Below are 72,089 nucleotides of genomic sequence, written 5' to 3'. Positions count from 1 at the left end.
GGAAACACTGAAAAATCATTTTGTGTCTGTGTAATGTTTCAAAATGGGTTCTGATCAAACACTCTTATCTGATCAAGCAATATTAATGTTTATTTCTCTAAAATTTTATAATTATGATTTATTATACTGACACAAATGCATTGATCAGAATAAAACATATCAAGTACACATTTACTGATTTTGATGATTGGTACACATTTACTGATTTCACAGAATGTGTGGGTCAAAAAACCCAAAAAACAAAAACACTGATATAATAGATAAAACCTAAATTAAAATCTAAACAAAAATCTGAATTATGAGTTTTCAGATGAGTTTGTGATCGTGATGAAGTGGTTTTACCTTATTAAAAAAGACGATTTTTCTCATCTATAGCTAATATTATGAACTCATATTCATTGAAAATCAAATAAAATAGTGAGTTCAAGTATGATAAATGAACTCGAAGGGTTTTTATTGCTGTTGTTGCTCTTATAGTAGGCATTCAAATGAATCATACCACATATTTTCAAATGAAATAGTTTAGAGTGATTTACTACGAGTACAATCTTATTTAATACAGGATTGTAAATTAAATGAAACTGTAGATTTCAGGATTACTGGCCTACCTGAGAGGAAACTTCTTGGACCAAATCCTAGCATCCGTTTTAAAGGACCCTCATTTGGACAATCCTTCTCACTGAGCTTCAGAACAAACCTCATTCCTCATTTGGACAATCCTTCTCACTGAGCTTCAGAACAAACCTTGTAATGGGAGAGAAGCCATGTACAATTCTTGTCTTGTGGACAGGTATGGAAACTGAGGCTCACAGAGATTGTGTCTTTGGTTGTTCTCCTGATACGCAGTAGGAAGTTGTAGAATGTATGTGAAGGTGTGATTTACGTGAAAAGAAATGGAGTAAATAAAGTGAGGGCATGTAGGAGAAGAGAAAAGAATATTTTGACTTCCAAATCAATCACTCAAGCTTCTGCTTTCTTGTCCTGTGCATTTTATATATCCCATCTGTAGTTTTATCTTGTTTCCATAATTCACTTTTACCTAAATTCTACTCAAAACTGACTTCTTGTGAGAAAACTTGTCTCAACCTGGAAGCCTTAAGTATTAAAAGATTTGTATTTGAGTTTTTATTTTCTCACAGTTCTTTCCTAGATATCTGGTGAACTGTTTACATTCTATAACTTTTTGTCAGTGTCCTCAGAAAAAGATGAAAGGAATTCTAGGTCTAGTGATCTTATTTGTCTTGTTTATTTAAGTCTAGCTGGCTTGTCTTGGAGAAGTCATTTCCCTCTCTTCATCTGAAAAACGAAAGGCTTAAACAAGATATCTCCAGGGTATCATTTGACTCCAACAATCTGAAAATTTTATAAGTTATATCCCAAGTACACAACTCCTCAAATTTACAAAGCAATTCTGACATTGTAAATGCATTAAAAAAGAAATTTGATCTTTTAGTTTGTCCCAGCAGCCCTATCTTATTAAAAACAACTCCTTTCCAGGAAGCATATCAGCAGCATCTTTATACTTATTTTCTAGGTGACTTTGGACATCCTGAATGCAGCCTAATCACTGAACTAACTTGGAAGATGAATCCACAAAACAGAGAGTATTCAGAGCAGGAATATCAATTCTGGCCTCTCAAGTTACATATGTTCTTGTCTGGATGTCTTCACTTCTGTCCTGGACTTGGTCAATAGCACAATTTAAGGGAGACACTAGATTGCTCCTTCATACTTCTTAGTATGAAGCTATATTCTACCAGACCCAAGCGACTGACTGCCTGACACTCCTCTCAAGGAAGAGGCTATAGAACCACACCACTCCCTTTGAACGCCCCCCCATATATTCTCTGAAATCAATCCCATATTGTTGTACATCTCTGTAAGCTTCAGTCACCACTAGCTTCCCAGCCTCTTCCCACATCTGTATATCATCTTATTGTTTCAGTCTATCCTGTTTTTCTACACCTAAAGTATTTGCCCATCCCTCTGGATGTCAAAACACGCTATCAATGAAGTACCCTATGTTCTCAACATTATTTCTGAAAATTGCCTTTATGTCCCTGCTCTAACTGAAATTTGTCTATCTTCTGTGGGCACTGTTTCACCTATAATTTCTCAAGTGGTGTCTGCTTATACCCTGTACCAAAGGGTTTGCAGGTTGTTGCATCTATACTTCTGTCTCCACCTGGAAATTCCCAGAACTTTTCTACTCCCTCCTACCTAAACAAAACAAACAAGACACAGCTTCTCTGAATCCCACACTATTTTGTATATTATTCTTTATTACTGGCCTCTGATAATCCTCCGGTTACTCCTCTTTATTCACTCACAATCTGAGCAACTGGATCACTGGGTTTTTTTTCACCACTTTTCTTATCATATTTTGGGTGCTATTATCATCTCCACAGAAGTTTCATTCAACCCCTTTACCCTAGAGTTCCTTAAGCTTCTTATGTCCCTGACATTTCCTCAACTTTCAATACCTTAGCCATCATACCTTTAATATTACACTACAGGCTTTCCCCACTATCTGAAACCAGCGTATTCCTATGAAACCTTTCATAAACTGAAATGGCATAAACCAGAGAAGCAATGACCTTAGGACACATCGCATTAACAGATGCACAAGATAAATGGAGATAAAGCACAGATGCTCATAGACACAGTTAAAACCATGTTGGCTTGAAACTGAGATGCTGAGTGTAGTTCCCGGGGAAGGAGCTTGGTGGTGCTACTCTAACTGCTCAGGGGGTAAGCTGCCTCACTGCAAAACAAATGCTAAACACTATTTTCCCTTTTCATCTTTTTTCCATAAAGGTGAAAATCCTCTTCAAAATTCTTACAGTTAGGGAAAACTGGTACTAATGTAGGTCTTTTATAAAAGCAAGCTGACATAAAGCAAACTTTCAAAAATGGAGGGGATACTGGTACCTTTAGTTGCACGACCTCCTAAAACTCTATTTCACTCATCTTTCTTTTTGAACATGGGCTCCTGTATTTCCCTTTAGTACTCTTACCTTTTCCATTTGAACTATCTCTTCAATTCTTCCACCCTCCAGCAATCTTACATTCTTACATGTATTGGATTTGTCAATTCAAATTTTACCAATTTTTCCACCAACATCGTTTTTGGTTTTTTTTTCTGTTTGACAATTCAATCTAGGATTCCACGTGACATTTAGTCATTGTGTCTCCTTCATCTCCTCCAGTTTGTGTCAATATTGCCTTGTCTTTCATGTTCTCGACAATTTAAAGAGTACTAGTCATTTTAGCATTTTAGAATGTCCTAACTGGGTCTCTCAGATGTTTATTCATGATTAGACTGAGGTTATAGACTTGGGGGAAGATTATCACAGAAGTAATGCGCCCTTATTATCGCACTGTATTAACGGGTGCAGAGTACTGACATGATTTATTATAGGTTGTATTAATCCTGATCTCTTAGTTAAGGGGGCTACTCTTAGGTTTCTTGTGAAGTTACTATATTTCCCTTCCCATAATCTGTTCATTAGAATCTAGTCACTAAGTCTGGTCCACATTCAAGGGGAAGTGAACTAATCTTCACTTCCACCAGAGAGAATTATCAAATAATTTTTGAACATATGTTTAAACTACCACAGTGAATAAATACTTCAGGGGAGATACTCTGAAGCTATTTAAATATCCTGCTTCGACTTAAAGTTTCTTCCCCTACTTTTAGCATCCATCAGTGGATCTTGCCTGCAGCAATTATTACTATGATATTCAAATAGTGGTTTTATGTTACTCTTATTTCCTCTTGTTTTATTAATTGGAATTTTCTATAAGACATATTTCTTCACATTTATTTATGCATGTATTTATTATGTATTTATTCAATCATGTTTTTATCAGAATATGGAACTATTGATACTCCTTCCTTTGGATTAGAGTCCAGTAATATCATTTATTTTGTTGTTCAAATTGTCCCTGCTCTGTCTTTTTGGAGCTCTTTCAGATTGGTTCCTCTAGTCCTTTTGACATAACCTAGTATCGTTTGAGCACTCCCTTATGTCTGACTCTAAAACATGATGCAGGTTCATTTGTATGTATGGCCTCCCACTCCTCAAAGGAACCTTGATTCCTTTCATTGTTTATGGGAGTGTTTGGACTGTTTACATTTCATGTAATAATCAATATAATTTGACTTAAGAACCATGTTTCTATTTTTTCTACTTGTCTAATCTGTTTTTTTTCTTCTTTTACCCCTTTTTCTCGTCTTTTTTTTTTTTTTTTCCCATCTAATTGTGTGGGTTTTGTATTCCATTTTTTCTCTACTACTGGTATTAGCAACACCTCTTAATTACTCTGGGATTTACAATACATATCTTTTTTAAAAAAATAATAATAACAGTTCCTTTTATTAAGTAGTTAGGGCCAACAACTTAATAATACATTTTTATATCCTAACAAAACCATTGTTATTTAGAAAAGTAACGGAAAAAATTTGAAAGAAAAAATTTTAATTTTACCTTTAAGTAGCTACAGTTACTTATTAATGAGATGTGTATGCCTGTTGAGTACTGTACAATTTCTCAAACTGTGCATTCAGATTGGATATGGCCAGTCACCCCCTTTTCTGTTCCATATTGACTTTTTCATAGTGCATGCTTTTTATCACAGCAACTGATGAAAACCCAACTTTGCCAAGATATGATTTTCCTTTTTTTTTTTGCTTTCAGGAACAATACATAACTTTAACTTGCCTCATTTTACCTTTAAATAATATCTCAGCACTCACGGTTACTGTTGTAAGGATACTTGAATTCTCCTCTCCAATCTCCGATATTATTGTCATACATTTTATATATATATATATATATATTATATATATATATAATATATATATACACACACATGTGTATGTATATATATATTATATATGTATATATAGTGCATGTATATTGATACATTGCATATATGCATATAATGTATATATATTTATAACAGGCATATATATACATGTTACATACATAAATACATACACATTATAAGCCACATTGTTACTGTTTTTATTTTTATAGTTTTAAGAATTTTTAAAATTTTTAAAGAAGTTTTAAAATTAAAAAAACCTTTATATTTACTCACATATTTATTTCCATTGTTCTTTATTCCTGTATAGAATTATATTTCCATTTATCATTTTTTATCTGCCTTTGGAACTATTTTTAACATTTCAGTTTATGTAATTTTTGTAGCAATAAATTCACCTTTTTTGTTTGTTTGTTTTTGCAGTACGCGGGCCTCTCACTGTTGTGGCCTATCCCGTTGCGGAGCACAGGCTCCGGAAGCGCAGGCTCAGCGTTGGGCTTCCCTGGTGGCGCAGTGGTGGAGAGTCCGCCTGCCGATGCAGGGGACACGGGCTCGTGCCCCGGTCCGGGAAGATCCCACGTGCCGCGGAGTGGCTGGGCCCGTGAGCCATGGCCGCTGAGCCTGCGCTTCCGGAGCCTGTGCTCCGCAATGGGAGAGGCCACAACAGTGAGAGGCCCGCGTACCGCAAAAAAAAAAAAAAAAAATTCACCTTTGATTTGACTCAATCTTTTTCTGTATTTTCTCTTCTTATAGAATTCTAGGTTGAGCATTTCATTTACATTATTTCCTCAGTATCTTAAAGCTGTTGTTTCACTCTATTCTGGCTTTTCTAGTTTATGAAAAAGAAATATACAGTTATTTTTCTATTTGTTCCCCTGTATATAATATGCCTTTTTTCTAACTATTCTTAAGAATTTTTGTTGCTGTTCTTTGCTGTTTGTTCATTTGTTTTTCTTTTAAAGCAGGCTATCAGCAATTTGAATATGATGTGCCTGAGTCTGGTTTTCTTTTTCTTTTCTTCTTATTCTGCTTGGGTTTATTATGTTTTTGTGTCTGTGATGGTACTAGTTTCCTATTGCTGCTGTAACAAATTACCAAAAACTTAGTGGCTGAAAACCACACAAATTTATTATTTTACCCTTCTGGAGGTAAGAAATGTGAAAGGAGTCTTATGGTCTGAAGTTAAGGTGTCAGTAGAATTGTGTTCCTTCTTGAAGCTCTAGGGGAAAATCCATTTCCTTGCCCTTTCAGCTTTTCCAGTAGTTGCTCACAAAGGCTTTCATTATCTTCAAAGCACATCACATCAAACTCTGCTTCCATTATTGACCTTCTCTCTCTCTCTCTCTCTCTCTCTCTCTCTCTCTGTTGCTCACTTTGACTCCCTTGCCTCACTTTTATAAGGACCTTTGTTCTTATAATGGGCCCACCTGGGTCATCCAGGATACTCTCCCTGTGTAAATTCTTAAGTTAATCACATCTCCAAAATCTCTTTGCCATGTAAGGTAACATATTCACAGGCAGGTTCCAAGGATTTGGATGTGTATATTATGGGAGGTCATTATTCTCTCTATCATAGCCATTTGGAAAGAAAATTACTTCTTCAAATATTTTGACGTTCCCTCCCTTTCCTTTCTGAGACTACAGCACACATGTGTTAGACTGTGATGCTGTAACAGAGATCACTGTACCCATGCACAATTTTTTTTTAGTTTGTTCTTTCTGTGCCCTGTTTTGGATAGTTTCTGTTGCTATACCTTCTAACCCACTGATATTTTCTTCTCCAGTGTTGACCGTGCTGTTAATACCATTTTTACATTTTAATTTCAAAACTTTTCATCTCTAGAATTCTTTTACTTCCTTTGACATCTTTCATTTCCTCTTAATTATGTTCATGTTTTCCTTCAAATCCTTGAACATATTTAACAGCTGTTTTAAAGTTCTTGTACACTAATATCATCATCTCTTTCATTTCTGAGTCTATTTCTATTGATTTTTTCCTAGTTATAGGTCATTTTTATCCTGCTTCTTTGTATGTCTAGAAATTTTTTATTTGATTATAAACATTATGAATTTTATATTGCAGAATGCTGAATTTTGTTGCACTACCTTAAGAATGTGACATTTGTTCTAGAAGGCAGTTACTTCATGTGTGGATCAATGTAATTCTCTCATGGCTTTTAAAATTATTCTAGACTATCTCTAGCAGTCATTTCATGGAGTTAGTTCATCCCCCACTATAAGGTGTGGCCTTTCTCAGATTTCTACTGAGTGTCCCTTGCATTTCCAGAGGTCTCTCCATCCCAGTTGATGGCAAACTGAACACTTTTTGGCCCTGTCTTTTATCTGAAAGCTCCATGGCAACTGTTCTCTCCTAAAACATGTTTTATCCCAGACCTATAAAGTTTCACTCTATGCACCTACAGATTGCACTCAGCCAAAGACAGAGGGGACTCCTTTATAAATATCTGATACTTTTTCTCCGCATAGTTTCCTGTTTTATAACATTGTTCTGCATATTCCACCCATCTTGATGTCTAAAACACCAGTTTTTCTCTCTGAAGACTGCCGGCTTTTGCTTGGGTTCCCCATCCCTCCATTGAAGTTGTCTGGAAATTGTCTCCAGGCATAAAGCTCAGGGTGATTAGACCTTGCCTCATTTGTTCCCCTTGCCTCATTAATTACAGTTCTGTGATGAGTCTTATGTAGTACCTGAAAAGAGTTGCTTCTTATAGTTCAGTTATGTAGTAGTGACATAAGAGGGTAAGTCCAAACCCTGACACTTCCAGATGGTCAGAAGCAGAATGTCCTCATAGTTGTTTGTTGTCGTCTTTTCAGGTAGTGCCTTTTTAAAGAATCATTCTAAAATGACTTAGATTAAGAAGTTTTTATTTCCCATTGAAATGAAGACTTTATAAACAAAAAAAATACTTTGTTTTATGTTGCTAATCCTTTTCCTTCCCCTCCCTCCTCGTCCGTTCTTTATTATTATTATTTTGCATGCCTGGGTCTATTAAGTGTTATTTATAGCTGCTACATGTAAGCAGAAATTAGTAACTAAATGACTTATTTCAGTATGTTCTTATCAAATGTTCACCTACTCCCTTTCATCTTTTATACATGCAATTAGAAAAATCACAAATGCACTTGATTCTCATACTTAGTGAATGTTGATATGAATCCAAGTGGACATATTTTGGAGGATACTTTTTATACAAAAAGATGGTGCTGTGTTATATTTTTGGCCCGATATTATATGCTGGTGTTATGGAAATGGTAGGGCATAGTGTTGTCTTCAGTTTAGTTGGGTAACAAGATATTTGAAGAAATTACTATAATACAGTGTGGCAAATACTACACGTGAAAGTACATGCAAAGTACAACGAAAATACAGAAGAGGCAACATCTCACTTTTTTGAAAGACTAGGGAGGTTTCCCAAGTTAGGTGACTATGATGTATAATGAAAACAATATATAGGGGCTTTCTAGACTGATATGATAGGTATGTGCATTTCCAGGCAGACGGTGAAATGAAATCAAACGCATTGTGGGAGATGAAACAGGACAGGCCTAACAAACTGTTAGCAAATTAATATGACTGAAGTGCATGGGGGTACTTGGAAGTGAGTGATGGGAGACAGAGGTGGAGTCAAACAAGAGACCACGCAATGCAAGTCTTTTGTTCACTGTTACAGATTTTGGATTTCATTGCCTAGGTACAGAGCGAACCATGGAGGATTTAAAGCAACAGAAGAAAAACCCTTAGATTTGTACCCCAGTGTTTTCAAGTCAGTTATGATTTCCATTTTCTCGTAAATGGACAAATATGTTTGAGATGACATGAACATTCTGATATTGCATTATTCTAACTCTACCTACCAGACCACCCTTCACATTTCAAGTTCCCATTTGGTTTAGGAGTAAAGTCTAGCAGACTTCTACATAAAAAAGCAGACTTACATTCATTTTCAGCTTCATGGTCCTGAAATACTGATGGACACTGTGCTGGGGAATAACATATTTTGATGACAGAGGTCCTAGAATATAGACGACTGGAGCACTGGGGTAAGAAATTAATCTGGGGCCACGATGATTTAGACCAATGTTCAGGTATTGCTTAAATCCTCTTGACCTATTCCATTGATAAAATGACTAGTGTCTGATAGTAGATTATTTTTATTATAATTGAAATATTTTAGTCTCTTTGTTACAATTTTGGGCCAAACTTTCTCGTGTTAGATGTCTGATTAGTAGTTATTGTGGCATAACAAACCACCAATCGACTTAGCGGCTTACTATGGTAACTATTAGCTCAGAGTCTGCAGGTCAACCAGGCAGTTCTTTGGTCTCAGGCAGTATCATCAGTGGGTCTCAATGCACTACAATATCTAAATGGTTATCTGGGGATTGGCTCTAACCAGCTTTGCTGATTTGGGCTGAGCATTCTCACCCATTCCAAAGTGCAAACTGAACTCTTCCTTAGTCTCTCAACTTCTGGAAAGTCTAGTCAAGGACTCGTTCCACTGGCATATTGGGGATACAAGAGAGCGAGCATAAGTTTGCAAAGCCTCATGAGGTCAACGAAGTGATGTCAGATCTACCACATTGTTTCGAACAAATCAAGATATAAACACCCCAGATTCAAATGGTGGAGAAATAAGACACTCATAATTGATGGGAAAAACTGCAAGCTCGCATTGTAAAGGGGCTTGGGTATAGAAAGTAAAATAAGTGTGGCTATTTTTGCAAACAACCTATCACAGACGTTATTTTTTTAAGGAAACAAATATACGGCTTTACATCTATTATGGGTATCTAGTATAACAAATTGGATTTATAGTCTTCTTTAATATATCGCTTTTTTCTCAACTGATGACAACAGCAATAATGTTTTGCAGACTCTGAGCACCTCATAAAAAATAAAGTTATACTGACTATTTCTTGCTCCCTGCAGGCAATGAGATAGACCCTGTTTTTTTCTCATAATTATAATGCAATTTACTGAGATTGTTTTCCATCTCAAACCTTCCCACTCTTTAAACATGGTCAGATGCCAATTAATTATCTTAATATTCTCTTTCCCTTTACCTCAAACTGAGTTTGAAATTGACATCCTTTCTAGCTGGATGGTTGAAGTTATTCCCTCAGAAAATAAGGCTCGGGTTAATCTAAGTTACTTGAATGCTCGTTTCTCCAATAATCCAGATGGCTTTATTCTGTATTCCTCCGGTAAAATGGAGATTTTCTAACTGGCTATGGAGGGACAGCAATATTAAGATCAACTCATTTTGAGTTTTATAGGTTTTATGTGATAATTATGCTTCTATCTATTAGCGTTTCTAGCCGACCAGATCTGTCTCTCCATAGTTATAAACTCAGTTAACCACAGCACCATATTCTATCACATTCATCTGGCGAACCTATCCTTTTGCCCATTATTTATTCAAGTAAGGTTTAAAAGAGGTTTTAACTGATGCCATAGTATCATTTATCTACATTGAAACCAACTCGGTGGCTGTACAAGAGTCATGATTTTATTAAAGAATCAACAGGAAACTTAAGGTTTATATATGCAGCTTTACTCCAGAAAGAATTCTGTCTAAAAATCTTTAAAAAAAAGTGTGTCTTCCTTTCCAAGATCAGAAAACATTAGCTTAGAAGAATTAGTGACTTAAGGATTAAAGCACAGGGTTCTTTAATCAGTAGTCTCAGAAAAATAAACTCCAACTCAACAACCATAAACTCCAACTTTAGCAACCATAAAATAAAAAGAGTCAGAGTTTACTAAAATCCTTTCTTCTCAGTCTCTTCGGTAGACTTGATGAGTATATGGGTAGATGTTAATGAGCAAATCACACAGAGATTCTGCTTCCTGTCTAAAATATAGGAAAAACTGATTCACATTGAAAACGGCTATGAAATTAGAATCTGTGACCCACCCAAGGCTCTGCCCATTAGGAGATTTTCTTCTCATCACTGTCTTTCAGAACCCCAGCCACCACCAGCAGGGCTATAGTGCAGTATCAGTCAATTTTCAAGTCACAGCCAGATACCCAGCCAAGCCAATTGTGAACTAAGCTCATGACTTGTCTTACCCTTTCAGCTAGTACAAGGTAACACCATACAAGGCCACAGGTGTGGATTTAGGTAAAGGTGTCAGTGTAACCAGGGTGGGTGACATGAAAGACTAGGCTACTATTTTTCACAGCTCACTCGAACCCTCAGGGGCTGTTCAAGCCTAACTGTTAAGATTTATCACTTTCATCTTATGATGAATTTCTGCTCAGCCTGCTATTATGATTTTATGGTTCTGACAGCACCCAGCTCAAGAGAGGGAGTTCTGGCTACATGGTCTCTTGATGTCCCCTGCTAAGACTTGCTCTCTAACTGGAGATGCTTTTAAATGGTATATAGTTCTCTGCTGTAAATGGCATGGCTTTGCTCTAAACTCAGTGTCATAGTAAACTGAATGGTGTCTCCCCAAAATTCATATGTTCAAACCCAAAGCCCCAGTGTCATTGTATTTGGTTATAGGGCCCTTAGGGAGGTAATTAAGGTTAAATGAGGTCATAAGGGTTGAGCCCTAATCCAATAGAAGTGGTATCCTTATAAGAGGAGGGGAAAACACCAGAGCTATTTCTCTCTGTGGATACAGAAAAAAAGGCCCTGTGAAGACACATCTACAAGCCAAGAAGAAAGGCTTCCCCAGAAACCAACCCTGCTGCCATCTTGATCTTGGACTTCCAGCCTCCAGACTGTGAGAAAATTAGTTTCTGTTGTTTAAGCCACCCAGTCTATAGTATTTTGTTATGGCAGCTGGATCAGACTAACACATGTAACTTACCTATTAAAGCTTGTCAAGAACTACTCTTACTGAACTTACACTTACAAGTACTACCATACTTGTAATCCAGAAGTTCTGGCTTAATAGAGTGATGAAATGACCTTTAGAAGACACAGCTGAGGGCCTCCCTGGTGGTGCAGTGGTTGAGAGTCCGCCTGCCGATGCAGGGGACACGGGTTCGTGCCCCGGTCCGGGAAGATCCCACATGCCGCGGAGCGGCTGGGCCCGTGAGCCATGGCCTCTGGGCCTGCGCGTCCGGAGCCTGGGCTCCGCAACGGGAGAGGCCACAACAGTGAGAGGCCCGCGTACCGCAAGAAAAAAAAAAAAAGAAGACACAGCTGAGGCATCATATTGGAGAGGATACCCTGTAAGGATAGGGTGCATATTCACAGTGCAATATGCAACATATGCCAGTGGCCATTATATGGTACTAGGTACCCAACTGTTAAAATAAATGGGCCCATGAACTAAGAAATGGAAGTAGGAAAGACTCTGCTCACTATCACTTCCAGTGACCTAGTTTAGTCATTTGTTCTTGTCCTGACAACACTAGTTTCTATGGGTCTAGAAGTCCTGGTTCTCAGAGGAAGATATAGAATCTCACCAAACTTAAAGCTATAACAACTACCTGGTCACTTCAGACTTTTCAGGCCAGTAAACCCAAAAGCAATGACAGTAATTACTACTTGGTAGATGTAAGTGGTTCTGATTTTCACAAGAAGACAGAACTGTGGCTACTTATAGCAGGAGCAACTGCAGCATCAAAACTGTACGTTTACAGAGAAATTCTAACTATTCACAATCCTGGAAAAGCTGTGATCTAATGGAGGGGATTGGGTATGATAAGCAAGTGAATTTGAGAAATGCAAGGGATGAGTTACAGTAGAGGCTGTGAGTCCTGCCTAGATCTCCTTTACTGGCCCTGTGCACCCATCTCTCACTTCTGTGCATGATGTTTGCTCTTGGCTCATGATTGGACTTTTCTCTGGAGAGCTGCCACAAATGATCAAGACACCTAGCCCAATATATCTGGACAAAACTATAACTTGAAAAGATACATGCACCCCTATGTTCATAGCAGCACTGTTTACAATAGCCAAGACATGGAAGCAACCTAAATATCCATTGACAGAAGAATGGATAAAGATGTCTCACACACACACACACACACACACACACACACACACACACACACACACACTCACAACCCATATGGGGTATCGGTTCATGCCCCAGAGCCCCCAGTGGGGCCATTGGCTTCTTCTCAGTAGCAAGACTGCAGCTAAACCTACATCTCTGCTTAGCTTCTTCCCTGTCTGTTCTGCTCCTTTTACCTCCTTGGAGATTCTCCTGAGAGAATTCCCTAAAAAAAAGCACTTACACAAAAATCTCTATCTCAGACTCTGCTTCTATGGAAGCTGTCCTAAGATAGGTTGTTATGAGTATAGAATGATGTGTGTGAGAGTATCTTTCACTAAGTTGAACTTTTATGCAAATTTACTTCGGCAAGCTTTTTGCACAATTAGATCGTTGATATCATTTTGTGAGTTTAGGAATAAAACAAATTAAGAGAAGTACTACTCTACCCACACTGAGAGAACTTAAAGAAATATGTGACTAACAATAATGCAAGCTTGGGTTAAAAATGCTCCCCTCTGAATCAGTTTAAAAATTATCACAGAATTATCCTTCTTTAGAAGGTTCAAACTTACAGAACTGACTGCTGCAAATCTTTCTACTTCTGCATGCAAATTTGTGGATTGGACAGAACACTTTATGGAAGAGGCAGTAAATACATTCAAATTTGGACATACAGTTAATCAAATTCAGCCAAACTGCTGTTTAGTTGAATATACTGCTGTACCCAAATCGTCATGGCATTAGGCCTGCCCTGCAATAGCTCAAACTAAATCCTATTTCTATATGTCATTTTGCAGACTGTGAAGGTACACGTCAAAAATGTCTGCGTTTGAAATTGCACCTAGGATGTGTAAGATGTGCTATATCTATTGTTTTGCACTGACTTCTGATAAGACCCCTGAATTTTCAAGATGAGGAAATGAAGGAACTTGTCTTGATCCCAAGGTAGGTTCCAAGCCAGACCTTTCTGATTCCAAAGTCCACGCTCATTCCATGCACCATCATATCCTGTAAGAATCGGGCAGACAATATCCTTTCTTAAAACCTGCAGCTAGCTAGGTGAGGTTTTCCTTTGAGCTTTTGGCAGAAGGCAGGATCACTTTTACTTTCTATCTTTCTTCTTTGAATGTCACTCTCTTACTCTGGAAAACTTTTTTCCCCCCTGAATTGTTCTTTTGAATAATAATATTCATAACAAAATAGTAAGTTATAGAATGTAACCATTATTCTATTCCAAACCTGAGCAAAGTTGTAACCATCCTCTCTTGCAAGTCTCACAATAGTGCTTTAAACTGCTTGTTACAATTATTTACAGATAAGGAAACTATACCTCTTAGAGAGGTTAGGCTAATTGCTGAGGTAACCGTCATCAAACGTTTCAGTGAGATTTGATCCTATGCAATTTGATATCAGACTCTTCCCTTTTAAACTATTCACTAGCTAGCATCTCCTTGGTTATTTCTGAAGTAGCTCAAAATAACTCATAAGTTGTAGCCCTTACAAATCTCAGCATCTTTAAAGGTTTCCTTTGGACTCTATCCCTTTATTGGTTTGAATGACGCTCACTATTTAATGGACCTCATTTTCCCTTTCTTATCCACTTTTCTAACCATCCTTTCCAGCACTTTTAGCATCTATTTATGTTAGGGGTTAGGGGTCTTGCTTTGATTTTGTCATTTGGCAGACTAGAATAGACTTAATTGGCAAAAATTTTCATACCGTATGAGGTGATAAGCACCCTTTTGAGTTTTTGTTACTTATAAAGAATTAGCAATTTTCACAGGTCAACTATCTCAAAATTGTCAATGTTACCTCAAAATTGTCAATGTTAATGAAAAAGAACCTAGCCTGAAATCAGGGTTTCTCTCCTGATGGCTTCTTCCAGAAACTGTGTTCAAGACATGTGATATCACTTGCCAATATTCATGGGTACTGTTTCTTTATCACTCTAAGATTTTGTTCATAATATTATCTATACTTATAAAAACTTCAATCCACCCCTATCTAAAGGGACAGTGTTCAGTTATGTGTTCTACTAGTACTATTAATATTATAAATTATGATTATTATATATAAAATAATAATAATATTACTATTATTTGGTCCTACTATAAGCCAGGCATTTTGATAGGCACTGGGTTGGGATAATACAAGGGTGGGGGAGTGGGAGGTACAAACTATTTGGTGTGAGAGGCTACAGTAATGTATTGCACGACATGGGGAATATAGCCAATATTTTGTAATAACTGTAAGTGGAGTGTAATCTTTCAAAATTGTATAAAAAGTTTTTTTTTAAGTTTTCACCCTTTTAGAGTTAATGTTCTAATTGGCCAGATAGATAATAAAATAGTGTGTGTGTGTGTGTGTGTGTGTGTGTGTGTAGCAAAGAAAGAGGAATTGAAGATAGAGAATGGCAAGGACATTTTAAATGGGGTGATCAGGGAAGGCTCTATGAGCATACTTGAACAGATACTTGAAGGAATTCATTGTAGCTGGGCAAACTCATGCTCTCCCCAGGAAACAGCCAAGTATCACCCTTTAGAAACTTCTCTGGCATTGGGCTCTTAGGGCAGAATCTATGGCACCCCCTTTGCTCTCGCTGCCACTTCCTTGCTTTGCCCCATTCGGCGCCTGTTGGGAACACGGTATCATTCAACGTCATTGTCTTGTTGCAGATCTATATAATGAGGAAAGGTGAAACTGAAATTGCCTTTTGTGTTTGTGCTCCGCTGACAAGGCGTGACATTGTGAGTTTGCAGCTGCCCACAGATGAGTTTGGATGTTCTGCCCTGTTACTCTTTAAAAGCTTCTATAAGGGGTCACATCCCAAGTCACAGCAATGTTCTTCCTCTTTTCATATTTTGCTCAAACTTGATTTTATCTCCTTTCTTTCTATATCTTGAACACAAACTCGGTTCTTTTCCTCCAGTGTACTGTTTTCATTTCACACAGTAGTTTCTCCTTCCTTGCCTAAATCAGGAAGGAGAACAGACGAGGAATCAGATTCCGTGTCACGGTGTGGTCTGCTTTCTGTTAGTGCTGTCTCAACAAGTCTGTAAAAAGAAGAGTCCAGGTCCACAGCCTCACTATTCATAGGAAACTGATAGCAGTTTCTCACCACCCCAGTTATTTTTGCAAAGTTGTGTCTGGCTTTGCCTATTTTCACTGTGATCATTCAGTTCCTCCCTGAGTGGCAAAGCCTTCAGCACACTCAGAGGGCCTGAGACTTTGGTGCTCAGGAAGCATCACATGTTTGCAAAGTCGTCCCACCGAAAGGCTTAACGATTCATTATCAGCATGGCCTCCGGGAGTTCTGCCCTCTCTCCTTGGCTTCCCACAGATCCCGTTCTAACCCACTGGATGGAACTGCTTCAAGCTGGCTCTCTCAGGAATGAGAGCTTTTCTTTATAAATCCACTTGTTTGGTTGTCATTTTGTTTATTTCTAAAGCAACAGGCTGGAGGTGTTTGAGAACCATCCTTGACAGTAATTTTTTGCAGTGTTGTTGTTAGCAATTCTTTTACAGCAGGGTATGGTTTCACACAATTAAAGTAAGAGTACTGCTTTTTTTACGAGGATACTTTTCCAGAAAATTATAGCAATAATAGCCTAATTTTATGACCCTAACTTTACACATCATTCCACACTTTTCAGTGTGCCAGTTACTGTGCTAAGTGTTTAAAAGCTTTATCTACCTTATGAGAACACTAGAAGTTAGAGGCTTGTGTGATCCCTATTTTATACATGAAATTCAAACAGGTTAAATGGTTTTCCAAAGTTGCACAGCTACCAAATAGCAGAACAAGTGCTCTGTTGAATTAGCAAGTTAATCTCAGGGCGTGACGTTTTGGTTCACACCTGGTTATCAATTTAAAGCCAGCTTTTATGTAGAATGTGGTGCCTTGATGTCTCTATCCTGTTGTGGCTAAATAGAAGGGAAAACTCATAGTTTTCATGCTCACTGTGCATTTGTATACTCTTTAGACACTATGGACTCAGCTTTAAGGTTGAGATTTTATTGTGTCCTTTTGGACAATCTCAGTATTATGACAAGTGCAGTCTACGTGAAAGTGTATATGAAATGGCTAAGTTGAAAAAAAGTTCTGTATAGAAGGATCTTTAATAGTGCTGTACAAAAAGTACCCATGGTATCAAGTTAATATATAATGAGGGATCCCTCTTCTACTCTGATGGTAGGAGGCAAATGCTTATATAAGAGAGTAACAGAAATCATCCCCAACCCCAAGTAGGAGAACAATGATGTTGTAGATCAGAGACGGCTCTGATTAGAAAACACCCAAAAACTAGAAAGAAATTTTCTTAAAAAGTAGCATGCTGGGCTTCCCTGGTGGTGCAGTGGTTGAGAGTCCGCCTGCCAATGCAGGGGAAATGGGTTTGAGCCCTGGTCTGGGAAGATCCCACGTGCCACGGAGCAACTGGGCCTGTGAGCCACAACTACTGAGCCTGCGCATCTGGAGCCTGTGCTCCGCAACAAGGGAGACCACGATAGTGAGAAGCCCGCGCACCGCGATGAAGACTGGACCCCGCTTGCCACAACTAGAGAAAGCCCTCGCACAGAAACGAAGACCCAACGCAGCAAAAATAAATAAATAAATAAATTTAAAAAGGATAACAACCCAAGCCAAGCTGTAGGATGTTAAAAAACAAAACAAAACAAAACAAAAAGTAGCATACTGCACAGTATTTTGAAGAAGGCAAACCTCTGAGTATAGAAATAATATTTCTAAAATGTCTAATACAATGGGAGCATTTGAGGTGAGTATTGAGCAGGTTCATAAGCAAACCTTAAATGTTTCCTGCATGTAATAAAAATAACTTTGAATTAAAAATGGGACATCCTGGGCTTCCCTGGTGGCGCAGTGGTTGAGAGTCCGCCTGCCGATGCAGGGGACACAGGTTTGTGCCTCGGTCTGGGAAGATCCCACATGCCGTGGAGCGGCTGGGCCCCTGAGCCATGGCCGCTGAGCCTGCGCGTCCGGAGCCTGTGCTCTGCAACGGGAGAGGCCACAATGGTGAGAGGCCCACATACCGCAAAAAAAAAAAAAAAAAAAAAAAAAGGGACATCCCACTCCAAAATGTATTGTGTATTATTAATGTAACATAAAGAGTTTTAGTGATAGAGTGAATGATTAATAGAATTTTCAAAGTACAAGAAAAATTAAATTTTTTCACTTAGTCATCACGTTAAATAATTTTCACCAATCATTTTTATGAAGGAATTTGAAGTTTACATTAGATCCACAGTGAATATTATTTCTACTTTTTTTCTAAAGTTTTAAAAGTTTATTATAAAATATTTATAATTTTCATTTTATAGCATAGAGTTGTCAATTTCAATCAGTTTTTTTTTTTTTGTTTTTTTTTGTTTTTTTTGCGGTACACAGGCCTCTCACTGTTGTGGCCTCTCCCGTTGCAGAGCACAGGCTCCGGACGCGCAACCTCAGCGGCCATGGCTCACGGGCCTAGTCGCTCTGCGGCATGTGGGATCTTCCCAGACTGGGCACGAACCCATGTCCCCTGCATCGGCAGGCGGACTCTCAACCACTGCGCCACCAGGGAAGCCCCTCAATCAGTTTTTATCCTTATAAAATCTTATCCAAGAATTGCAGTCATTGATAACTGACAGTGTAGGCTCATCCTTTCTAAGTAATGTAATCGAGATTCTAACAACCAGAGTGGGCAAAACCAGGGATATATTTGCAATGTAAGTAATCTATATATTTGATGTCTATCATTCCTATTTGGTTATAATATGAATTATGAAAAAAATACTGTCCCTTGTGTCCCTTTATCAGCTTACAATAACAACGCTTACTTGGAATACAATGATAATTCATTTTGCTATCATTCCTGTATTGGAAACTCTTCATTATGATTACCACGTTATAAACAATCCTCCCAGAAGCCACAGCATGGACAATGGCTGTCATCAGTGTGTGAAAATGGAAACAACCTATGATTTACTCTTTAAATTCAGAGATTTATCTATATAAAGCTTTCCTCACAACCCATTCCAATCCTGTTTTTGAAAATGCTCAGACCTTGAGATTATTTTTCTATGTATTTTTTATGCTCACCACCATGTGGTGCTTTACAAATTCTGAATCTTTTTTTTTTTTTTTTTTTTTTTTTTGCGGTACGCGGGCCTCCCACTGTGTGGCCTCTCCAGTTGCGGAGCACGGGCTCCAGATGCACAGGCTCAGCGGCCATGGCTCATGGGCCTAGCTGCTCCGCAGCATGTGGGATCTTCCCGGACCGGGGCACTAACCCGTGTCCCCTGCATTGGCAGGTGGACTCAACCACTGCGCCACCAGGGAAGCCCAATTCTGAATCTTTATTAACAATCTCCCTTATTCTACTCTGCATAAGCACAATTTCTAAACACTGTTGGAGCAACTAACAAAAGTGTTAAAAATACCTCAGTAAGTTTTAGTCAATGTCATTTTTAAAAATAAAGGCAATTATTGCTTGATTTATATGCTTTATCTACTGCCATCTCATTACTAGGAATTTTCCAGGGTAATTGGTTTAACGTGCTTATTTTTAAATACATTTATCCATCAAGCAAAAAGGTTCGTGGGTAATATTGTATATTATCCAATGGAAGAGTTTTCTCTCTATTTCCTAAGCAGATATGTGCTAGAATCTGATGATATAGGCACACACCAACCTTTGAGTCGCCCTTCATATTTCCTGAGAGCCATTGCTTAACTCAACATTTCATAGAGCCTTTTTTAGTACTATTGAGAGTAGCTTCTTCAATTCTCTTTCTCTTATGCTATACATGGTGCCATCTATTTAATAATATAGCTTCTTTTTAATCTTTACTTTTTGCTTAGAATGATTTTAAGATGGAGCTTGTTAAATAGACATTTCTCTGAAGAAGACATACAGATGGCCAACAAACACATGAAAAGATGTTCAACATCACTAATTATTAGAGAAATGCAAATCAAAACTACAATGAAGTATCACCTCACACAGGTCAGAATGGCCATCATCAAAAAATCTACGACCAATAAATGCTGGACAGGATATGGAGAAAAGGGAGCTCTCCTACAGTGTTTGTGGGAATGTAAATTGGTACAGCCATTATGGAGAACAGTATGGAGGTTCCTTAAAAAACTAAAAACAGAACTACCATATGACCCAGCAATCCCACTCCTGGGCACATACCCAGAGAAAACCATAATTCAAAAAGATACATGCACCCCAGTGTTCATTGCAACACTATTTACAATAGCCAGGGCATGGAAGCAACTTAAATGTCCATCACAGAGGAATGGATAAAGAAGATGTGGTCTGTATATACAATGGAATATTACTCAGCTGTAAAAAGAAACAAAATAGTGCCATTTGCAGAGACGTGGATAGACCTAGAGACTGTTATACAGGGTGAATTAAGTCAGAAAGAGAAAAACAAATATCGTATAGTATTGCTTATATGTGGAATCTAGAATAATGTTACAAATGAACTTATTTGCAAAGCAGAAATAGAGACACAGATGTAAAGAACAAACTTATGGATACCAAGGGAGAAGGGGGGAGTGGGATGAACTGGGAGATTGGGATTGACATATATACACTACTATGTATAAAATAGATAAATAATGAGAACCTACTGTATAGCACAGGGAACTCTACTCAGTGCTCTGTGGTGACCTAAATGGGAAGGAAATCTAAAAAAGAGGGGATATATGTATAAGTATAACTGATTCACTTTGCTGTACAGCAGAAAGCAACACAACATTGTAAAGCAGATATACTCCAGTAAAAAAAAAAAAAAAAAAAGACTGAGTAAGTAAGAAAAAAACATTCTGAAATTGTTAAGTGGGCAGGTAAGCCTTTTATGACAATATTCCCCACATGAGGAGTTATGGTACTAGTTATTTCTGCAATTTAGAAAGTTAGTTAGTAGACAACTACAGTTTTGCTCTAATTAAACTAACAAGTGACACCTTAATACACAAACAAATGTCTGTGTTATGCTGTATTCTCTTATACGATTTTCCTTTTTTTTTTTTAAACAAACCTGTTGTTAGGTTTAAATTAGCTTTCTTGGTTGCAATTGAAATCCATCCAATTAAACAATAGATTGTCTGGAATTAATGGTAATTGAACAATCTAAATTAAATGGGAGAAATTGTGGACAAGTGAAGGGGAAAATAAACATGGCACAATTTAAGCTTGGAAAGTCACATACATTAATGGGATCATGGAACCATGTTTCTTGAGATGCCATTTGCCTTCATACACATCTGTAGAAAAACCTTTATGGAACCCTACACTGACTAAAAAATGAATACCTTGGCGGACATTGAGGCCACTTGAATTGAAGTAGCAATAAGTCCCTATCTTTGCAATGGATTTACTTTCTCTTGGTTAATAGGACATAGCAAAATATCCCTATGTTGACATCAACCACATAAATGTGACAAGAAAGGGATTGTCCACTGCGTATATTGTAATATAACTCCATCAAAGGGTCTAAGTCTCCTTGCTCAGGCAGAATGCAATAGCTAAGACTCTAGAAAATAAGTACCATGGTGAAACTTATATTGATTTGTTGCCAGAAAGAGAGAATTATAGAAATGTAATCTAGTTCTTGCATAGTCACTGCTAGGTCTTTGGAGAGCTAACTCAAAAAACTTGGTTTTTCAAAAAGGGGTCCCTGACTGGTGTTCCAAGCAAAGCAAGCAGCCTCTACCTAAAGAAACTGCTACAATCACTGGCAGAGGCAGATGGATCCCTCACCCAAAGTTTGGTTCAGAGACACTGATGATGCCACAAGTGCACCAAGAAGGTATAAAAGAGTTCATTAATTACATTATTGAGGTCTTTCAGTTATGAGATGAGCAGGCAGGCCTCTCAAGCAGGTCAGAAATGGCTTGAGAGAGCAAAGAGAAGACTGGCATGAATTTTCTTGTGGCTAGGAGGTGGGGCTGGGGTGAGGGCCCTCTGGTATAGGTTGGGACTTTCATGGTTTGAACTTCCTGCTTGTACCAAGGGAGCACCCAGGTTTCCTTCTTAGCTTGTCCAGTTATGGGACACAAGGCAAAGAGGCTTAACAGCTGCATGCAGTCAAAAATAATTATTTTTAGATGGAGTCATACTCTTCATTACAGAGACTGGGTGTTGAGGATGAGCAACGTCTGAATGGGTATGCCTCCAATTCCACTGTTGCTCCTTCAAACTGAGCTACCTAGTGACACGTGGTGCTCTAGCTGATCCCTTACTGCACTAAATCAAATGCTATTATTTGTTCTCAGTGTTCAGGTGGTCCCCAACTATCTCTGCTTCTCCTCGCCCTGAACCAATGGATCATTTGCTTCTAACTCCCAATTTTCTCTGAATCCAGACTGTTGGCACAGTATCCATATTAGAAACATACTATGGGAAACAAAGTTTGGCAGCATCCCAGAATCGATGCCTGCTGCTTAGACGTCTGTCTTCTTTCAGAATCCTCAACTGTGCTTATCAATTCAACTTTAGTATTTCTGCACTCTCCCCACAACCTTTCCCTTTGGTGAAGACTTCTCACTCTATCCAGGTGACAGGTGGAACTTCCCAGCCAGTGCACCTCTATCCTTAATTGCTAAGTGATGAATTTGAATATTGAGGCTCCTTATGTTTTGACTATTTCACCATCTCAGTCTTCTCTCTACCTGTGGCTATATTGTCCTTTCCAAGGGCTTAAGTTGTCTTCTATATGCTGAGTATTCCCAAATAAGTGTTTCACTTCCAAATTTACTGAAAATACAACTACCCAACATGTTTCCTCGTCTAGGCATCTCACAAATGGGGATCACAAAAACTCTAAGTTCAAAACTGAACTCACTCATAATCTGCTCCAAAACTACTGCTTGTCCTTAAACCCATCTACACATCCTCATAATTTCCTAAGCCATAGATTTATCTGGTTTGCCCTTATCTTTATCCTATATCTAAAGAAATTCCAATTATGTGGAGTCTGGCTCCTAAAATTTTTTGGATCTATCCAATTATCTCAAAATACATGATCATTTAACCAGTTTACGCCTCCAGCATTCTTTTCCTGGATTAGTTCAACAGCCTACTAAATGATACATCTATTTCAATTCTTTTTCAGTCCAAGCCATTTGATCTATAACTGCCAGGATTATCATTATAAAATGATCATCTGATAATGTCTCTCCACTGAGTAAAATTCTTGGGAGTTTTCTCATTATCCTAGGAATAGTCTCAACTTCTTGTGATTGTTTGCACTTTCTGTTCTGAGTTGAATGATGTTCCTCAAAAAGATATGTTGAAGTCCTAATCCCTGGAACCAGGGAATATGACCTTATTTGGAAAAACGGTCTTTGCAGATGCATTCAAGTTGGATGAAGTCATACTGGGTTAGGACAGGCCCTACATCCTATGACTGCTGTCTTTATAAGAAAAGGAAGATTTAGAGACACAGACACACACACAGAGGGAAGACGGGTATGTGAACACAGAGGCAAAAATTCATGTGATAAAGCTACAAAGTCAGGAGCACCAATGGTTGCAGGCAACCACCTGAAGCTAGGAAGAGGCAAGGAAGGATTCTACCCTAGAATTTTCAGAGTAAATACGGCCCTCCTGACACCTTTATTTCATATTTCTAGTCCCCAGAACTGTGCTAAAATTTTTTTCTGTTATTTTAAGCCACCCAGTTTGTGGCAATTTATTACAGCAGCCCTACAAACAAATACATTGACTCAGCACACTCTGGTTCTTTCTTATTTCCATAGCTATAATTGTCACCATTCTTTTACACACCCTTTCCTGTCCTGCCTCATACGTACACACACACTTTATTATTCATATTTAATACCCTCTGTTATTGATATATTCTCATTTTATATTTTATTTTATCTGCCTATCATCACCTATGTATTAGTTTTGTGTGGTTTTGTTGTAACAAAGTAGCACAAATTTGGTGACTGAAACAAACAGAAATTTACTGTATCATCGTTCTGGAGACGAGAAGTTTATCAGCTTCAATGGGCTGTAATCAAGGTGTCCACAGAGCTGCGCTCCCTCCAGGGTCTCGAAAGGAGACTTTTTTCTTTTCCTCTTCCACCTTTTGGTGACTGTTGGCATTCACGTGCTTGTGGCTGCATCCTACCAATCTCTGCCACCATGTTCACATCACCTTTTCTTCTTCTGCACGTGGGGAATCTTCCACTGCATCTCTCATATAAGGACACTTGCCATGGCATTTATGGCCCACCTGTACAGTCCAGGATAATCTCATCCCACTATCTTTAACTTAATCCCACCTGCAAAACTTTGCCTAATAAGGTAACATTCACACAAGTTCCAGGAATTAGAACTGGAATCTTGGGTGGCCATTATTTAGACAGTGCATTCTATATCAATCTTGACCCTCTGTCTCTTCCTTTAGTGGTTCTCTGTGGAGCATTTTGACCCCCAAAGAACATTTGACAGTATCTGGAGAAATTTTTGATTGTTACACGTGGTAATACTACTGGCATCTGGTGTGAAAAGGCCAGAGATACTGCTAAATGTACTGCAAGGCATAGGGCAGAATCCCACCCTACCCCCACCAACTGTGAGTTATGGTCCAGACTGCAATAGTGCTGAGGTTGAGAAACCCTACAGCTAATTCAAATCTCATTTCATGCTGTTTACTCATAATATCCCCCTGTGATCCTCCTTTGTCCCAAGATTGATTTAGATGTCTATGATTATTTCTATAGCATCTTGTGATTCATTTGTAATAACACTTATAAAGTTATATTGTGATTGCCTTTTTTATTTTTTGTTTAGTTTTTTTATTTTTTTGTGATTGCCTTTTTAAATGTCTATTTTCCCAACTAGGCTGTCACCTCCACAAGGCTGTATGAGTGAATATCTTTTTTGCCCTTGTATTAATTGTGCCTACCAGGGTCCCCACATAGAATAGATAATCAATATTTAAGTAGATGAATGATGACTTAATTAACAGAGTAATGAATTCACAGTTGGAAAAATGGGAAGTATGGATCTCATTTGTCTCCAATTTATTGGATAGTTTAGACTTTAATTTGTTGACCACAAAAGAACAACTTGACGAATCGGACTTTATCAAAATTAAAAACTTCTGCTCTGTTTTCAAAATACTGCTAAGGACTGTTCAAAGCACTGTTAATGAGAACAAAAAGATAAGCCACAAAATGTGAGAAATTATTTGCAAAATATAATTGTATTTGTATAATATAGAACTTTTGTTCAAAAAATATAAGTAACTCTCAAAACTCAGTAATAAAATTTTTTAAATGCAGTTAAAATTTGGTAAACTACTTGGACATAAATTTCATCAAAGTTTTAAGCTTTGGGTGCTTTCTTAGTAATTTTTTTTTTTTAACCATGTGGGGAAGGAGAGTACTCTGACTTCTCCCTCTCTTCTTCTCTCCCCCCAATTCCTGTCCTGAGAGCTACTGTTTCCTGCCCTGTTCTCCACCCCAGAACTTAAGAAACTGGGGGTGACACCAGGACCCTGAGTCCAACTGCTAGATATGGTTTCACCTAGGAGGTGGCACCTCCTGGCCCCCATCTGTATAATGGGCATGTGTGTAGAGTTTTTAAATTTTATTTTCTACCTAACAAAGCCAATCTCCATTCCTGAATGCCCTTCCGCTCTGGCTCTGTGGAAGCTCCCACACAGAGAATTCCCTTCCCATCTCTGGTGGCCAGGTCAGCCTGGCCTCTCCTGTTTCAGATCAGCAGTCCCAGGACCCAGCAGGAGAAGGGGAGAGGCAAGGAAGACAGGAGGCTGTGTTTTGTTTCAAACAAAAAACACAATCTTGTTTTCTTTACAAAATCAAAGAAGGAAACCAAAAAAGGATGCCAACCTTTGAACTCTGAAATCTGTTATATTATATTGTTCACATTAAATCTATGTTATATAGCTCAAGTGTTAAAATAAGTTCAAAGGAAAGGCTGATACCCATGACAACCAACAGAAGACAAACACTCAAATACCATACTGCATCACAAAAAAAGAAAAGAGATGGTGTAACATCCAAACATGCACATCTCTCTCACCTACAAAGTAGGTGAGATGTAGCACACTTGAATACACAATCTGAAAAGCCCAAAGCAAATTGAATAGCTTTCATGAAGTCTAATATTCAAAAACAATTGCCAGACAGTTCACCTTCTAACAAAGCTTATTTAGGGGGACAAACTACTTTGGGAAGATAAACATAAGAAGTAATAGAAAGAAGTTAAGGGCAATTACCACTATATACTGCAGAAACATACTGGAAGACAAACTTGACCCATAGACAAAGCTCCATTGGGAGGAAAAAATGATTGAAAGTGGATTATAAAACTAGTGCCCTGCTCCAAGTTCAACAACTTGAACAGCCAAATCAATGAAAAATTCCTGGCCCCATCCTGGGGTCAATGAGATATGATGTATGATGGTAAGTTAGATAAGAGGTATGATGACAAAGAAGCCCATGGAAAAATAATTAACATCATTAGTCATTAGGGAAATACAAATTAAAACTATAATGTGACACTCCTACATACCGATTAGAATGGCTAAAATGAAGAAGACTCACCATACCAAGTGCTGGAGGGGATGTAGAAAATTTGGAAATACCACACACTGTGATTCCCACTTAATTTTTGACACAATTATACCTATTAGTTAATGACATTTAATAGTTTAAAATATTATTTGAAAGGATAAAAATAATGTCAGCTATCACCTGCCTCTTAACCCCTACTTTCCTCATCTGTAAAATAAAGCACTCTACAGGACAATATATTTTAAAAGTCTTAAGAAACCATAGTGCAGATAGATGAGTAACTTGCCCAGGGTTATACAACTAACTAAATGTAAAGTATACAACTATTCTAAATATTAAATTAATTATACAGCTAATTAAATGTGAATTTAGGGTTTCAGAGTCATCCAACTTAAGCTTGTGCTATTTCCACTATTCCTGTTTCCTCACTTGAGTTTGTCTTTGCAGTAATAAGCAGATGATTATGTCACAACTTTATTGGGCATAAATAATACACATTAAAATATAAATTTCAAAAGTATAATTTGATTATCTTAACATAGGTATACACCCATGAAATCATCATCACAATCAAGATAATAAATATATTTATCACTCCCAAAAGTTTCTTTATGCCCATGTATAATCCCTTTTTTGTCACTGTAGATTACAGTTCCTGGATTGTTACCCACATAGAATCATATAGAATGCATTCCTTCTTTTTGTCTAGTATCATCCACTTGGCATAATTATTTTGAGATTAATTCATGTTGTAGTGTTTATCAATCATCCAATCACACAGTCAAGGCAGTCCTATGCATACATTACTATTTTGTGTTTATAAAATAGTTCCTCTCTGATAGACTCAGGTGGTTGTCTCGCATATGGCTCTTGTTTTTTAATTTAATTGGATTATAGCACTGTTAAACTGCACTGTTGTGTTAGTTTCAGGTGTACAGCAAAGTGGTTCGGTTATACATATACATATATTCATTCTTTTTCAGATTCTTTTCTCATATAGATTATCACAGAATACTGAGTAGAATTCCCTTGCTCTACAGTGGGTCCTTGTTGGTTATCTATCTTATATACAGTAGTGTGTGTATGTTAATCCCAAGCTCCTGATTTATCTTTCTTTTCTCACGAGTGTGTGTTTGTATGAGAGAGGAAGAAAGCTCTGATATGAAGAGAGATGTAATGAACTATATAGGGAATGAGACTTATGAAAAGTAATTCATTTGTGGTAATGAAAAGATGTCTTTCTTAGAGCTTATGGCAAAGCACTTTGAGATATTAAGTACATTGTTAGAGGGAACATAAACAAAATTAAAACACAGACATAAAACAGATTACAACAGTGAGCTAAATGGAATTAGAATAGAAAAAAAAAAGATCTTAAATTTTGAAATGTGCTGTGCTGTGTATATCACATGATTCTAAGATAAGTAGAATTGCATATTACACTGGAGGTATCTGTTTTCTATAAAACTGTCTGCAATAGATCATTTCAAACATTATGAACCATACATTTCCTTTCCAAACCTGCCTATCTATTACAAGCCCACAAGTAGTGAAATTGAAAATCTACACATGAGGAAACCTTTTAATTATACAAAGTGCTACAAACAGTAAACCAGAGAATGGATTTTAAAAATCCATTTAGAAATAATGTGTGCTACCTTTTTAAAGTGAACCCTGAGCCTATGTATTTTCCTGGTAGAATTCCTCTCTCAATGGTTTGGTGTCAATGGTATTTTACTTTTTCCTCTCTTAAGCCTGATTTTCTTTTGATGAAAAGAATTCTTTCCAAATACTCTCCTATCTATAGGATATATGTAATGCTGTCACTTATCTACCCTGTATGAGGTAGGCACTTCAGAGTGGAAATAATATATCATTTTCCAGTTTTACTACTGATATCTACTTTCTTTGAAAGAAGCTTGGTGGTTATTTGCTGCAAATTGGCTATCGTAAATAGAAAATATAAAAAAATATATTTTGAGGAATTAAACAGGGCTCCCAGCAACTTGAGAAAAATATATGCAATGGGCATTCTACATAGAAGAAAATTTTTGTGGCTATACATTAGTGACATAACACATGCATATTTATTTTTAAAAGTATGGACACTTAAACATAGACACATTTTTTTCCCCAAAATATTTGCTTCACAGACATAGTTCTGTGTACCTGTTCCACTGCATTTAAAATACACTGAAATTTTCTTCTCCCTTGAAACTAACTTAGAAAATATGTATAAATAAACCCATCACCTGAGAAACAAATAAATAGCTCCAACTGTAAAACATATATAATGTATATTTTAACAAAAGCACTTAAATGTACAATTTATAACAAAGAAATATGAAGATGGAAGAGAGGATGGGATTAATGACAACTAAGAAGCAGAGATCCTGAGACCTGGTTCAGACACAGATTTCTCTAAAGTAAGTGTTAACATCTTGAAATATCTATTTAACAATGTTCTGATTAAATATTTGAGATCTAAGGCTATGGGTGGGCCATGAAAAAAGAATACTATATTTTTTAATGGTAATTGAGTCCCATATTATAGAATGAAAGGAGAGTGATGTTTAGAAAAGGAGGGGACTCACAAATATGTGATATTACTCTTTTAATACTTATCTTCTCTTCATAAGATGCCTTCTTATATTAAGATAAAGAAGGAAAGATAAGCTTCAAGGTACATCTATGAACCACATGAAGCAAATTTATTAAGATATTGATCAATAGGCAGCACAGGATAATGATAAATAGGAGAAGATAATAAAAATAAAAGTGAGACCTACAATAGCCTCAGTTTACTGATTAAAGAAAGTTTCAGGCTTCAGCACAGGGACGAGAACTCCAACAGAGCCCACTGTCCTTGCTGCGTTGAAGAGACAGAGTTTAGAATTTGGAGAGGCCAAGTTAGCTCAAAGTTGAGCAAATACTAGACAGGAACTTCACAGATTGTTCTAGAGATCTACAGAATGGTCCCCTTGGATTCTAAACTAAACTAAGCAGTTTTCTGCACATGCATCGAGGCACTTAAGACTTGAGAAGGGAACACCAGAAAAGAATAAACAGAACAATCCAGATAGCTCACATAAGGACCAAAAGTTCATGTTTCTACTAACCAGAGTAGAAAGACCACCTAATGCAGGGAGCAATGTGTATAGTCCTCAGAATACTATTGTACTATTAGTAGAAGAGTACTTCTATTCTACTATTATATTATTAATACTTTTGTACTATTGTATACAATAGTAGAATAGTAATACTATTCTACTAATACAATACTTCAGTAGAGGAGTCATATTAGCTGCTCTGGACTACTTTAACAAAATTAAAAATAAAAGGGTTAGGGCTTCCCAGGTGGCGCAGTGGTTGAGAGTCTGACTGCCGATGCAGGGGACACGGGTTTGTGCCCCGGTCCGGGAAGATCCCACATGCTGTGGAGTGGCTGGGCCCATGAGCCATGGCTGCTGAGCCTGCACGTCTGGAGCCTGTGCTCCTCAACGGGAGAGACCACAACAGTGAGAGGCCCGCGTACAGCAAAAAAAAAAAAAAAAAAAAAAAAAGAGGGTTAAACAGAATCCAAATAATATAATGCACATTCATGAACAAAGAACAGTAACATTTAAAGAAATATGATTAAATTCAGAAAAAAAAATCTAAGAAACAGAAAAATATAACCAAGGAGAAATAATAGTCAATAGAAACAGACCTAAACTGACAAAGAAAGAGAAAACTGCAGACCAACATATTAAAACACTTATTATAAATATTTTCCATATGTCAATAGAGATAGAGGAAAGCATGGGCAACAATTTAAATAGAACTTCTAGAAATGGAAAGTACAGTTTCTTAAATAAAATTTACATTGTATGAAATTAACAGCAGATTAGATACTGCAGAACAAAAGTTTAGAGGACTTAAAGACATAACAATGGGAGCTATCAAAATGAAACAATGAGAGAAAAAAAGGTCTCAGTGAGTTGCTGGAAAACTTGACATGGATGAATGTATATGCAACTGGAGTTCCAAGAGGAGAGGAAGTGGAGCAGAAAAAATATTTGAAGATATATAATGACTTTTCCAAATTCATTAAGAAATATAATATTAACCTCCAGGCCCAAAATGTTCAACAAACCCCAAGCAGCAGAAACATGAAGAAAACCACAACAAAATACACCATGTCAATTTGAATAAACCCCAAAACAAAAACAACAGTAAAACATTTATAAGTAATAGTCTTAAAAGTATCCAGAAGGAAAAAAATAAATATTACATATACAAGAAGATAAAGAAATGACAGCAGACTTGTCTCCAGGAACCATGCAAGCCAGAACACAATGGAATGACATCTTCAACATAGTGAAAGATGACATTTGTAAATTTAGATTTCTGTATGCAAAAAAAAATCTGCAAAAAATAAAGGTGAAATACTTTAGTTTTTTTTTTTTTTCTCCAACATAAAAAGGGGGAGAAAATTCACCATTATAAGACTACTATTACAAGAACCATTACAGGCAGTGTTGTCCTTCAAAAGGAAAATGATACCAGATGTAAATTTAAATATATCATAATTAACCAAGTAACCATGAATAAAAGTAAAGAAACTATAGGTTTTCCTCAGGAGAGGAATTGGGGTGGATGTTGTGAGGTGTTTGTGTAGTAGTAAATGCTGTGATGACATGAGAAAGGTTTGAACTGTGAACAACTTAAACATGTAATCAATAAACTTTTGGACAAGATACACAAGTTTTGTTTTTTCTCTCCCATGGACATGTTGCAACTCACATATAAATCAAGTATTCCTGAATTCATATTGTCTTACCTATAGTTAATATCAGAATTGTTGCCAAAAGAAACTATGTATTGAGAGACAGATGGGCATGTTTATCCACCTTCAAACATTCTTCCATATTCTTTCTGCTAATTTATGTCATGAAAAATAATCTTTTCTACTCAGCTTGTGTAGCAGAAGGGGGGATCAGTAGAATTATAGGACACAATGTAAGTAATGTAAACGTTGGCAGTATAACTAACAATCAAGAGATGGAGAGGAAGGGCAGTGAGAGGAATTGTAGTATAAGCTAAATTCCTTACTTTTCATAGCAGAGCCTCACAATAATGAAATTGATAACATATTAACATTTCTTCTGCAATATTTTTGCTTGTGTTTTTTGTTTTGTTTTCTTTTAATTTAGAAGTCTGTTTCATAGAGTGATTACATGATATAATGAGAACATACTTCCTATTATGTCCTTTTCTTTTTTGTCTCATTTTGCTAAATGCCAATAAAATTATTTTAAATGAAATGGTGTACCTAATAAAACCACTTTAAATACACAGGCATATATATAAATGGAAACATCTCTCGATCCATTTAACCCTTCTCTTGTCTTCATATCTACATACAAAAATATTTAGCTCAGCCTCATCAATATTAACTATGGTTATTTCTGGATGTTGAAAGTTGTGGAAGTTGTTTTTATGATCCTTTTTAAAAAAATCTTACTTTATTGTTTAATTTTTCAAGATAATCAGCATACATCATTATTATTTGAAAACAGTTTATGGCTTAAAATGTCATTTAAGGTTTATCCAAATTTTCTGGGAATAAACTGGGGCTTAAATTCAGAAAGATTTTGTACTTCTATAGTAAAAATAAAGAAATCAAATTATATCTAAAGAACATTGAAACCTCTTGACTTAATTTATTTGATTTTAAACATATTAAAGAAAATATATGAAACAAAAAATAAACATTTCAATGCACAAACGTTTATTTTTAAAAGTGAAAGCTTAGAAAATAAATTACCTAACAATAAGATAATAGGTAAACAAATGATGAAACATTAACTGAATGGAATATAATCCAATCATAATATTTATGAATTATATAAACCAATTTGAAAATGCTTAATATAATTTTAGAGAGAAACTAGGAAATAAAATTGTATATACCGCATGTTCACAACTCTATAAACGTGCCTGAATTGCAAGATGAGAACACATCAAATCAGTCACCTTCTTGGGATGATTTGGGATTTGTTTGTTTGTTTTTAATTTTTCTACTTTAACTCCTTTGTATTTTATAAATTTGCTCTTGTGGCCATTTTTTGTTTGGGCCATAAGAGTGAATATAAATTATTTTTTTAAAAGTATGCATGCATAAAAATGAGGAGCGGGTAATATATTTTTTCTGTAAATATCTACTGATCATTCATTTTACAAGTTAGCTTGTTATCTCTTTGGAAAACAGAGAACAGAACTAGGGAATGTGGGGAATAAGGCAGGTCCATTTTAATAGAAGGCACGAAGGGAGAAAGAACACTTTACAAAAGAGGCCAAATACCCCATCAGGAGGTTTAGCTCTGCTCCCCTTATGACTTGTTTAGCAGATTTCAGTAGATCAAGCCCAATCTTTAGAAACTCAGCATAACATTCTCCTTTGTCACTGGTGTCTTTGGCATGGTAAGCCTCTTACAATATCTGGACTGCAGACTCATTATAAGTCCCTTTTAGAACTGAGTCCCATCCCTGTCTTTTGATTCCACAATTTTTTCTTAGGGATCTGGGTAATTTCACCACAATGGATCCTCATTTCTCGTTGACAGACCAATGCAGTGCTTCCCACACTGGGGAGATCTAGAATATCTCATTTTCCATTCGGTTTCCTTCCATCAGTATCCAGTCCTACGTTATTGAAGACAGTACTTCTGACCACTGTTGGACTATATCCTGCTATTCTCTTGGAAAATATGCTCCATCAAGATACAGGTATCTATTCAAAACTGACATCTAAAGAGATGATGAAACTAACCAGGAAATGGTCAGTCAGGCTCTAGGTAACTTAATGCTCTTACAATTAATTAATCAGAGACCTGTAGCAACTAATAGTGTTACTACTAAAGTAAGTATGCAAAAGTCAGAGTGTGTGTGTGTGTGTGTGTGTGTGTGTGTGTGTGTGTGAGAGAGAGAGAGAGAGAGAGAGACAGAGAGAGAGAGAGAGAGAGAGACAGAGAGAGAGAGAGAGAGAGAGAGAGAGAGAGAGAGTTTTTAACACCATAAGAAATACCTGTGAAATTACCCAACCCAGTGGTCCTCAACAGCCCTTTTGCTTATTTATTTTTTATAATTGAAGTATAGTTGATTTACAATGTTGTGTTAATTTCTGCTGTACAGCAAAGTGACTCAGTGATATACATATATACATTCTTTTTTATATTCTTTCCATTATGGTTTGTCACAGGATATTGAATATAGTTCCCTGTGCTATACAGTAGGACCTTGTTGTCTATCCATTCTATATGTAATAGTCTCTATCTACTAACCCCAAACTCCCAGTCCATCCCTCCCCGATTTCCCCCTTCCCCTTGGCAACCACAAGTCTATTCTCTATGTCTCAACAGCCCCTGTTGTGATAGATTAGTTGGTCATAATCGGTTTATAGGGTGTTGCATGTAACATCATTTTGCATGATATAATTTCATGTTAATTAGAGCAGATAATTAAAGTACACTGTTGTCATTTTCATTCTTCTGAATTCCGCTATGGTCCCTTATCTGACAGAGAAGGAGAAAAGCTTTCAGCACCCGAATTTTAGCACTCAAGAGTAGTATGTTATGGAGAGCATACAAATGGCTTTGATTAGGAGAGTTGCTGATAAATTAACATTGAGAACTGCTGATCTATCCAAAGCTTCTTTTTTCTACTGAGGATAAAATTAACTCTCCAAAAGGGATAGTGACTTTTCCAAGGTCACATAGCAAGTTAATTTCTGATTTATTTTTCACCCAGCTCTTTGAATTCTCTCTACTCCATCTCCATGCAGCATTATTGGGATCTGATCCAGAACATTGAGGATAGTCATGGGAGATTCAAACCTATGGCAATGTCCTATGCAAGGGGCATGGGTCTGTTTCTGTACACTAATTATGGATACAACTAAACTGCTTTCAAAGAGGAAAATAATTGCTCTCCTCTAATGTCCTTCATTTATTCTTTACCTGTCATTTGCAGCTTCCATTAACTTTTCCAGATGCTGAAAAAATGAGAAAAAATATGTGCAAAATAGCTCACATTAATGATGTGTCATGGATATATTTCAACTACTTTTAAGTATAATATACTTTAGAAACAGAGACTTCATCTTCAGACAGGGAGCAGTAGGAAGTTGTGAAACCCCTAAGTTAATATTATAATATATTTTTCACAAATCACATAAAAAATTCTCAACATCTGATTAGTCTAAATATTTAATTAGTACTGAAAATGAGATAGAGAAAAATAGTTAACACATGGAATTTTCTGACAGATAATCTGTTATCTACAGAATTTTTTGTTGCTGTCTCTGAAGCTACTGGGATGATGAACCATTTACCAAATCTAAAGTCTATATGGCTTCTTAGGAGCAGATGGTAAGGGAGTGTATCAATTGAGACAATCCCTGGTATCCCAGTGACATTTATTTTTAAAATAGTAATTGTTTATGAGGCTGCTGCAGCATTTTAGATTTTAAACAAGATTAAGAAATATTTTAATTTTAGTAGACCGTAAATGTGGCTTGCTATTTCAAGCACAGTGTTTTTTAAAAAATATTTAATACGAAATATAAAATAATATAGTTTTAAAAAGAAAAACTGGACTTCCCTGGTGGCGCAGTGGTTAAGAATCTGCCTGCCAATGAAGGGGACACAGGTTCGAGCCCTGGTCTGGGAAGATCCCACATGCTGCGGAGCAAATAAGCCCGTGAGCCACAACTACTGAGCTCGTATGCCACAACTACTGAAGCCTGCACACCTAGAGCCCATGCTCCACAACAAAAGAAGCCCCCACTCGCCACAACTAGAGAAAGCCCGTGTGCAGCAACAAAGACCCAACACAGCCCAAAATAAATAAATAAATAAATAAAATTATTTTTTTAAAAAAGGAAAAACTAAGGTGATTTCTATAGATTAGCATCTTGTCAGTTAGTAGCTGTTAAGCAAGCTAGTTAACCTGTCTGAGCTTCTGTTTATGCATCTCTACATGGATAGGATTTAGGTGAAATTTATATTGGAAATCTTTCCAATATAAAAAAGTGTATATCACTGAAAAGAGGGCTATATGTTTTTCTTATGTGGGGAAATAAGAGCACTGTTTAGTATAAATAAAAGGATAAGACAGAGAATCTACATGGTTTCTATAAATGTGTTTATGAAACATATTTAACTGTGTTAGGTAAAATGAGTCCCTTGTTGAGGGCAATGGCTTAATGTGAACCATTGTGTCAATAGGTTTCTGCTAAGAATGGTTTCATATAGAAATTGAGTTTTAACCACTACTGTATAGGCCTTAAATAGTCTGATTAATTCAAGGGTGAGAAAGTTCATTCTTGGCACTTAGGGGAGGGCTAGTTATGACAGTTGGTAGGAAGATTTCCTATGAGGAATATGGCTGTTAGAAAAATAGTAGGAGGCCAGTGAGATTTCCTGCAGGGAATGACACATAGAAGAGTCCACTTTGACATTTTTGGGCATGAAAACAGGAGATGAAATACCATTGCTCCATCTTTATTATGTCCTACAATCTATGCTTGACACACTACAAGCCTACATCATTTCATTTTTCAAACCACCCTTGATGTAATGACAACAACCCAAACACTAACAATGAACAGTTTTTAACCACGTCTTTCCAGGCGCTATTATAAGAAATTATGCATTCAGTACTCAGAACTGCTTTACAGGATAATCTAATTTAGAGATGAGGAAAAGGCACAGTTAAAAAACCTTTACCAAGAATGTAGATCTTATAAGTGATGGGAACAGAATTTGAACCTGGGAAGTTTACTTCCAGAGTATGTGCTCTTAGCCACAAGCTATAATGCCTCTTCAGTAGGCAATATTACCTTCCTTTCATATCAGCGGTACTGAAGTTCATGGAAGTTAAGTAACATACCCCATCTCACAACTCAGATGTGGAAGAGTTGGAATTTAAACTCAAAATGTCAGCCATCAAGCCCATTCCCTTTCCCTTGTGAACTCTGAAGGAGAGTCTCCCCAGCAAGCTTTATATGGAGAAAGCCACTTCAGGGGTATTGTTTTGTTTTGTTTTGTTTTTTTAATGTTTTGACCTACCTTTCTAAACGTATGACCTCATTGCTACCTCAGATACCATACCCTGACCACTGACTTATCACTCATATTCCAACAAACCAGATCTTCTCCATCCATGACATGTCTTCCCTATAAAGCCCTTCTTGCTTTCATTTTAAGGCCTGACTCTTCTTGCATGTCTTTTCTAACCACATCAGTTATTATCTAATCTTTCTCTTAATCTTTAACACTTGCTATTTACTGAAGACCATTATCTAGCAGGCTAACTAACCATATATGTATGAAGTCTTCCCACCTTACCATCATATGTTTATACCTTTCCTTTCTTTTTAATTTTTTAAATATATATTTTAAATTTGGTTGCATCGGGTCTTAGTTGTGGCATGTGGGATCTTCATTGCAGCATGCAGGATCTTTAGTTGCGGCATGCGAACTTCTTAGTTGCGCATGGGGGATCTAGTTCCCTGACCAGGTATCAAACCCAGGTCCCCTGCATTGGGAGCGTGGAGTCTTAGTCACTGGACCACCAGGGAAGTCCCTCTGCCTTTCCTTTCTAATTTAATTCAACTATGAATAAAATCCAGATATTCTTTTAGCTACATTAAAATGAAAGATATTCCAAGTACTCTAGCTGGCAGAATCAAAGGCTTTATTCAGTCTTTTGGATGTTCTCTTTTAGCATGGTCATAGGGCTTGGTAAGCCAATGCTCTTTCTGGGGACCATAAATGCCGATGAAACTCAAACAGTCTTCTCATTTTCAGTCATCAGCGTCCCTGAACAGGGCCATTTATCTCACCTTCAGAAGAAGTCTTTTTGCCTCTTAGATGCCTTTGGTAGCATGTAATTAAGGAAGAATCAGATCTGACTTACACATACACATGCACAACAATACACACACATCTGAAATAATTCATTTAAGAATACATAAAGTACTCATATTTCTCATGACGGTCTTTAACAGCCAAAAAGTATCTGCCTTCATTTTTCAAAAAAATTTATAAATATTGGGACATCAGGACCAGTTTATATTCTGAAGTCAGAAGCATGAAACTAATGTGAGCTTTAACTTTTCTTTTATAGTAAAGTTTGTATAGCTGTGAGCCACTGTTTGTGTTCCCAGTAAGCTATACGTGTGATTGTGATTGCTTTGTCAATGATCAAAATCCAACATGTACACGCACACACATTTCACCTATTTATTAGTTGAATCTACCAGGGTCAAAATCACCCCCAAGATACCCATTTTGACTATTGCTTTCCCCAAGAATACTCATGGGAATTAAGAATATGGGTCTAAACACCCAGCTCTGCTCATTCGGTTTTCTTTGGGTCACATCAGTTCTTTTGACATTTTTAATGGGGTAGCATTAATGGATTTTTATATAGTTAGAACCGTTCAATACGTTTCTACAAAGACAAGGTGCTGCTGTCTGAAAAGGTGATTACTCTAGTTGTGCTATCTATTCTTTGAGAGGACAATGCCACTTTTTCCATTTAGATTGAGTTGACATGGGTCAAGAAGCAACAGTCAACTTCCACATAAATGGCCCTAGAGAAGTAAAATTGGTATGACAAATGAAACGCTTTAGAGATATCCAAAAACATTCGTATTGTGGAAACTGTTGTTTTCACAAGATCTTGACATCATATTACTTATGAGTGTAATGTATGTGTTTGTGTGAATGTGAAGATAAAAGGGATTAGAGAGCTAATCAAGTCCTTTATTCATTTTCACACTTATAAAGAAATGATAAAGAAAATTAATTACATGTTTCCTTGGACCATTCTATTCTTGGTCTCCCAGCTATGAAGTGCACTAGGGAAATAGAGGCAGTTTAATAAATATGCTTTTGCCAAGACTTGCAGAAGAAACTAACAAAGAAAATATCTGGAGGAAAAGACCAAAGCCATGTGATTTCTGTAACCACAGGAGATCTTTTCATTAGCCTCCTCTTTGGCTCTTAATAGCTTTTCAGATGCATCTGGAGACTGGCATGATGATTATCTCTGTACAACTGCTCTCTTTATTGATACACAGAACTTCAGTCTGAGTGAAGAGAAAAATTCTATCCAATATGCTTTATGTTATGATAAAGTTATTGCTGAGATAATGTTATGTTAAAGTAAAACTGGATCCAATTCCCTTTTAAGTATATAAGTTGAGACATTTCAAACACCACCGAAACCCTAATAATTAGCTCCAAGCAACTCTTGCTTACCTGCAAGGATTGGTAAATGCCTAGGAAGACCGAGGATCTCCTTCTACTATCAGTGCTAAAAAGTATGAAATAAACTAACTTTATCTTATTTCTTTGCCAGTTTTTTTCCTGCCATAGAGTGCCAGACATACACAAATTGTGCCCCACCCCCGCAAAAAAATAATAAATTAGGCAATCTTCTCCCTATCATTTCTTCTTTCCAAATCTCTCATAAGGAAACACAACCACAAGCAGCAACACCAGCAGCAGCAGCCGCAGAATCAGCACCAGCATCATTATATCTCCACACTTACTGAGACTGGATTAATCCAATTTTCTCTTTCTCCAATCTGCTCCCCACACTGAAGTCTGCCTGAGCTTTTTGCCTAAAGCTCGTAAGGAGTTTTTCTTTGTTCTAGAGATGAAAACCAAACCTCTCCACAGCATGCAAGTCCCCTGTATAGCCTGACTCAAATATTTTCAGCACCACGTGCAGCATAATCATCTTCAAACTCTGCTGCAACCACAGTGCTTTTTTGCATTTCCACCCCTCCAGGCTCGCTTCTCTTTGGGGGCTTTGTCGCATACTGTCTCCTCTGTCTAAAGCAATCTTACATACATTATTCACCTAAATGACATGTCCTATTTTTATTTACATCTATGTCCAATCTCACTTTCACAGGGATACTTACCCTTCTTATGAACATTAATATGAACTGGAGGTCGGCCACTTGAACACTCTTGTGTTATTACAGGTAAGCTATCATCAATTTTATATTTGCGTATGTTATTCCTACCACCAGACCAAGTTATCTTACTACACATTCTTAAGTCATCATAAACAACTCAATATCAATTATTTCATTAGAATTTTCATGTATTTATTTGATACTTGATTAATGTGTATCTTCATGATTAGACCCATGAACAGGAGTAATTCTGCTCTCACAGTGCAGTATTTGACATATAATACACATATAGCAAACTATTAAATGCTGTAGAGTGTTACTATATGTCCAGCAATATCTAAGGTGGTGCATATATTATTTTCTTTAATCTCCACAAAAAACTAGTGGCTTTTGGTATCATTACCATTTTACAGTTGATTAATAAAATAGCTTGCCCAAAGACAGAGCAAGTAATATAACCCATCTTTTATCCATGTCTACTACTCTAAGATATATCCAAGTTGCCACAATCTCTTGCCTGTGTTTCTGCAACTGACCCTCTCTATCTAATCTTACAAATCAAAACAACAAAACAAAAAAAAACCAAAAAAACTCTCCACACATTAACACACAGAGTACAGTATATAAAGGTTAAATTCAGTAACATCACACTCCTAGTTAAAACCCTCTAAAGGTTTCCTCTTCCTTACATTACAATCCAAAATCCTTGGAATTCTGCTTCAAGAAATGTTATCAGAGCTTGTAGCCAACTATTCATATTTCAAATGATTTTTATAAACTCTGAACCAAATTTGAACTTACATACTCACACATATATACATACAAACACAGATAGAATTATTTGAAGGCAATAGAGAATGAGAAAAACAAAGAAGAAAAAAATAGGAGGCTTGTCAAATTTTGAAAAAGAGCAAATGTATTAGCTGATAATTCCATTTACATGGTTTTTACCTAAGGGTTATCAATATTGTTCTGGATGCCTAAAAGGGAAATGGAAAAATCACATTACTGGATTGGGGACTAAGAATAAAGTTTGGAGCTTCCTGAGCAACTGGAAAGTCAAGAGGGGGATAGCATGGAAAGTAGAAGTCCACAGATGTGGGATTCCAAAATCTGAATATAAATACTGCTCAAACTCTTGCAACATACCTGAATTGCACTAGAGAGATGCCGAAGAACCGGTAGAAAACAACTGAAAAGATGAAAGACCTGAGCAGAGATCTCACCTACTGCTCAGTACAGGAAATATAGATTTTGGAGTTTTGAGTCCAGCCAAATTAACTGCCTGAAAGAAAAAAAAAATCAATAGTTGTCTGAAGGAAGGTGACAGAATCCAGATTCTCTAAAACATTCCATCTACAACTTCCACAATATAGCTAAAGTCACTATGCTTGTGAAAAAGTAGCAAAATATTTTCCCTAATCAAGAGAAAAAAAAAAAGTCAATAAAAATGACACCAAAATGATCTAGATGTTGGAATTTGCAGAAAAGATTTTTAAAACAGTTAACATAGATATGTTCAAAATACATAAAGAAAAGCATAGTTGTAATGAATGAGTTAGTGGGAAATACCATCAGAGAAAAATAAACCACAAAAAAAGAACAAAATAGAATTTCTTGGACTAAAACTACAATACCTAAAAAAAATAAAAATAAAAAAGCACAGGCTTACAGGCAAAATAGATATGTCATAAGATAGTGTCAGTTAATTTGAAGATATAACAATAGAAATTATTCAATATAAAGAAATAAGAGACAATAATGAAGATAAATGAGCAGAATCTCCTAGATATGTGGGACAATATTAAGTAATTTAAAATATTTTAAATTGAATTCACAGAAGGAGAGGAAAAAGTAAGTGGGGAGGTAAAAATATTAGAAGAAATAAAGGACCCCAATTTTTAAAATTTAAATAAAAAATAAAATTTTAAATTAAAAAAAAGCTTAGAAAACACTAAACAGGATAAGTATGAGGAAAATAAATAAGATTTAGACACATCATAGTCAAAATGATGAAATCCAAGATAAACATAGATTTTAGGAAATAGTGTCTTTTGAAAAAACTGTATAGGAAAAATTGAATATCAGTACCCATAAATTAACTTCAACCTAAACCTTATACCTTATATACACATTAACTCAAAATGGATTATAAATATCACTGTAAATTTTTTAACTATAAAACTTTTAGGACAGATTATAAGAGAAAATATTAAACCTTGGCCTAGGCTAAGACTTCTTAGATATAACAGTAAAACGTGACCCATGAAAGAAAAAAAAATGGGCCTTTGCTCTCTGAAAGACTCTGTTAAGAAGATGAAAAAGTAGACTACTGACTGGGAGGAAGTATTTGTAAATCATGTTTCCAACAAAAGACTTGTTTTCAGGCTACTTAAAGAACTCTTTAGACTCAATAGTGAGAAAAAAAATAAAAAATAAGCAAGCAAAGAAGAACATTCAGAAAATGGACCAATGACTAGCTAGACACTTTACCAAAGAAAACATCGAAATGGCAAATAAACACATGAAAATATGCCCAACATTTTTGGCCAACAAGAATATTCAAATTAAAGCCACAGTGAGATGTCACTATAAACTTACTAAAATCTTAAAGTTAAAAAAAATACGGATAATACTGAATGATGGTGAGGATGCAGAGATACCAGATCTCTCATTAATTGCTACGGTGAATGTAAAATGGTATATCCACTCTGGAAACCTGATTGGAAGTTTCTTTAAAAGAAACTTGCACTAGAGAGATGCCGAAGAACCTGATTGGAAGTTTCTTTAAAAGCTGGACAAACACCACATGTTTCAGCAGTTTCACTCCTGAGTTACATCCTAGATAAATTAAGACTTAAATTCACAAAGAAACCTGGACACGACTATTCACAGAAACTTTATTTGAAATAGCCCAAAGAGGAAACAACCTAAACGTCCTTCAACAGGTAAGTGTGTAAACAAACTCTGGTACATCCATACAGTAGACTACTAGTCAGCAATAAAAAAGCAGACTCTTGATATATGAAACAAATTAGATGGATCTCAAGGGCATTATTAGAAAAACCCAACCCCCAAAAGTTATATACTGTATATAGTCTTGTACCTAACATTTTCTCTCTAACAAAATTATAAAAATGGGAAGTTATACATAAAGATTTGTATTGGTTTCCTGAGGCTGCTTTAAAAAACTACCACAAATTTGTAGCTTAAAACAAAGAAAACTTATTCCCTTAGAGCAAGTTCTGGAGGCCAGAATTCTGAAATCAGTATGACTGAGCCAAAATCAAGATGTTGGTAGGGCATTTAGTGTCCATTGGGATAATCAAGGATAACCTCACCATCTCAAGATCTTTAAGTTAACCACAACTGCAAAGACCATATAAGATACTATTCACAAGTCACAGAGATTAGGATGTAGTTCTTTTATTTTTTTGGAGGGCCATTAGTCATTCTATCAAAACATAGCACAAAAATGAAAGTGCATGTAAAATCTCATGAAACCTGAGTGAGATCAGATTGTATTCCATGCCAATCAACCTCCTGGTTTTGAGGATGCATTATAATTATGTAAGATTCTGCATGACAATTTAAAAAGCTGGGTAATAGGCACATGGAAACTCTCTGTAAAATTTTTCAACTCTCTGTGAGTCTGTAATTATTGTAAAACAAAATGTTACCCCAAAATGAGAGCTAAAATAAGCACACATTACACGCAAGGGACACGATACAAATGATGGCTGACGTGGGTCAGCAGATGCCAGAACACTGGAATCACATTTTCAAAAGAGGAAAAGAAAAAAAAGTACAAATTCAGTAGTCTATATGTAGCTACATATCCTTCAAGGGTAAAAGCAGAATAATGATTTTTTTTTTTTTTTTTTTTTTTTTTTTTTTTTTGCAGTACGCGGACCTCTCACTGCTGTGGCCTCTCCAGTTGCGGAGCACAGGCTCTAGACGCACAGGCTCAGCAGCCATGGCTCACGGGCCCAGCCGCTCCACGGCATGTGGGATCTTCCCGGACTAGGGCACAAACCCGTGTCCCCTGAATCGGCAGGCGGACTCTCAACCACTGCGCCACCAGGGAAGCCCCAGAATAATGATGTTTTTAGAACAGATAAAAACTAAAGTAAATAAAACTCTTGCCAACAGACATGCACTAAATGGCAGCTGAAAGAGAAAGAATATGGAAACTCAGATTTGCAGGAAGGAAAAAGAGCACCACAAACGTTACATATGTGAGCAAGTGTCAAATATTACATATTTCTATATACTTTATTATCTTAATCACTTGAATAATATAGAATTATTTTAAGCAAGATTGTGTCTCTGCACTGTAAGATTTATAATATAGTTAGTGTAATAGATATGACAACAAGAGCATAAATGATGGATAGAAGAGAATAAGTAGAATTATACAAAAGTATACAAGACTCTTTCATTTTATGTGAGGTAATACAATGTAAAATACATTTTCATGTGATACAGGATACCTATTGCAATTCCCAGGGCAACCACTATAAAAATAACAAATTAGAGCTAAATAGCTAACAGAGGAATTAAAAGGGAAAAATAGGAAACACACACACACACAAATTAATAAAACATGTTAAATAGTCCATCGAAAAGGCAGAGATCATCAGATTGGATTTTTAAATCAAGGCTCAACTATGTAACAGTATGCTATTTATGAGACACACACTTTATATATAAGGATAGAAAACCTGAAAGTAAATGAATGGGGAAATATATATATTTCAAATAGTAAGCATTAGGAACCAGGGAAACCTATATTAATTTCAGGGAAAATAGACTTCAAGACAAGTTGTGTACCCAGAGATAATGGGGACTGTTTCTTTATGATAAATGGATCAATTCACCAGGAAAACTTAACAGGCAAAAATGTGTAGGTGCAGACTAACAGAGCTTAACAGTACATGAAGAAAAGCTGACAGAACTCAATGGTTCAATACATAAATCTATAATCAGATGTGGAGATGTTAACATCCCTTTCTCAATAATTGATTGGAAAACTAGACAAAAAAAATCTGTAAAAATGAACAATAACAACCATGTTTACCTAATCAAAATGCCACCCAAGTAACGCAAAATTTATATTCTTTTTAAATGCAATGGAATGATAACTAAATAATCCTTATGTCAAGCCATATGGTAAGTCTCAGTAAATTTCAATATATTGTAATCTTACAGAGCATGCTTTCTGACAAAAAATGAATTAAATTAGAAATCTATAATAAAAAGGTAAACAGAAAATAGTTGGAAAGTGAAGAAAATCCTTCTAAATAAATCATTGTACAAAGAAGTAATAAGAAAAGTTAGCAACTATTTTGAACAGAATGATAATGAAAACAGAATGTATTTTCAGTTCGTAGAATGCAGCTAAGGAGTGAGTGCTTAGAGGGAAATTTAGAGCTTTAAATGCTCACAATAGAAAAGAAAAAATGCTTAAAATCAATGATCTAAATTTCTATTTTATGAAGCTATAAAAATGAGCAAATTAAATTTACAGTGAGTAGAAGGAAGAAAATTAATTGCAAGAAGTGGAATTAATAGACAACGAAAGATAGAGAAAATTAACAACACCATATGTTGGATATTTTAAATAATAAAGTTGATTAAGCTCATAGGAATAGCGATCAAGTAAAAATAAAAACTATATAACCATCATGTAAGGAGCTTGAAAGTTGCCACTCCAGCCTAACAATAAGTAAAAAGATTAATTAATTGGAAAAATCAAAAACTGTTCTTAGATCTGTCAGAGAAGTGAGTTATAGAGCACCTAGCTGTCCCCAGAATTGGAGAGGAAGACGGAGGGATACAGAAAATCACAAGTCACCAAGAGCAGAAACACACAAACAGAAGCTTCCACAGGAACCAACACTGGGTAAATCATGTCTGGATTTCAACAAAAAAGTATAAGGCATACTAAAAGACAAAAAGCACAGTTTGCAAAGACTGAACAAACATCAAGACCAGAGTCAGATATGGCAGGAATGTTGAAATTATCAAACTAGGAATGAAAACAAACTATGATTAATATGCTAATGACTCTAATGGTAAAAGTAGACAACAAGCAAGAAGAGAGAGATTATGTAAGCAGAGAGGTGGGAATTCCAAGAGAGAATCAAAATGAAATGGTAGAGTTCAAAAATACCGTAACAGAAGTGAAGAATGCCTTTGATAAGCTTATTCTTGGACTAGACACAGCAGAGGAAAGGATCTCTGAGCTTGAACATATGACAATTGAAACTTCTAAAACAAAAAAGCAAAGATGAAAAAGACTAAAATAACACAGCAGAATATCCAAGAACTGTAGAACAACTACACAGGGTGTGACATATGCAAAAGGGTAATACCAGAAGAAAAGAAGAGAAGCAATATTTCAAGCAATGATGACAGAGAATTTCCCCAAATTAATATCAGATGCCAAAGCAAATATCCAGGAAGCTCAGAGTATGTTAGGCAAGATAAATGCCAAAAAAAAAATTAAAAAAAAACTACATGTAGGTATATCATATTCAAACTTTAGAAAATCAAATATAAAGGAAAAATCTTGAAAGAAGCCAGAGTGGGGGAACACATAACCTATAGAGGAGCAAAGATAAGAAGTACATCTGACTACTCCTCAGAAACCATTCAAACGAGAAGAGTGAAGATTGAATATTTGAAGTGTTGAGAGAGAGGAAAAAAAAAAAAAAAAAAAAACATCGGCCTAGAATTCTGTATCCTGCAAAATTATCCTTCAAAAGTGAAGGAAACAAAGTCTTTCTCAGGCAAATAAAAATTGGTGGAATGTGTTGCCGGTAGATCTGCCTTGAAAGAAATGCTAGAAGAAGTTATTTAGAGAGAAGGAAAATAATAAGCTCAGATCTACAGACAGAAAGAAAAAGCGTTCAAGAAGGAATAAGTAAAGGGAAATAAAAACTTTTTTTTATTCTTAATTAATTTGACAAATAACAGTTTCTTGAAAAATAAAAGCAAGTATTACATTACATATGCTTATATATATCTCTTATGTATATGCTTATATATAAGTGAAATGAATGATAGCAATGATACAGGAGAAAGGAAGAAAGAATTAGAATTATTTTGTTACTATAAAGTACTTACACTACCCATTAAGTGGTATCATGTTATTTGAAAGTGGACTTGGACTAACTGTAATTAGCTATAAATGTATATATTGCAAACTCTAGGCCAACCAATTAAAAAAGTTTAAAAAAAGAAGTATAACTGACATATAAGGAAGTAAGAGAAAATGGGATCATATTAAATGCTCAGTTAAAACAATAAAAGGCAGAAATAGGGTGGAAGACAAAAGTAAGAACAAAGAACAAGGGCAAGAAATAGAAACCAATAATAATTGTGGTAGATATTACTTCAACTGTATCAATAATCACTTTTGAATGTCAATGTTCTAAATGCACAAATTAAAAGACAGAAACTGCAAAGTGTATGAAAAGACATGATCCCACTAGTATTTTCAAGAAACCCACTTTAAATACAAAGACACGTGTAGATTAAAAGTATGAGTGGAGAAAATTATACCATGCTGACAGTAATCAGAAAAAGGCAAAGGTAGCTATTGATATATCAATTTTAGACAGAACAGACTTCAAAGTAAGGAAAGAAATAATTTTCTTTCTTTTTTATTTTTTTGGGTGCTCTTCACTTGATTGTGATTGTCTGCATTCTCTTGGTCCTTGATTTGTTCTTTTTTCCAAGAAAATTAAAATTTATTTCTCTCTGATTTAGCAGTTTAGTATAGGCACATGGTTCAGGGCAGTAAGCAACACCATAGCAACCACAGAGGCCGCTGGAGATGCAAGGACAAATCAGAAGCATTAATAATAGGAAGGAGATTTACATATCTCTCAAGCCAAAATAAGTTCCCTCTTTTCCCCCAAAACAGTATGGTTATAGAAACAGTAAGATTGTGTGTGTGTTGTGTATGTGTGTGATTGAAGTAATATAAATACTATGACCTTATTACAATTAAAACCAAAAAGAAACAAACCCCAAATTATAAAACAGAAAGCCTCGTCCACCTGGAATGAATTATATATATATATATATATATACACACGTACATATGACTTATTATAAGGAATAGGTTGGATCGTGAAATGATGGAGGCTGACAAGTCCCAAGATCTGAAGGGTGAGTTGGCAAGCAGGACACCCAGGAGCCGATGTGTAGTTTCTGTCCCAAGTCCAAAGGCCTGAGAACGAGGAGGGCTAATGATGTAATTTCCAGTCTGAAAGCCAGGCAGTCTTGAGACCCAAGAAGAGCAGGTATCTCCGTCTGAATCCAGGGGCCAGTTTACAGCTCAAACAGTCAGCAGCAGGAGTCCCCTTTTATTTGCTGGAAGGTCAGCTTTTTTATTCATTTCACACTTCCTTTTCTTTTTTTTTTTTTTTTTTAGATTTGAGATGCTCTTTTATTACAGATTAGAACTGTACATTTTGAAGATCTGTGTAACACTCTCTTCTCTATTTTTTTAATTTTTAAATTTTATTTTTTTATACAGCAGGTTCTTATTAGTCATCAATTTTATACACATTAGTGTATACATGTCAATCCCAATCTCCCAATTCATCACACCACCACCACCACCCCCCACCACTTTCCCCCCTTGGTTTTAATCCTCTGATTTATTGTCTGGAGCAGCCATACTACATTAGCAAATAATCATCTTTCTCAATCTACATTGAAAATACGAAGTATGTATGTGCAAAAATACATACAAACACACACACACAACTGCACATATGCGCATTGGCAGTAACCAACAGAGGAAACTTGATCTCTCCAAGGTCCTACATAGCTCCATTTTGAATGGATGAAGCTAGTTGCTGCTTATTTGCTGAAAAATTATAAAAAAGCAATCATTAATTTTACGTCGAAAAAACTCTGTAACCTATTTTGTTCTGTCTTCTGCCTCAAAAGGACATCTCTGGGCTTTCCTGGTGGCGCAGTGGTTGAGAGTCCGCCTGCCGATGCAGGGGACACGGGTTTGTGCCCTGGTCCGGGAAGACCCCACATGCCGCGGAGCGGCTGGGCCCGTGAGCCATGGCCGCTGAGCCTGTGCGTCCGGAGCCTGTGCTCTGCAACGGGAGAGGCCACAACAGTGAAAGGCCTGCGTACCGAAAAAAAAAAAAAGAAAAAAGGACATCTCTGCTCTGGGTATCATGTCAGTGGGTCTTGAAGCACTGGATTGTGGTGGTGAAATGATCTGGTAGTCTCTACTCCCCTTCCTTTCTCACTTCAACTCACAATCTGCCTTCTCAGTTCACAGGGGCCTGGGTCGCAGAAAATCTTGGTTGTTGACTTGCAGAGTCTTAACCTCAGCTGGTGCTATCTCTGGTGCCATTCTGTGGTATTGATTTCTTTCATGCCATGGTATCTTGATATCACTAGGTTTTACCTTTGTAAATAATTCTGGATCTTGATACTTATTTCAGGGAAATTTCCATCTTGCTTCTGAACTGAGGTATTCTAAGTCAACTCTCAAGTTCCCTCCATTTTTCTTGTGGCCCAAATTTCTCTATGTTTCAAAGACTATTTTTCTTAATGGCTGATAGCCATGGATTTCTCCTTCCCTAATTCCATTAATAATAGAGCATTCACAGCAATCAGAGAAGAAAAGGAAATAAAAGGAATCCAAATCGGAAAAGAAGAAGTAAAGCTGTCACTGTTTGCTGATGACATGATACTATACATACAAAATCCTAAAGATACTACCAGAAACTACTAGAGCTAATAAATGAATTTGGTAAAGTAGCAGGATACAAAATTAATGCACAGAAATCTCTGGCATTCCTATACACTAATGATGAAAATCTGAAAGTGAAACCAAGAAAACACTCCCATTTACCACTGCAACAAAAAGAATAAAATATCTAGGAATAAACCTACCTAAGGAGACAAAAGACCTGTATGCAGAAAATTATAAGACACTGATGAAAGAAATTAAAGATGATACGAATAGATGGAGAGATATACCATGTTTTTGGATTGGAAGAATCAACATTGTGAAAATGACTATACTACCCAAAGCAATCTACAGATTCAATGCAATCCCTACCAAACTACCACTGGCATTTTTCAAAGAACCTTAACAAAAAATTGTACAATTTGTATGGAAACACAAAAGACCCCGAATAGCCAAAGCAATCTTGAGAATGAAAAATGGAGCTGGAGGAATCAGGTTCCCTGACTTCAGACTATACTACAAAGCTACAGTAATCAAGACAGTATGGTACTGGCACAAAAACAGAAATATAGATCAATGGAACAGGATAGAAAGCCCAGAGATAAACCCACGCACATATGGTCACCTTATCTTTGATGAAGGAGGCAGGAATGTACAGTGCAGAAAGGACAGCCTCTTCAATAAGTGGTGCTGAGAAAACTGGGCAGGTATATGTAAAAGTATGAGATTAGATCACTCCCTAACACCATACATAAAAATAAGCTCAAAATGGATTAAAGACCTAAATGTAAGGCCAGACACTATAAAACTCTTAGAGGAAAACATAGGCAGGACACTCTATGACATAAATCACAGCAAGATCCTTTTTGACCCACCTCCTAGAGAAATGGAAATAAAAACAAAAATAAACAAATGGGACCTAATGAAACTTAAGCTTTTGCACAGCAAAGGAAACCATAAACAAGACAAAAAGACAACCCTCAGAATGGGAGAAAATATTTGCAAATGAAGCAACTGACAAAGGATTAATCTCCAAAATTTACAAGCAGCTCATGCAGCTTAATAACAAAAAAACAAACAACCCAATCCAAAAATGGGCAGAAGACCTAAATAGATATTTCTCCAAAGAAGATATACAGACTGCCAACAAACACATGAAAGAATGCTCAACATCACTAATCATTAGAGAAATGCAAATCAAAATTACAATGAGATATCATCTCACACCAGTCAGAATGGCCATCATCAAAAGATCTAGAAACAATAAATGCTGGAGAGAGTGTGGAGAAAAGGGAACCCTCTTGCACTGTTGGTGGGAATGTAAATTGATACAGCCACTGTGGAGAACAGTATGGAGGTTCCTTAAAAAACTACAAATAGAACTACCATATGACCCAGCAATCCCACTACTGAGCATATACCCTGAGAAAACCATAATTCAAAAAGAGTCATGTACCAAAATGTTCATTGCAGCTCTATTTACAATAGCCCGGAGATGGACTCAACCTAAGTGTCCATCATCGGATGAATGGATAAAGAAGATGTGGCACATATATACAATGGAATATTACTCGGCCATAAAAAGAAACGAAATTTAGCTATTTGTAATGAGGTGGATAGACCTAGAGTCTGTCATACAGAGTGAAGTAAGTCAGAAAGAGAGAGACAAATACCATATGCTAACACATATATATGGAATTTAAGAAAAAAAAAAAAACTGTCATGAAGAACCTAGGGGTAAGACAGGAATAAAGACTGTGTCCTACTAGACCTACTAGAGAATGGACTTCAGGATATGGGGAGGGGGAAGGGGAAGGTGTGACAAAGCGAGAGAGAGGCATGGACATATATACACTACCAAACGTAAGGTAGATAGCTAGTGGGAAGCAGCCGCATAGCACAGGGAGATCAGCTCGGTGCTTTTGACCGCCTGGAGGGGTGGGATAGGGAGGGTGGGAGGGAGGGAGACACAAGAGGGAAGAGATATGGGAACATATGTATATGTATAACTGATTCACTTTGTTATAAAGCAGAAACTAACACACCATTGTAAAGCAATTATACTCCAATAAAGATGTTAAAAAATAATAATAATAGAGCATTACTTTCCATTCTGTTTTGCTATTGATATTATATATTCTGATGGTAGTATTATTATTGTTCTTGACTTGGATGTATCATAAATGAGAGAGAAATAAAAAAGTCCTTATACTGTCATTTTTAACTAAAAAATCAGTGCTAAGTGTTTTATAAAATGTACTACTGTAGTCTATCCTCAAAGCAACCTTAAGCAATAGGTATACTTAATTTCATTTTGCATGCGAGAAAGCTGGGTTTCAGAGTCAAGATAACGTGCCAAAGGCATATAATTAGGAAATGGTAGAGTTGGGGTTTGGTGCTAGGAGCTATCTGATTGTGAAGCCATAAAAGCATATTATGCTAAATAATAATTAGAAAGGATAGATTACAATAATATACAAAAAGGGTTTTCTCTGTTTTTCTGGTAGTAATATAATTGCAATATATTACTTATCCTGATGATATGGATATTTGTAGTCAAGAAAAGGAAATAATTGATTTTTCACTCTTAAGGTGAAACAATGATTTAAGTCCTCCTCCCATTACAGCATAACTGTGAAATAACATTGATTTTCAGGATACTTAAAGATTTGTGATGTGTTCTAATTATCATGAACACCAAAGTAGCATGTGTGCTTTAAGCTCTTTTGACGGCACTTAAACATTCTGTAATGAAATCTACCTTTTAACAAAAAAGTTTTGGTGGAATGAATCTCATTTGTCCGTAGTTTAATTTTGCCTCTCGATAAATTAGAAACAATATGCCATTGTTTAGCAAGTAAATTATTCATTGTAAGTTTAAGAAAATATAACTTTAAAGAAGTTTTTTTCCTCTTCAAATATGTAGATATTTTTATTTTAGTATGAGGAGAGTTAGTTCAAATCATATGTTAAGATGTTCAGGTTTGAAATTAGAACCTTATATGAAATTATTTCCGGTACAATGGTATACTTGAAAATCTTGGTGAATTAAATATGATTGACATATTTTAACACTCTGTTATGCTTATGGTGTTTGCAAAAGGATTTAAACATTAGCTGTTACAATTTTTTTTAATCCTGTTCTCTTTTCTCTAGTTTCAAAGGAATTCTTCAAATGAGTAAACCTATTGGAAGTTGAATATGATATAGAAGCAAGTACATAGTTTTAAAACATAAGCTGTGAACTTTAAAATTATCCAAAGTGTTTAACTATATAGATATCATGTTTATGTTTTGCATCACCCTTATTTAACATTTTGTTGGAGTGAGTGTAATAAAAATCTCTTCATAATCAAGAGTATAAACTTCATTAGACTCCAGTTCAGCATGGCAGTGTTTTTTCTTTGACATCCAGACAAATTTGGCCTGGGGTGAATTTTCCTGGAAAAACCATACTTCCTGTATTGTTGCATTATTACACAACTTTAGGGGTTACATTGTGCTCCAGGAACTTGGGTTTGCATGCTCTGTAGTATATGTATTTAAATAGTACCACCAGGAGGTGTGCACTGGGCAGACCTATGTCCAGGCATACAAGTTTATGACCTTCTAATGCCATAGTTATACTAATGTGACACCAAGTATGTCATATATAGACAGCATGAGCTGAACTAGTCAAAAAACCTGGGAATCCCATATTCAGCATATGGGCAATGAACATTTGTGACAGATTGCTGCATGGTATTCACACAACCTCCTCAGCCAGAATATAAAATTCATAGAGTGAGAATACTTAATCTTGGACCCCTGGGTTCACAGTTCTTTGGGGGAACTGTTATTCCCATGAAATTGTATAAGACATTCAATCATAGGTTTGAATGTGTAAAGCTTTTATTACCTGATTCTTCAATCTTATGACTCAAAAGCGATGAAAAAAAAAACCCACCATAGGAAAAAACCCAACAAAGGAAACAAAGACATGGAGACAGGCAGCAAAATAAATCAAGCCAACCAGGAAATAGAATTTTGATCTCACTTTCTTTCCTTTTCCCTCTTTTCTTTGGCTTACTGATATGTGTGATGGAATAGCATGTCAAAGATAAAGGAGTGACCTCTTGGCTTTCTAGCCATAATATCCACAATGGAAAAGTTATATATATGTGAACAATATTTTAATTATGTAGGTAAAGTGAGCCATGACCATAAATTGCGATTCTGACAGCATAATGGGGCCTTTTGTATGCAATGTCTCTTCTCATCATGAAACAGAGTCTGGATCAGCATTGAACAAAGGAAAGATCAGATTTCACCCAACTAAATAACTGTGTAAAATGGGTCCTGTTTTATAAATTTGTTGAGTCTTAAGGTACCTATATGAAGTTAAGTGAGTTTGGTAACGACCCAATTTCTGGGACACATCCCAGGCAATGCTACATTACTGCACATGTTTAGAGGTGACATTGTTTTCCATAGACTTTCATTTGCATTAAATGTAGATGTAAATAGTACCCCCAAGAGGTATTCACCAACAGACCTACATCCAGGCATAAAAGTTTATGATGGTTTAATACCATAATTATGCCAATATAATAACAAACAAGACTGGTTCTACAAAGAAACATGATATTCTATAAAATTAAAAATATACATATTTTAATTTGCTCCTATGTATATATCCCCACTTGCCTAATCTGTGATTTACTAAGAAGTATCTAGTAATAATAATAATAACAATAGAAACAACAAGAGTAGAAAAAACCAACAGCTTGACAAATAGTACTTGAGTCTTTGAGCTGGATATGGGAAGGGTGAGGTCAAGAAAGGTTTTCCGTTGAGGAAGATATAGCAACAAAATGACAAAAGCAGATGATTACTGAACAACTACTATGCCTCGAGCTATGAAATAAACCCCCAAATACTCTGTAAGTAAATAATGCTAATATACTTAACCACTCACAGGAATCTTCACGGAAGAAAGAAAAATTAGCAAAGAAGAGTAAGACATCATAGGTGAAAGGAACATAATTAATAAAGGCAAGGAAACATGAAGTAACATGCTGCATTTGGGCCCTGCAACTTGTTTAGTATAATTGGGAAAAACTTTCTGATATATCAGCTAGGGGGTTCCAAATCTAGGTTAGTATAACTCAAACCATTTATAAAGTGAACGTCACAACATCTTAGGTTTGGGAAAAAGCTTTATAATCACTTATCCATACCATTCTCTGCTTCAGGCATCCTCTAGTATCCTGACCATGAACACTTTAATGGATCGGCAACATAGGGACTCTTTGGCATGGTTGTTATATTTTTAGAGATTCGTCTAAGTAAAAAACAGCAACAACAGTTCTCATAACATCACAAAATCAATCTCCCTGAATTCCACACATGCTCTAAGTTTTAGATTCTCAAAAGATCCAATGACTGGTCCTTATGTAACACTTAAGGTACCTGAAGAAACCTCTTCTCAGGCCTCTACTCTGACATTTTTTCAACTGGGAACACAAAGATAGTACAGTGACATTTGGATAGTGAATATTAGACCTAGATATTTATTTTTCCTCCTCTTGGAAAGCTCTACTCCAGGGTTCATTAATTGTACTTTCTGCCCTTTATCAGTTTTTCTCCACATGTTGTCAGTGTATTGTATACCATCAAAATTCTTAAAAGCAAATAATCTTTAGAATACTAATTCCTTAAATAGGACAAAATATTAGAATCATTTACCATTTTAATAACTGGTTATCAACTTAGCTGTGTTAGGTTTGGAGGTCAGACCCCACGTTGAGCTACAAGAAAATTGAAGGTGAAATTGATAGGATTTGTCTTTGTGTCTTCTTTTGGTTGAACCTCACTGTTAACATTTCACATAAATTATAAGTTGGGCCACATATAAACCACTTGTCAAAGCTTTCAACCATATGGGGAGTTTGAAGACAGCTCATAGAACTAGTATTCCTAAACATGGTTTGTCTGAAAGAGTAGAACCAGTAGTATGGTGAACCCAAAACGATGATGAAGACTAGGTGCTTATAGTGGTGGTGAGACCTTGCTGAGAAGTTGTTGGCTCATTGCAGTCTGCAACAGCAGAGGATATTTGGAAATTCTGAAAGCAAACCCTAAAAACCTGATACCTCAAGAGGGCAGAATTAGATGTAGGAACATCTAGAGACTAAAGGAGAATGGACAATGGGAAGGCAGATAGCTAAAGTTGAAATGAGGAGATGGCGCTTTTGAAGAGGTAATCTCAAAACTATTGAACACTTTCCTAGGCTTATCTCCAGGGAATTCTTAAAAGGCAGGACTGATCACATTATATAGGATAATCTTGGGTAATTTTATGTCCTATCTGGCTCATCCAGTATTACTTACTACTAATAAAAGCATCAAGAGTTATTGGTGAATGCTCAAGTTCAAGTCATAGAATAAGTAAAGAATAATAGTTTATTCTCAGTACAGCCTAAATGTTTTCTTTAAATTTTATTGGTAAAATACATCATACATGATGGGGTTTTCGAAAGCATGGTATCATTTAGATTCAGCTTTTAAACAGTGTATAGTTTGATGTATCATAGAGTCTAATAAAAATGCTAAACCAGGCCATTAAATATTTATGTGCCATTTGTATATTGTGCAGGAAAAGGACATTAATTAGTTCGCTTCACAAGAGAGAATCTGCATTTCCATAAGGAGAAGAGATGTTAAGATGAATGTTTTAGCCATAACTTCCTACATAGAATGCTTTTGGGTCCAATCTAGAAACTATTCAAACAATATTATAGAAATAAGAACAAGATGGACTAAGGGCAAAAAAATATAAAATGAAGATTACTCAACCAATGTCAACATGTTACACTGTAATTAAGGCTGATGTGATGAAATGTAAATTACAGAGCTTTCTGTTTATCTGAGGGTACTTCAAAAACCCCATTTTATAGCCTTACTCATGCCAGTTTGGGCACATTCTTAAGATTTTAATTAAGCTAATACCTTTCAATGCCTCAGGAGGGATGCCTGGAGAATTGGAAATAACTTTAGATTTTGAGGTGATTGGGCTCAAGAAAATCCAACTCTCCCATATCTGAGCTGTATAAACTTGTGCAGGGTATTCTCTGAGCCATATTAGTTTTGATATATTCATTGGCAATACTCATGGTTTTCATGGAGACTTTGTGAGAAGCTTGAAGAAGTTACAACTTAATTAATAATTACAGTTGTTGGCTTATAATAGATGTTCAGCCAGTGTTCTTCTTCTCACCCTTATCTGAGTCATTATCCTGTATACATTTTTATTCCTCTGTTTGCATTTTCAATGAGTGTGTTTCTTCCAAGTCTTCCTGACTGCCATGACTATGATTTCCTATCAGTCCTCAATGCCACGATTTAAAATTAGATACTTAACAGAATCAGCTTTCTAATGAATCAGTCACCGACCACTCAAACTCTGCCAACTCATGGTTGTATTAATTGTTCTAAAGTACTGATTCCAGATTAAATTTTAATCCCTTGCCTATCTATCAATCAAAGTCCTCATCAGTGCATCTCTAAACGTAGATTCCATGACTCCCAACATCAAGTTTTTGCTCTAGATGGTGGAGAGTAACTATGAAAAAAATGATGCACACTAAGAACATCACCTGCACACCACTTTCTTAATTGTTTTCCCCGAATAAAATAACTCTCATCTCACTCTCTCTGAGCCAGTTATTTTATCTATGACTCAATATCCTCATCAATAAAATTTATATAATAAATATTGTCTAGCACATAGAGGAATGCTCAATACATATCTGTTGTCACTGTTAGAGTTGTTATTAAACTCTGCACATCCTTAGAACACCAGTCCCCCAGGGGAATTTTCCAATCCCCCCAGGAATTTTCATCCTTAGAACACCAATCCCCCAAGAATTTTCCTGTGACCATGTAACTTCACAATGATCTTGCTCCTTTGAACTCTATGACATTTGATGCTGATCACATTATCGTTAATTCACTTGGCTTTTGTTTAAGCCTTGACCTCCAAGTAAAAAATAATTATTTGAGGGCATGACCTATGAGTTATAATTATTTTGCATCTCCAGTAGAATTGTGGGTAGAGTGAAGTGGAGAATGAAGAAAAACTAGCTATCATAGGGACCTCACAATAAATATGTGTATGTAACACAGACTTAGTTGTTTATTTTTATTGTTGTTATAATTAATTTTATAATAATGTGTTTTAGAGGTTTTTCTACATTAAAATTATATAATTTACTTCAGTATCCTGACCACTTCCCAAGGAAGTCTTCTGTTTTCCATCTCCTCTCCAAAACTTAAGTGCTTATAAGAAAGGGAACCATTAATTAGAAAAGTCATTTATTTGCTCACTTAGAATTTGAATTAAATTCTAACACTTTGATCAAGTTTTGCCATATCTATACAATAACTCAGAAATGGCAGTGGAGCAATAAGTGTTTCTCAATTCATTTTTTTCTTTCTTGTTTTTGCTTCTTTCTAATCACACTTTTCTACAAAGCTTTCTATGATTTTATTCATCCATACTTCCATCTATATTATGCTGTTTCCTTGAGCTCAGAAGTCAATAACTCATCACTATTACTAAAACTTTAATTAATGGTAACAAATTAGAGAAGTATAACTGAAATCACCAAGGTGATAAATATTCTGTGTGGAACTTGGTGTTGAAAACAGGTGGGATTAATTACCAACACTGTGGAGTGATTCAGGTCTTTTTATTCCCATTATCAGAAGCACAGAGTTCACATTCTAATAAAGAATAGAACACATTTAAAATAAGAATATAACCAATGGAAAAAAAAATACCAATCAGTAAAAGTGCTGTGCTTGACATTAAGCGGTAATATTTCTAAAAAAATCAGTAATATTTGGTGAAGAAATTCACACTGGATATTTAGGACATAGATAATAGAAGACAGAAAAAAAAGCAGTCAAAGTACTATGACCTTGGAGAATTCTCAAATGTGAAAATATGAGCAATGCTAGGAAATATGATAAGAAATTCTACATTAAAAGGAAATGCACATTCCAAGAAAAAAACTTCATATTCTCTTTGAAATCATCCGTCCTTTTCTGAGGACTTACCCATTTGGCATGGTGAAAAAGTAACTGGATTAACCATTTAAGAAATGCAGACGAAAACAACAAATAATAGGAGCATTTTTAAAATTCTGAATCATTTCTAATCTATAATTTTATGACAACAGTATTGTCTGGCACATAGTAGGTACTAAATAAAATTTACTTTATTTCTTTGTTTCTTCAAATGTCTAATATTTTTCTGCTGCATCTCTTTCTACTGCAGTTACTTATACAATGCTTTGTAATATTAAAATAAAAGTCAAGTAGCATTACGGCAAATGTGTTATCAGTCTTTCTTAACTACATGATAGCAGTTTCCTATAGTTATATTTTAAAAGGTTTCAAAGACTAAAATAGCATGAATATGATGTCATGATTGAATGGAGAGACAAACAAAAGATTGACAATTTTCCAAGCTTTATTTACTCTATTTCATAATGTGGGTTTAATATTTCCCATAATTCTTAATTATGGAATACTCATTCATACTTGATGGCAGAAAATTATCCTTAAGAGTTAACATTCACTAGTCTTTTTAGGAGAAATGGAGAGTCCTACATGACAGATGAATGTGTAGTGAGCCGAAAGAGGGTTATGCACATTAGTGTTGTCATAGTGGATAATATATGATGTGCCAGGAACATAAATAACTTCTAATATGAGGACTGAGCATAGGCAGAAAGGCAGTGGGCTATGAAACCTTATGAGCAGGATGGAACACATGCACCTATATCTTTAGTGAAACCTGAATTAGATTGGACATAATACCTTGCTTATTTTTCAAAAAATATGAATAACTGACCAAAGGATCGGAACACAGTCAACTACATCATAAGGAAAATATTATGACCTGCTTAAAACCCATGACATTGTCTCTATCCACAACCATAGTTTACCCCCACTTTCTGAGTACCGCCAAATTATCTATCTTTGTTGCCTGACACAAAGGGAAGTATTTTTATAATAGGAATTTGAACATGGACTTTGGAACCAGATATGATTGTAGCATTTATTTGCTCTCAGATCTTAGATAAGTTACTTAACTGATCTCAGTTTCATTTAACTCATTTGTAAAATGTCAATAAAAATAGCACCTTTATAGATAGTGGTGAGGATTATGTGAAACGATATTTGTAAAATATTAAGTCCTTCTCTTCTTCCCATAGCATCGTGTGTGTGTGTGTTTTACATACGCTTCTCACGAGGTACTGTAATCATTGATGTACTTGTCCTTTTTATCTGTACTCACAGCTCTCTGAAGAAATAAATAGCCTTTTGAGCAAGGCCAAACTCATAGTGGATATTCAATATATATCCATGAATAAATGGAAGTGTTGTGAATGCCACTGGTTATCTGACAAAATTTTCCCAATATTCCCCTACGTCAACTTTCTTTACTCATGTTTTATCATATTTGTCCCATATGACTTTCATGTATATAACTTTGAAAAAAAACATTTTGCTAAAGATATGAGTATGAAGGTGCTATGGAGGAATGTAAAAGTGATGAAAGAGAGTTCTTCATCAGCCCCATCTCTTTCAGCTTAGCCTCACCCTCAGTCAGTTGAACACCTTACCTTCCTCTGAATGTGTGCTCTTCTCCACTCTTTTGGTTATGTACCAATTACCCTGCCTCATATATACTCCCAGCCAATCTCTACCTTTCTTAGGACTACATAATTATCCCTTGACCTCTGGCTTGCAGGTGGTTTTAGCCATGGAGGCACCAACAGTAGTTCTTAGCCAAGGAAGAGAGATGTTGGGATATTTATGCCCCTGGCTCCTTTCCTCCTGGGTACTGTGGTACCCCCTACCAAATGCAACAGCTTTTATCATATAGATCTCTTTATCCAGTTACATCTCTCCAGGTTCCTTTAACTCCTTCCGCTCCTGACCCTATATACAGGTGGGTGGCAAAACTGCATACTCCCTACTCTAGGTAGCCCAGTGGTACACTACTACCCCTTGTTCTCCTAAATTTACCCAAACTTTATAGATAACTCCTTTATTAAACTCCCATCAAATTACCCTGTTTCACTGTGTGATCTACCTTGTGACCTTAGACAACTAAATCCCTCTAAACCTTTCTGCCTTCATGTGTAAAATAAGATTAATTATTGTACAAGTGCAGTAAATATTTGTGGATTAAGGGGCTTTCCCTGGTGGTGCAGTGGTTAAGAATCAGCCTGCCAATGCAGGGGACACGGGTTCAAGCCCTGGTCCGAGAAGATCCCACATGCCGCAGAGCAACTGAACCCTTGCGCCACAACTACTGAGCCAGTGCTGTAGAGCCCGCAAGCCACAACTACTGAAGCCCGCATGCCTAGAGCCTGTGCTCCACAACAAGAGAAGCCACCGCAATGAGAAGCCTGTGCACCACATGAAGAGCAGCCCCTGCTCGACGCAACTAGAGAAAGCCCAAGTGCAGCAACGAAAACCCAATGCAGCCAAAAATAAAAATAAATAAATTTATTTAAAAAAATTGTGGATTAAAAAAGATTATTTAGGTAAAGTACCCATCACAGGATTTCAAATTGGAATAAATGAGATAAGTCAAAGAAAACATTTAAAACTCTGGCATATATTACTAGCTCAATAAATGTTAAAATACATTGCTGTGATCACTATTGCAAATATTGTTTCCTCCTTTGGTATTATATAGTTTCATTTATCTCTTATCTCAATGTGTTATAAATCATCTTTTCAAAGTGTGTCTACCTTAATAGTTTGCAAGTTCCTTGAAGGATGGGTTTTTGCTTCATTCATCCTTCTATCACTACTGCTTATCACAGGGTGAGGCCAGACACTCATAAAATTTCTGGGAAGCCTGAATAAATCCATTACTCACAATTCCTTTGTCAAGAATGTTCAACATGTACAGTTACTACATTAAATATAGTATCAAAAATCACTTCCTTTAATTTATTGTCTATGTTTCTACAGAAATAAGACACATCTTTTGAGAACATGAGTACAGTTACAGTCAAGCATCTGGAGTCTTCCTGAAAAATGAAATGATTAGAGAGATTATGTCCCTAACAGGCTTATACAACATCTGCTAAAGTGAACTTGAGCTATGGAGTAGATAAAACCTCACATAATATTCCATTACCAGTCACAAGACATCTTTCAAGTTTAAATATTTATAGGTGTTTTTCCCTTAGCTAAATTTATTGTTTGTGAAATTGTATTTGAAACTGATTATTTTAATATTTCTTGCAGGTCACAATTTAACAATCTAAGAAATCTTCAAAACTTATTGTGAACTTCAAATAGAAACAAACCATAGAATTACAGTGCATTACTAAGGTGTCTCCAGGATAAATGCATAAAGGGAGATTTCCCAAACATTTTAAAAATGTAAGTAAAGACCCTTAAATCACTTTTCAATCGTCAGACCACATTTTTTTTTTAGAATTCCAACTGCTCTGAATGTGGACTATGTAAGTCATAGCTTCAATAATTGTCCTTATTAATTGGGACTAATGCAACTAAATTCAATGTTACTATGAGGAATTGATAGAAAAGATATATGAAAATAGCCAGCATAATTCCCATCACATGGAAGGCACTTATTTAATTTATATTAAATTTTATTTAATCTAAATTTTAAAAGCATAAGCCAACTTAATGGCAGGGATGAAAAACAAATCAAAATAAACACAAGCAAAGCAAAATAGAGACCAGATTACAGACAATTATGAATTTTGTGGATCAAAATCTGTTTACCTGAAAACATAGTATCATTTGATTTTTCTCTCAGAAGGGATGCCATCAAGCTTCCTATGAAGGAAAATAGGTCAGGAAGCAGAACTTGTTTCTGTCTCTACATCAGTCCTTATCTTCCTGAGTGACTATGGCCAAATTACTTCTATAGCCTTCAGTTTCCTCATTTACCCTATATAGACTTGGAATTTATACCCTCATAACATTGTATAAATCTCTCAGATTTGAGTGGATCCCTTGGCCTAACAACTGATTCATTTTTGCCCCATTAAACAAACCAGTGTTTTGGAAAAAAATGACCAAATGCATCCAAGGCCATGATGGGTAAGTAACTGACCTGGACTCAGAAACCTCGGTTTTTGGTAATCATTCTGTAATCATCTTCCTTTATGGCCTTAGAAATTTTGCTTGGTCTCTGTGAACTTAGATTTTCTCATCTGTAATAGGGAAGTATATGAAAACCAAGACGCCTATCCAGTACTCTTATTTTTTTCCTACAAAAAACTATACCATTTTATAATGTAGAATTTCCTCAGCTTAAAGTATATTATTTATAGTGTAAAAAATAAACAATTTTCCTCAGTAGTCTGCAATGTTAAAAATACATATTTTAAATTCATACATGTTGTCAATAATATCAATGATATAAAGTCTGAGGGGGGGCGCCTTCAAGATGGCGGAGGAGTAAGATGTGGAGATCACCTTCCTCCCCACAAATACATCAAAACTACATCTACATGTGGAACAACTCCTACAGAACACCTACTGAATGCTGGCAGAAGGCCTCAGACTTCCCAAAAGGCAAGAAAATCCCCACATACCTGGGTAGGGCAAAAGGAAAAAAGAAAAAATAGACAAAAGAATAGGGATGGGACCTGCACCAGTGGGAGGGAGCTGTGAAGGAGGAAAGGTTTCCACACACTAGGAAGCCCCTTCGTGGGCGGAGACTGCGGGCGGAGACTGCGGGTGGTGGAGCGGGGGAAGCTTCAGAGCCGCCGAGGAGAGTGCAGCCACAGGGGTGTGGAGGGCAAAGTGGAGAGATTCCCGCACAGAGGAGCGATGCTGACCAGCACTCACCAGCCCGAGAGGCTTGTCTGCTCACCCGCTGGGACGGGCGGGGGCTGGGAGCTGAGGCTTGGGCTTTGGTCAGATCCAGGGAGAGGACTGGGGTTGGCTGTGTGAACACAGCCTGAAGGGGGCTAGTGCGTCACAGTTAGTAGAGTGTGTCCGGGAAAAAGTATGGAACTGCCAAAGAGGCAAGAGATTTTTCCTTGCCTCTTTGTTTCATGGTGCGCGAGGAGAGGGGATTCCGAGCACCGCCTGAACAAGCTCCAGAGATGGGTTCGAGCTGCGTCGAGCTGCGGCTATCAGAACGGACACCAGAGACGGGCATGAGATGCTAAGGCTGCTGCTGCCGCCAACAAGAAGCCTGTGTGCGAGCACAGGTCACTATCCACACCTCCCCTCCAGGGAGCCTGTGCAGCCCGCCACTGCCAGGGTCCCATGATCCAGGGACAATTTCCGAGGGAGAACCCACGGTGTGCCTCAGGCTATTGCAACGTCACACTGGCCTCTGCCGCTAAAGGCTCGCCCCGCATTCCGTACTCCTCCCCTCGCCCTGGCCTGAGTGAACCAGAGCCGCCTAATCAGCTGCTACTTTAACCCCATCCTGTCTGTGCATGGAACAGATGCCCTCAGGCAACCTACACACATAGGCAGGGCCAAATCCAAAGCTGAAGCACAGGAGCTGGGCGAACAGAGAAGAGAAAGGGAAATCTCTCCATGAAGCCTCAGGAGCAGCGGATTAAATCTCCTCAGTCAGCTTGATGTACCCTGCATCTTGGAACACCTGAATAGACAATGAATCATCCCAAATTGAGGCGGTGGACTTTGGGAGCAACTGTAGATGTGGGGTTTGCTTTCTGCATCTATTTGTTTCTGGTTTTATGTTTATCTTACTTTAGTATTTAGAGTTTATTATCATTGGTAGATTTGTTTATTGATTTGGTTGCTCTCTTCCTTTTTTGTTATATATATATATATATTTTTTTTTTTTTTTCCTTTTTCTCTTTTTGTGAGTGTGTATGTGTATGCTTCTTTGTGTGATTTTGTTGGTATAGCTTTGCTTTTGCCATTTGTCCTAGGGTTCTGACTGTCCGTTTTTTGTTTGTTTTTTAGTATAGTTTTTTAGTGCTTGTTATCATTGGTGGATTTGTTCTTTGGTTTGGTTGCTCTGTTCTTTCTTTCTCTTTTTAAATTACTTTTTAATTTTTTTATTTTTAAGAATTTTTTTCTATTTTAATAACTTTATTTTACTTTATTTATTTTTTTTTTTCCTTCTTTCTTTTTTTCTCCGTTATCTTCTGAGCCATGTGGCTGACAGGGTCTTGGTGCTCTGGCCGGGTGGCAGGCCTGTGCCTCTGAGGTGGGAGAGCCAAGTTCAGGACATTGGTTCACCAGAGAATTTCCAACCCCACGTAATATCAAACAGCGAAAGCTCTCTCAGAGATCTCCATCTCAACGCTAAGACTCAGCTCCACTCAATGACCAGCAAGTTACAGTGCTGGACACCCTATGCCAAACAACTAGCAAGACAGGAACACAGCCCCACCCATTAGCAGAGAGGCTGCCTAAAATCATAATAAGTTCACAGACACCCCAAAACACACCACCGGATGTGGTCCTGCCCACCAGAAAGACAAGATCCAGTCTCATCCACCAGAACACAGGCACCAGTCCCCTCCACCAGGAAACCTACACAAGCCACTGAATCAACCTTACCCACTGGGGGCAGACACGAAAAACAACAGGAACTACGAACCTGCAGACTGTGATAAGTAGACCCCAAACACAGTAATTTAAGCAAAACAAGAAGACAGAGAAACACACAGCAGATGAAGGAGCAAGGTAAAAACTCACCAGACAAAACAAATGAAGAGGAAATAGGCAGCCTACCTGAAAAAGAATTCACAGTAATGGTAGTAAAGATGATCCAAAATCTTGGAAATAGAATAGGGAAAATATAAGAAATGTTTAACAAGGACCTAGAAGAACTAAAGAGCAAACAAACAATGATGAACAACACAATAAATGAAATTAAATTCTCTAGAAGGAATCAATAGCAGAATAACTGAGGGAGAAGAATGGATAAGTGACCTGGAAGATAAGAGAGTGGAAATAACTACTGCAGAGCAGAATAAAGAAAAGAGAATGAAAAGAATTGAGGACTATTACAGAGACCTCTGGGACAACATTAAACACAACAACATTCAAATTATAGGAGTCCCAGAAGAAAAAGAGGGAAAAAAATGGGACTGAGGAAATATTTGAAGAGATTATAGTTGAAAACTTCCCTAATATGGGTAAGGAAACAGTCAATCAAGTTCAGGAAGTGCAGAGAGTCCCATACAGGATAAATCCAAGGAGAAACACTCCAAGACATGTATTAATCAAACTATCAAAAATTAAATACAAAGAAAAATATTAAAAGCAGCAAGGGAAAAGCAACAACTAACATACAAGGGAATCCCCATAAGGATAATAGCTGATCCTTCAGCAGAAACTCTGCAAGCCAGAAGGGAGTGGCAGGACATATTTAAAGCGATGAAAGGGAAAAACCTACAACCAAATTACACTACCCAGCAAGGATCTCATTCAGATTCCACAGAGAAATTAAAAACTTTACAGACAAGTGAAAGCTAAGAGAATTCAGCACCACCAAACCAGCTCTACAACAAATGCTAAAGGAACTTCTCCAGGCAGGAAACACAGGAGAAGGAAAAGACTTACAATAAAAAACCCAAAACAATTAAGAAAATGGTAATAGGAACATACATACCAATAAGTACCTTAAATGTAAATGGATTAAATGCTCCAACCAAACAACATAGACTGGCTGAATGGATAAAAAAACAAGACCCATATATATGCTGTCTACAAGAGATCCACTTCAGACCTAGGGACACATACAGCCTGAAAGTGAGGGGATGGAAACAGATATTCCATGCAAATGGAAATCAAAAGAAAGCTGGAGTAGCAGTTCTCATATCAGATAAAATAGACTTTAAAATAAAGACTATTACAAGAGACAAAGAAGGACACTACATAATGACCAAGGGATCGAATGAAGAAGAAGATATAACAACTGTAAATATTTATGCACCCAACATAGGAGCACCTCAATACATAAGGCAAATGCTAACAGGCATAAAAGGGGAAATAGACGGTAACACAATCACAGTAGGGGATTTAAGAGCCCACTTTCCCCAATGGACAGACCATCCAACATGAAAATAAATAAGAAAACACAAGCTTTAAATGATATATTAAACAAGATGGACTTAATTGATATTTATAGGACATTCCATCCAAAAACAGCAGATTATACTTTCTTCTCAAGTGCTCATGGAACATTCTCCAGGATAGATCATATGTTGTGTCACAAATCAAACCTTGGTAAATTTAAGAAAATTGAAATCATATCAAGTATCTTTTCTGACCACACGCTATGAGACTAGATATCAAATACAGGAAAAAAATCTGTAAAAAATACAAACACATGGAGGCTAAACAATATGCTACTAAATAACCAAGAGATCACTGAAGAAATCAAAGAGGAAATCAAAAAATACCTAGAAGTAAATGGCAATGAAAACACAATGACCCAAAACTTATGGGATGCAGCAAAAGCAGTTCTAAGAGGGAAGTTTAGAGCAATACAATCCTACCTTAGGAAACAAGATACATCTTAAATAAACAACCTAACCTTACACCTAAAGCAATTAGAGAAAGAAGAACAAAAAAAAAACCCAAAGTTAGCAGAAGGAAAGAAATCATAAAGATAAGATCAGAAGTAAAAATAAATGAAGGAAACGAGAGCAAAGATCAATAAAACTAAAAGCTGGTTCTTTGAGAAGATAAACAGAATTGATACACCATTAGCCAGACTCATCAAGAAAAAAAGGGAGAAGACTCAAGTCAATAGATTTAGAAATGAAAAAGAAGAAGTAACAACTGACACTGCAGAAATAGAAAGGATCATGAGAGGTTACTACCAGCAAGCATATGCCAATAAAATGGACAGTCTGGAAGAAATGGACAAATTCTTAGAAATGCACAACCTGCCAAGACTGAATCAGGAAGAAATACAAAATATGAACAGACCAATCACAAGCACTGAAACTGAAACTGTGATTAAAAATCTTCCAACAAACAAAAGTCCAGGACCAGATGGCTTCACAGGTGAATTCTATCAAACATTTAGAAAAGAGCTAACACCTGTCCTTCTCAAACTCTTCCAAAATATAGCAGAGGGAGAAACACTCCCAAACTCATTCTACAAGGCCACCATCACTGTGATACCAAAACCAGACAAAGATGTCACAAAAAAAGAAAACTACAGGCCAATATCACTGATGAACATAGATGCAAAAATACTCAACAAAATGCTAGCAAACAGAATCCAACAGCTCATTAAAAGGATCATACACCATGATCAAGTGGGGTTTATCCCAGGAATGCAAGGATTCTTCAGTATATGCAAATCAATGTGATAAACCATACTAACAAATTGAAGGAGAAAAACCATATGATCATCTCAATAGATGCAGAAAAAGCTTTTGACAAAATTCAACACCCATTTATGACAAAAACCCTCCACCAAGTAGGCATAGAGGGAACTTACCTCAACGTAATAAAGGCCATATATGACAAACCCACAGCCAATATCTTTCTCAATGGTGAAAAACTGAAACCATTTCCACAAGATCAGGAACAAGACAAGGTTACCCACTCTCACCACTAGTATTCAACATAGTTTTGGAAGTTTTAGCCACAGCAATCAGAGACGAAAAAGAAATAAAAGGAATCCAAATTGGAAAAGAAGAAGTAAAACTCTCATTGTTTGCAGATGACATGATAGTATACACAGAGAATCCTAAGGATGCTACCAGAAAACTACCAAAGCTAATCAATGAATATGGTAAAATAGCAGGATACAAAATTAATGCTCAGAAATCTCTTGCATTCCTATACACTAATGATGAAAACTGTGAAAGAGAAATTAAGGAAACACTCCTATTTACCATTGCAACAAAAAGAATAAAATACTTAGGAATAAACCTACATAAGGAGACAAAAGACCTGTATGCAGATAACTATAAGACACTGATGAAAGAAATTAAAGCTGATACAAAGAGATGGAGAGATAAACCATGTTCTTGGATTGGAAGAAGCAACATTGTGAAAATGGCTATACTACCCAAAGCAATCTAGAGATTCAATGCAATCCCTATCAAACTACCAATGGCATTTTTCACAGAACTAGAACAAAAAATCGCACAATTTGTGTGGAAACACAAAAACCCCGAATAGTCAAAACAATCTTGAGAAAGAAAAACGGAGCTGGAGGAATCAGGCTCCCTGACTTCAAACTATACTACAAAGCTACAGTAATCAAGACAGTATGGTACTGGCACAAAAACAGAAATATGGATCAATGGAACAGGATAGAAAGCCCAGAGATAAACCCACACACATATGGTCACCTTATCTTTGATAAAGGAGGCAAGAATATACAATGGAGAAAAGAAAGCCTCTTCAATAAGTGGTGCTGGAAAAACTGGACAGCTTCATGTAAAAGAATGAAATTAGAACACTCCCTAACACCATACACAAAAATAAACTCAATATGGATTAAAGACCTAAATGTAAGGCCAGACACTATAAAACTCTTAGAGGAAAACATAGGCAGAAAACTCTATGACATAAATCACAGCAAGATCCTTTTTGACCCACCTCCTAGAGAAATGGAAATAAAAACAAAAATAAACAAATGGACCTAATGAAACTTCAAAGCTTTTGCACAGCAAAGGAAACCATAAACAAGACCAAAAGACAACCCTCAGAATGGGAGAATATATTTGCAAATGAAACAACTGACAAAGGATTAATCTCCAGAATTTACAAGCAGCACATGCAGGTCAATATCAAAAAAGCAGCAACCCCATCCAAAAATGGGCAGAAGACCTAAATAGACGTTTCTCCAAGAAGGTATACAGATTGCATGAAAGGATGCTCAACATCTCTAATCATTAGAGAAATGCAAATCAAAACTACAATGAGTTATCTCCTCACACAGGTCAGAATGGCCATTACCAAAAAATCTACAAACAATAATTGCTGGAGAGAGTGTGGAGAAAAGGGAACCCTCTTGCACTGTTGGTGGGAATGTAAATTGATACAGCCACTATGGAGAGCAGTATGGAGTTTCCTTAAAAAAACTAAAAATAGAACTACCATATGACCCAACAATCCCACTACTGGGCATATACCCTGAGAAAACCATAATTCAAAAAGTGTCATGTACCACAATGTTCATTGCAGCAGTAGTTACAATAGGCAGGACATGGAAGCAACCTAAGTGTCCATCAACAGATGAATGGATAAAGAAGATGTGGCACATATATATAATAGACTATTTCTCAGCCATAAAAAGAAATGAAATTGAGTTATTTGTAGTGAGGTGGATGGACCTAGAGTCTGTCATACAGAGTGAAGTCAGAAAGAGAAAGACAAATACTGTATGCTAAGACATATATACGGAATCTTAAAAAAAAAAAAAAAAAAAAAACACAAAAACCAAGTGGTTCTGGAGAACCTAGGGGCTTTGTGTCCACCTAGAGGGGTGGGATAGGGAGGGTGGGAGGGAGATGTGAGAGGGAGGAGCTATGGGGTTATATGTATATGTATAGCTGATTCACTTTGTTATACAGCAGAAACTAACACACCATTGTAAAGCAATTATACTCCAATAGAGATGTTAATAAATAAATAAATAAAGTCTGTGGGTTCTGACACTTGGTCACCTCAACTCTTTCTTTCAAAACTCAATTCAGTTTTGACTCCAAGACACAGGACAAGAGGAAGCCTGACTATCTAGGAAAGTTTCTAACAGATTCAGTAACTCGCAGAGGCCATTTCTGAGTAAATGGGACATTTCTTCTCCTCGGTTCTCAGCTACAACCCAACCCAATAATAGTGAATATCCACAATGACAATGTGAATGCATTTTTAATATACTCATAGATTCAACTTTGAACATTTACTAAAAAGCTAAACATTGAGTTTGAGATAAATTATTTTTCCTTCTCAGATGACCAAAGTAAACTGAGACATCATTTGTTATATAGTAAAGATTAAAGACATTTCCCTCCTAGAAACTGAAACAGATAAAATATCCATTAAAATCTCTATGGAGTTATAAAAATGAAATATATTTGTTCCACTTAGGCAATAATAGAGCTACTGAACTAATGTGTTCTTAATTATCACATATGGTTGTGAAGAGAATTTTCTATTATTTCTGAATAACCTTTGCATTTTAATATCTTTTTTATAATCCTAAATGCATACAATTGTCTCCTTTACAGTATCTATGCAACATCTGGCTGAACACTAAACCAGTAGGAAGTGTTTGTAGAGGGGCCAATCAGAGACAAGTTATAGGCACCTATGGAAAGTAGACATGACTTTATGTCAATAATATGGTCTAAAGATAAATAAATGCTATTTATCTCTAGACCACAAAAAAAAGTGTCTAGAACCCAAAGTGTTAGGCAAATCTAGAATTCAGGCGTTGTGGCAGATAAAGAGATTTGGGGGAATGTGATGGTAAAGGGGGCTTTACTTTATCCCTAAACTGAAATAAGTTTCCTGAACCTCTCTCTTACTGTCAATTTCTAATGCCTGTTTGGTTTCATGAATATGGCAAGTGGTTTGGGCCTTCCAGCTCTTAGGAAAAACAAATGAATCTAAATGTTTCACACTTAATGGTATTTGTAAAGGAAAGAAACAATAAAAGGCATTAATAGGCTCTGGGCTGAGTCAGCAATTCTAACATTTCTGTATTAAACATGGAAGTCAGCCAGAACAGAGTTTTAAATAACTTTTTTTGTTTTTAAAGTATGACATAGAATAAAAATAATGAATTAAAATTGATTCTTTCCTAGCATGACTGTTTATGATGTTTGTAAAAGAAATTTATGAGACGGTCTCTCTTCCCAGTAAAATTTACTGATTGGTTTATTCTTTGACAAAAGATGTGAACAGAACAATTTTGCAATTGCCTAAAAATAATGCTGGATTTATGGCCTTGTCAGAATGTAAGGGAAATTTAATCATCCAGAACAGATGGAAATGATGTAGTCAGCAAAACCTGCTTCCCGAGTACAAATGGACCAGCAAAAGCTATCCTACTACAGAGGCATCCTGGTAAGAGATGGCAGAGACTTGGAAGTAAGGAAGGAGAGATAAAACAAAAGACAGCTGGAAGACACCTTCCCAGAACCTTCACTCTTGAATAATTGCAAAAGGAAGCTACCAATAAAAATCCCTAATATATCCAAAACCCCCACTCCATTTCAAGGTCAACAAGAAAAACCTCTTCAAGAAGTCTAACCTTACTAAGAACTCTTTATTCCACTGCATTCTGAGGGTACTGATACATATTCCACAGTGAATTCTACAGCTGCTGATTTCAAGCATCGTAATTGCATTGTAGTTAGTTGTCCAGTACGTGATCTCCCTATATACATATTAAGTTATTTGAAAACAGAAGGTTTTCTCCTTCTAGCAACTAGGCAAGAGCCAAAAATGGAAATGTGCCTAATCAAAAATAAATAAATAAATAAAATCAAAGTAGCCTAAAGTGGTAGGCTTTAGAGCTAAACACTTTGGAATCTAAAATCTGACTCTCACATTCAACACATACCTACTCAGCCTTAGGACAATTACAACAATTAGATATTACAGATACAGTATTTGCTACACTGCCAACATACAGAAGACAATTAATAGCAGCTGGTAAATGGTAAATGGCAAAGTGTAGGAGAAGGGTTATGTAAAGAATGTGTAGTTACAGAGGTATATCAAATCTTGAATTTTCTGACCATGGGAAGAGGCTTCAATATCTTGAGCTTTGGTTTATTTATCTGGATAAGTAAGATGATAATGGATAACTTGGTAATTAAATGAAAGAGACCTTTGTCTGCTAAGTTATATGAACTCAACAAGTTCTATAAACTCATTGAGTATTAGTTATCTCTCCTTTAATATATGGAATAATTAGAGAATTGCAGATATGTATACAAGTTGCATACGATTTCCTTTTGAT

General features: G+C 36.4%; 1 long non-coding RNA gene across 1 annotated transcript; it reads right to left on the bottom strand.

Annotated features, from left to right (window-relative positions):
- Nucleotides 1–34,370: 34,370 nt before the first annotated feature.
- LOC141277117 (uncharacterized) lies at nt 34,371–63,033 on the bottom strand. The gene is made up of 3 exons (XR_012327878.1): nt 62,996–63,033; nt 61,922–61,975; nt 34,371–34,413 (listed from the first exon to the last, which is right to left on the bottom strand). It is a non-coding gene; the product is annotated as an uncharacterized lncRNA (long non-coding RNA).
- Between the last annotated feature and the right edge of the window lie 9,056 nt (nt 63,034–72,089).

Source organism: Tursiops truncatus, chromosome 19 (assembly GCF_011762595.2).
Source record: "Tursiops truncatus isolate mTurTru1 chromosome 19, mTurTru1.mat.Y, whole genome shotgun sequence".
Lineage (NCBI taxonomy): Eukaryota > Metazoa > Chordata > Mammalia > Artiodactyla > Delphinidae > Tursiops > Tursiops truncatus.
This window is presented reverse-complemented; position numbering and strand designations above follow the sequence as displayed.